The sequence below is a fragment of the Sminthopsis crassicaudata genome, chromosome 3 (assembly GCF_048593235.1).
Source record: "Sminthopsis crassicaudata isolate SCR6 chromosome 3, ASM4859323v1, whole genome shotgun sequence".
NCBI classification, from domain to species: Eukaryota; Metazoa; Chordata; class Mammalia; order Dasyuromorphia; family Dasyuridae; genus Sminthopsis; species Sminthopsis crassicaudata.
The window spans coordinates 179,380,702-179,452,790 of NC_133619.1; the positions used below are offsets into that span (position 1 = coordinate 179,380,702).

The 72,089-nt window shown below is 35.5% G+C and overlaps 2 long non-coding RNA genes across 2 annotated transcripts; one reads left to right on the forward strand and one right to left on the reverse strand.

Moving 5' to 3' along the window:
- Window positions 1-3,666: 3,666 nt before the first annotated feature.
- Window positions 3,667-13,593, reverse strand: LOC141560878 (uncharacterized). The gene is made up of 4 exons (XR_012487859.1): window positions 13,066-13,593; window positions 12,717-12,841; window positions 11,428-11,547; window positions 3,667-3,979 (listed from the first exon to the last, which is right to left on the reverse strand). It is a non-coding gene; the product is annotated as an uncharacterized LOC141560878 (long non-coding RNA).
- On the forward strand, window positions 4,471-51,929 carry LOC141560879 (uncharacterized). The gene is made up of 3 exons (XR_012487860.1): window positions 4,471-4,574; window positions 49,073-49,216; window positions 50,692-51,929. It is a non-coding gene; the product is annotated as an uncharacterized LOC141560879 (long non-coding RNA).
- The last annotated feature ends 20,160 nt before the right edge of the window (window positions 51,930-72,089 follow it).

Sequence of the window (72,089 nt, forward strand, 5' to 3'; positions counted from 1 at the left end):
TATTTAAATTGTTTTTTTCTAGCTGCTTGCAGGATTTTCTCCTTTGTGTGCTAATTCTGCAGCTTAGGCACAATATTCCGTGGTGTTCTTTTTTAGGGTCTATTTCAGAAGGAGTTCGATGAATTCTTACAACATCTACTTTCCCCTCTGTTTCTATTATCTCTGGACAGTTCTCTTTAATAATTTCCTGTAAAATAGAATCTAGGATCTTATTTTGGTCATAGTTTTTGGGAAGTCCAATGATCCGCAGATTATCTCTCCTAGATCTATTTTCCAGGTCTATAGAATTTCCCAGTAAGTATTTGACGTTATTCTCCAGCTTTTCATTTTTTTTTTTTTGTTTTGTTTGACTGATTCTTGGGTTCTCAGTGAATCATTCATTTCTATTTGTTCCATCCTGAATTTTAAGGAGTTATTTTCTTCATTCACAGTTTTTACTTCTTTTTGTAAATGCCCAATTTCGTTTTTAAATGAGTTATTTTTGCTCTATTGATTTTTTTTTTCCATTTCCCTAATTTTTTTTTTTTGAGAATTATTTTCTTCTTCCAATTCAGAAATCCTATTTTCTTGGGACTCTTTTATGTTCTCCAATTCAGAAATACTATTTTCTTGAGATTTTTTTATCTTCTCCAGTTCAGAAATCCTACTTTCCTGTTTTTTTTTTTTACCTTTTCTAATTCACTAATTTTGTTTCCCTGCATCTCCTGTGAATTCTTTATTTTTTCCAACCCCAATTTCACAACGTTGTTATTCTCTTTCCTTTCCCCATTTTTCTTCAAACTCTCTTAACTTTTTAATAGTCTCTTCAAGGAGAGAGTTATGTGATGGGGGGCAGGAATTATTCCCCTTTAGGTTGTTATCTGCTGACTCTCTGCTGTTAACTTCCTTGGGGTTGGATACCTGCTCTTTCTCTGTGTAGAAGGAATCTATATATTTGTGGGGCTTTTTGCTCATACTTAAAAAATCTTTTCGGGTCTGTCCCTGGGGTAGGAAATTATTTCTTTCTTTCTTTACCACTTCTTCCCAGACTTGATGGATGCAGCGGCCCCTGCGCCTGAGCTAAGAGAGAGCTCTGGGAGAGAGTTCCCCACCCCCTCCCTGGAAGTGCCTCAGAGGCGATCAGCAGTGCTGTGCTTTGAGGGCACTGTGTTCTAGTGGCTTCCCTGATGTTTGAGACTGTACAGTAAAGGCGACTCAAAGCCTAGCCTATGTGTCCGGTTGAGACGTGGATGTCTGCAGCAGGTGACCTGAAAAGCCCCTGCGCTCACACTGGAAGTGTCTGCCAGAAACTGCGGTCCCTAGTTCAAAGGTTCTGCTTCTCTGGGACTTCCATTCCACAGCCTCTAGCCAAGCCAGGCAATATGAGTTACAGCCCCGCCCACTTTTCAATCTCTTAACTACCCCCCAGGTGAAAGCCTGGATTGCCTATGTCGGCCACACCCACCAGTGCCAAGATGTGCTGAGTCACCCCCGGGATCCAGGAAGATCCAATCTGGTTTTAAATTTTAAAGTTGCTGAGATTTCTCTTCTGAACTGCTGTATTATAAGCAGAGAAGAGCTAACAGCCTGTGCCAGATTCTTCTATCTCAGTGGATTCTCTGATCCCAGAGCCCTCCCCAGCGCGATCAGCGCAGTGTGCCACCACCCCACCGTCTGCACTGGCCTCTCTTCTTCCTCCCCTGGGAGCTGACCTTTCCTGTTCAAATTCCAGATTCTCTTCAGCTGGTAAGTCGTGCTTCCAGTCCTTGTGGATTCTATCAGTCCAGCGCTATTTCTGAGGCTGAGTAAATCTAGTTGGTTGTGAGGGAAGAAAGGAGCTTACACAGTCGCGGTGTATCTTCTCCACCATCTTGGCTCCACCCATGAACCAAGACCATTTTGTTTTCATCTTTATGTCTCCAAGGTCTAGTGTAATACATGACCCCTAGTAAGTATGTAATATATGTTTGCTCCTTGTTTAGTTGTGCTTTGCTGATTGAGTAGTCTAAGGAAGATGGGTGAGGTAGGCTACCAAATGAATGATATGGTCACAAAAGACACAGGGACCAGAAACTGGGGACATGAGTAGAAGCAGCCAGCGGGAAAGGGAGCTAAGCCCCCATATTGCTCTTGGGATGGAACCTACGTTTTGGCTGAAAAGCAAGAGGAGCTAGGGCCACAGTTAAGACCCCAGACAGCTTTATCAGGTAACTTTCATCATATAGAATTTGGAAAACACCCCATTGAACGCTGCAGATCTAGAATCCCCTTGTTAATTAGGCCAGAGTTGTCTGTACAAGACAAGATCTGTTTCAATCTAGCCTCTATTTTGCTGACCTGTTGCCTCAGTTTCTTTAACTGAGAGTGTGGATAATAGCACCTACCTCCCAGTGTTGTTGAGGAGAGAATATATGTAAAGTGCTTAGCACAGTGCTTGGTACATAGGAGTTTAATAAATGCTTGTTTCCTTAAGAAATATTGGTAAATTGGAAGTGATTCGAAGTGGAAAAATGGCAGAGCTACCACGGAAAAGCTCCAACAGTTCTTGCCCTCAAGGAGGTGGTTTTCTGTAGATGAGACCCTCCAAGCCCAAGCCCAGAAGTGGAAAGCCCAAGATGGAGGATGAGAAGGTGCTGTCAGAGAGCAATCCAGACCACCTTCTCTTCCACCCCCTGGGAGGATTCCCAAGGCCAAACTAAGCACTAGCTCTGGAAGCCGGCTTGACTGGCTTGTCAAAGCCTTCTGGGGCCCTTCATCCAATGAAGGCTGCATTCTGCTTGGGAGTTAGTTTGGTTTCATTTTATTGCCAGGGCCTGTACATCAATTCACAAGAGGTATTGTTCCAGCTTTATCATTCAGTGCAAACATCTTTTGTGGCTAACCTGAGGTTTGCCACTATCTATGGAATCAAATCAGAAGGGGTTTTCCCATCTCCAATCTTGCTGGCTCCAGAGCACCCATTTGCTTTTCTAGCACTCTTACTATCCCCCTTCTTCATCCAGGGGATTTAGGTTCCCAACTTCTGAAGAAAGGTTAGATTTTCAGAAACAGAAATTTTACATTTCAGTCATATAGATTATAATGAGCACAAGTCAGGCAGAAGAAACTTCAAAGGGGGAATGGGGGGCTCTAGCACAAGCCTGTGGGGACACCAATTATTTTCTGGCTCAGCCTTCGCCTGGAGCTGAGGGGAAGCACCTGGATGCAAATCTCTAAGCCAGTCCCTTGTCATTCTGAATTGCCCTCCAGGTATGGAATGGCTGCTCTGCTCCTCCAGGAAGATCCAAAAGACTTCAGCAGGGCCACTTCCTAGCTTCTCTGGGACTTCTCTGGCTAGAACACAACAGACCTGCTGCTTGTTAACCCCCAATAGCTCTTTGCTCCCAGACTTTCAGACGGTCCCAAGCCTCTGATGGCAAAGGTCCTGGTTACAGTTGTTTCACAATCTCAAAGAAGAAGAAATCTGCCTCCCTCTCCTATTCCCAAACCCAGATAGGATATAGCCAGCTTTACCCATCAGCAGTATGGGCTAGCTGCAAATAAGGGAAAAATTTAATTTACCCAATAAGTTTGCCAACAAGTATTTCTTTAGATTAACGAGCTGGCAAATCTAATCACTAGATAGCACAGAAGAAACTGGGAAATATCACTAATCATGTGGAAGCTGAAAGAATGACAACTTGACACTTTTGGAAACAGAAAAAAACTTTTTTTTTTAAAAACCCCATCAAACTCCGCAACATCTGTCCCCTTCCCCCCACCAGTACAATAAACTCCAAAGTATAGATCAAAACTCCCCAACAACAATCAGCAACATCATCTGTCCCCTTCCCCCCACCAGTACAATAAACTCCAAAGTATAGATCAAAAATCCCCAACAACAATCTAAATCCCGTTTGAAGTAGATCTTCAAGGCCCGAAAACATGTGTTCAATATCGCCAGAATCTGGTCACTCTGGGTTCAGTATCTCCTTTGCTTCAGTATTGGCTTATAGGTTGCCTGAAAAGGTAAAATGTTACAGCATAAGTGAAAGATATGTGTCCTTTTAATATACTGGAAAAACCATCCATAAACTGCAATATTTTTTGGGGGGTGTTTGTATATTTTAATCCAGCTATTCATTCTCTTCTGCCTATAAATCTCGTTTCTACCTATAAATCTCTTTTCTGCTTATAAATCCCTTTTTTAATCTAAAAATCTCTTTTCTATTATAAATCACTTTATTATAAATCTCTTTTCTACCTATAAATTGCTTTTCTTCCTATAAATCTCTTTTCTACCTATAAACATTTCTACTACAAATCTATCTTTTCACTTATCTATCCATCATTATCTTTTTAACTATGCATCAAGTGTATCTATTCAATCTATTTGTGTTTCCTATCTATCCCATCCATCCATCACCAGTTTTCTATGTATCTAGTCTATTGGTCTATTTGTCCACGCATCCATTCTCATATTCACATACTACTCCCTTTGCTGTCAGGATCCAACTGGGTTGTTGTGGCGAGATCATCACCTTTAAGTCAGAAAAGTTTGGGTGTTCTCCGGCGCGTCACAATGAGCATCACACAATGAGGTCTCCATGGCCAAGGTAAGCAAGGAAACTGCTCATCAGATGAGGATTGTGCCAGGCTTTATGCGGAGGTTTTCTTTTAAAAATATTTTTTAGGAAACCTTTTTATTTTAGAAAACATATGAAGGGGAAAGTTTTCAACACTGAGCCTTGTGAAACCTGCTGTTCCAACATTCCCCCTCCTTCCTTCCACCTCCTTCCCTAGATGACCGGTAATTACATGTTAAATATGTGAAAATATATGATAAATCCAATGTATATAAAAATATTTATGCAATTATCTTGCTTATGCAGAGATTTTCTTCCTACTTCTTTTTTTTGTTGTTGTTGACATCATTTTCCGCAATAATATATATACTTTGAGGGCAAGACCATTTTGTTTTTAACTTTATGTCTCCAGGGTCTAGTATAACATATGAGACATAGCAAGTCTGTAATATATGTTTGCTCCTTGTTTATTTGTGCTTTGCTGATTGAGTAGTCTAAGGCTGATGGATGAGGTAGGCTACCAAATGAATGATACGGTCACAAAAGACACAGAGACCAGAAACTGGGGACATGAGTAGAAGCAGACAGCGGTAAAGGGAGCTAAGCCCACATATTGCTCTTCGGATGGAGCCTAGGGCCACAGTGAAGTCCCCGGACCTCTTTATCAGGTACCTTTCATCTTGGAAAATTTGGAAAATACCCCTTTGAACGATGCAGATCTTGGATCCCTTTGTTAATTAGGAGAGAGGTGTCTGTACAAGACACGTCGAATCTTATGCCAAGGTTATCATGTTAGATCCATAGGATAGTAAGTCTGGAAGAGGTCACAAGCAACATGCCCTGAGAACAACATCTGCTTAATACAGCAATAAATCAAATGTTGCAACAACTGGGGGAAGAGATTGAAGCTCACATTAAACAGAAGCATTTGCTTGGAGAAATTGTAGGGTAAAGACCCTTTTCAATGAAATAAAACGATGTGTTCCAATCGTCAGGCAGCCGAGCACCCTGAATAAATCCAACCAATTTAAATCGAGGGCTAAGAACAGGCCAGGATGTCTCCCTTTTAGGAAGAGTGAATTGAAGGGGAGTGGGTCTGGAACTGCTGAGGTTAGAGGGAGGTATGGCCCTAATCCAGGTTGTGGAGAAACCCTGGCAAATATTTCTCCTACCAGGCTTTCCACAAAGATAAAAGGTGATAGGGACATTCTAGCCTTAAAAAAGTGCTTTGTACAATGCCTGGTAATCATCTTCATCATCCCCATTCCAGTCCCCAGCACCCTCACCATCTCACCTAGCACAGCGCTCCCCAGATGCTACCTCCCATGCTAAACTTTGCATTTATCCCAGTTGGATCCTCCTCTCAAACTTGGAAGTGGGGGTATTCTTTTTTCTCCCTTTTAAAAATGAGGCAGCTGGGCAACCTCTCCCTGGGTGACAAGGCCAGTGAGCCTGAGGCCACATCTGGCTTCAGGCCTGGGATCTGTCTGCTGCACTGGGCATTTGATGAATGCTTGGTGACTAAAAACCAAGAACATTACCACTGCCTCACTGGCTCAGACCTCCAACTTACCCCTCCCCTCAGTAACCTGTCTCTGCCCCGTGAAGCCCAAGGCTGTGCCATGGACACTGGAGCGGCTGCATCTCCTGGTAACCAATGCACAATGAAGGAAAAGCACTCAGCGCCTTCCCATGCCAGTATCACGGCAGCCGGGGAGCTCCTTCTCTGCTCAGTGAGCATGGGTAAGATTTAGAGCCTTCCAGGAGGCGGAAGGGGATCTAAGCTGTTTGCAGAGACCTTCCTAAAAGGATGCCAGGGTGACTCCCTACAATTATTTACCATTCATTCTTGCTTCATGATTGTCCTGAGTAATGGAATTTTTTGAGTTTTCAGACTAAGAGGGATTAGAGCTTGGTGCTGTGGGATGCAAGGCCTCCCTTTGTGTGTCTGTGTGTGCCTTACATCCCAGGGAGTGCATTCTGTGGATCTATGAGAAATTATTCTGTCTGTATTAATAAATACAGCCAGGCTTTTAAAGAAGTAATTGGCAACAGAGAAGCAACAAGTGCCTCTGGCATTGCCCACAGAATTAGAACTGGTTCTTCACCAGCTCCAAGGTGGAGGCTGATAGTTCTGTATGGGTTCCTCACAGAACCACAGCTCAAGTAACTAAGGAGTAGGCCTGGGGAGACTCAGCCAGGTCTATCCCTCCTTCAGTTTCCCAAGGAACTCAGAGCAACCTCAGGTTGGAAAGAGGGGACCAACAGAGTGACCTCATAAAGAATGGAGACATTTCCAGGATCAGAGAGAGGGGGAAAATTTCAAGTGCCTAGTTCAGAGGTTCTCAACCTGGGATATATCAGGTTGATTTTCAAAACGAATTGTAATAATGAATGTCGAAAACTATCTTTACCTGTATTTGGAAAAAAATAAAATACTATTGAGAAAAAACATATTTTAAAACTGTATTTCAGTAATACTGATTCCCTTGTTATCCTGTTCCTTTATTTTAAGCATTTAAAAATGACTATTCCTAGAAGAGGCAGTCACCAGACTGTCAAAAAAGTCCATGATCCAAAAAAGTTAAGAAAGAAAGGATTTTAAAAAGAAGACAGGACTCGACTTTAGACTCTGTCTACTACTGTGTGCCTGTAGTTGTCTGTATTTGAAACAAAAATTGTTAGTCTTAAAAATGAAAAGGGGGAACTCACCACTAATGAAGAGGAAATTAGAACAATATTTAGGAGCTAATTGGCCCAACTTTACAGCAATAAATTCGATAACTTAAATGAAATGGAAGAATACCCTCAAAAATAAGCTTGCCCAGATTAACAGAGGAAGAAGTAAATAGTCTAAATAGTCCCATTTCAGAAAAAGCAATAGAAGAAGCTATTAACCAACAGCCTAAGAAAAAATCCTCAGGAAGAGATGGATTGACATGTGAATTCTACCAAACATTTAAAGAACAACTAACAATAAATGCTATATAAAAATTTTGAAAAAAAAAGAAAAGGGAAATTGAGGGAGGCCTACCAAATTTCTTTTATGATCCAGACATGGTACTGATACCTAAAACCAAGTAGACTGTAAACTGAGAAAGAAAACTAAAGACCAATTTCCTTCTTGAATATTGATGCTAAAATCTTAAATAAGATATTAGCAAAAAGACTTCAGATAATCATCCCCAGGATAATACATTATGATCAAGCAGGATTTATACCAGGAATGCTGGGTTGGTTTAATATTAGGAAAACTATTAGTATAATTGTCCACATTAATAATCCAATTAATAAAAACCATATGATCATCTCAATAGATGCAGAAAAAGCATTTGATAAAATCCAACATCCATTCCTACAAAAAACACTTGAGAGTATAGGAATAAATGGACTATTCCTTAAAATAATAAGGAACATATATTTAAAACCGTCAGTAAGTATCTTATGGAACCTTTCCCTGTAAGATAAGGAGTGAAACAAGGTTTCCCACTATCACCATTATTATTCAATATAGTACTAGAAATGCTAGCCTTGGCAAAGAGTGCTGAGAAAGAGATTCAAGGAATTAGAGTAGGAAATGAGGAAATCAAACTATCACTCTTTGCAGATGACATAATGGTATACTTAGAGAACCCCAAACACTCTGCTAAAAAGCTATTAGAAATAATTCAGAACTTTAGCAAAATTGCAGGATATAAAATAGATCCACATAAATCCTCAGCATTTTTATACATTACCAACACAATCCAACAGCAAGAGATACAAAGAGAAACTCCATTCAAATAACTGTTGATAGTATAAAATATTTGGGAATATATCTAACAAAGGAAAGTTAGGAATTATATGAGCAAAATTACGAAACACTTGCCACAAAAAGGAAATCAGATTTAAATAATTAGAAAGACATTCAGTGCTTTTGGATAGGCCAAGAGAATATAATGAAGATGACAATACGCCCTAAACTCATCCATTTATTTAGTGCTACACCAATATGACTCCCAAGGAACTTTTTTTAAAGACCTAGGAAAAATAACAACAGAATTCATATGGAACAACAAAAGTTCGATTATTTCAAGGGAAGGAATGAAAAAAAAATGAAGGTGGTCTAGCTGTCTAGCTGTGCCTGATCTAGAACTATATTATAAAGCTACACTCACCAAAACCATTTGGTATTGCTTAAGAAATAGACTAGTTGTTCAGTGGAGTAGGATACTTTCACAAGGCAAGATAGTGAATAAAAATAGCAATCTTGTCTTTGACAAACCCAAAGATCCCAACTTTTGGCATAAGAATTCATTATTTGACAAAAACTGCTGGAAAAACTGGAAATTAGTAGGGCAGAAACTAGGCATGGACCCATACTTAACACCATATACTAAGATAAGATCAAAATGGGTCCATGATTTAGGCATAAAGAACGAGATCATAAATAAATTAGAGGAACATAGGATAGTTTACCTCTCAGACTTGTGGAGGAGGAAGGATTATGTGACCAAAGGAAACCTAGAGATCATTATTGATCAGAAAATAGAAAATTTAGATTACATCAAATTAAAAAGTTTTCCCAGGGGGGGTAAACTAATGCAAACAAGCTTAGAATGGAAGTAACAAATTGGGAAAACATTTTTACAGTTAAAGGTTCTGATGAAGGCCGCATCTCCAAGATATACAGAGAATTGACTCTAATTTATAAGTAATCAAGCCATTCTCAAATTGAAAAATGGTGAAAGGATATGAACAGACAATTTTCCGATGATGAAATTAAAACTATTTCCACTCACAAGTTCCAAATCACAAGTGTGAGATACCACTACACACCTGTCACATCCGTTAAGATGACAGGAAAAAATAATGATGAATGTTGGAGGGGCTGTGAGAAAATTGGGAATATGATGCATTGTTGGTGGAGTTGTGAAAGAATCCAACCATTCTGGAGAGCAATCTGGAATTATGCCCCAAAAGTTATCAAAATCTGCAAATCCGTTGACCCAGCAGTGCTACTACTGGGCTTATATCCCAAGGAAATACTAAAGAAGGGAAAAGGACCTGTATGTGCCAAAGTGTTTGTGGCAGCACTTTTTGTAGTGGCTAGAAACTGGAAAATGATCGGATTTCCATCAATTGGAGAATGGTTGGGTAAATTATGGTATAAGAATGTTATGGAATATTATTTTTCTCTAAGAAATGACCAACAGGAGGAAAACAGAGAGGATTGGAGAGACTTACATCAACTGATGCAGAGTCAAACGAGCAGAATTAGGAGATCTTTATACACTTCAACAATGATATTGTGTGAGGATGTATTCTAATGGAAGTGTATATCTTCAATATGGAGAAGAGCTAATCCAATTCCAATTGAGCAATGATGGAGAGAATCAGCTACACCCAGAACCTGAACACTGGGATATGTAAACTGTGAGCATTTTTGTTTGTTTGTTTGTTTTTTTTATTTTTCTTCACAGATTATTTTTACCTTCTGAATACAATTCTTCCTTTGCAATAACAACAACAATAAAATTTCGTTCTGCACATATATATTGTACCAAGAATATACTATAAGATATTTAATATGTATGGGAATGCCTGCCCCCTATTGCAGGGCATGGAGGGAAGTAGGGGAATAATTCAGAATAGAAAGGAGTAGAAGGGATAATGTTGTAAAGAAAAATTACTTATGCATATGTACTGTCAAAAAAATGCTATAATTAAAAATCAATAAAAAATAATAATAACTTGCTGGCATTTGCACTATTTTATAATTATGATATCATTTGACTCTCACAACAACTTAGGCAATAGGGATTATTGTAAACAACGTTTCACTATTGAGAAAACTGAGGGCAGATGTAAAATGACTTATTTAATTTCAAAACATATAGTAAGTTTTGGAAGGTAAATTAGACTCTAAGTCTTCCTGCCTTGAAGCCCCTGCCCTCTATCAGCTGTACCATCTCACTTTCACCTTTTCTGTTGTTGTAATGGTTAAGTTGTCTGCTCCTAGAAGGGCAAGAAATTGGTCATCGCACTAGGAAAACTTAACAGTACTCCTAGTACGAATAATAATAGTAATAGAAGAGTAGCAATAGTAGTAGTAGTAATAGTAGTAGTAGTAGTAGTAGTAGTAGTAGTAGTAGTAGTAGTAGTAGTAGTAGTAGTAGTAGTAATTATAGTAATAGTAGTGAGAAAGGAGCAGTGGTAATAGTAGGAGGTGGAGGAGTAGAAGAAGTAGGAGTAGTATGAGTAGTAACAGTAATAAGAGGAGGAATAATAGTAGTGATAAAAGTAGTAGGAAGAGTAGTAATGATAAAAGTAATAGTAATGGTAGTAGTACTAATAATAATAGCAGTAGGAATAATAGTAGTAGAAGAAGTAGTAATAGCAATAGTAATAACAATAGGAATGGGAGTTATACTAGTAGTAGGAGTAGTAGGAGTAGGAATTGTAGTAGTAATAGTAATGGTAAAAGTGGTAGTAGAAATAATAGTAGTGGTAGTAAAAGGAGTATTAATAGGAAGAGGAGCAATGATAGTACTAGTAGCAGGAGGAAGAGATCTAGAAGGAATAATAACAGTAATAAGAGTGGGAGTAATTGTAGTAGTTGGTGAAATAATAATAGTAGTAATCGTAGGAGTAATACTAATAGGAGTAGGAAGAGGAGTAATAGTAGAAGTAGTAATAATAATAATAGGGTAAGAGTATGAGTAATAATAGTAGTAGTAAGAGTAGTATCTGATATTTACACAGTGCTTCACCATCTCCCAAGTTCTATAGATCATCTCCTCTGATGCTACCCCTAAGGCTCAGAACAAGTCTTGTGGGAAGAGCCAGACACTCCCATCCTTGGGCCAGGGAGACACATGTCCTGTTATTTCGGGTTCGGTACCTGTGTTCCAGGCTTCAGGGAAGAAACGAGATCTTTCAACATTTTGGCTTCTGATATCGTCACCCCACCAACCACAAAGAGGATCTGGAATGGATGGTCACCGGGATGAGGGCGGCTCACCTGTAACAGTCACCACAACAAGGACGGGTTCAGCCCTCAGACAAGAATGCCAGGTTAATGTTGCTGCAAATGAACTATATAAAATCCAAGATAAAATATATGACTCATTAATGATCAAATACAGACCTTACATTAGGAGGCAATGTTCCTAGATTTTCAGCTGTGGAATCACAATTTTAGAACTGGAAATGTAGTTTCCTAGTGGTCATGGAGCTCAAGTCTCTCATTTAACATGTGAGGAAACTGAGGCTCAGGGAGTTTAAAGTGTTAATAAAAAGTCATGAAGGTAAGAAACAAACAGCAGAGCAAAATACCACTTGTTTAATGTTACTTTATTACAGTGTCTTTTCCCTACCCCATCCCACCACTTTTTTTTTTTTTAAGACTTAATACGTTTAGCTATAGGTTAGAAGATTGGAGTATGGAACTATACACACACATATATGCACAAACATACACACATATATAATGAACACTTAGAGGTAACATGATAGTATTAACAGGATCTGTTTGAATCTTGTCTCTGCCATTTACAACTTGTATGTGCTTGAACAATATATTAACTATACTAAACTTCCTTGAATCTCAGTGACTTTCTCTGTAAAATATGGAAGTAGAAACCCTGAAATATTCCTGCCAGCTCAAAATCCACGATGCTGTGACTCTACTTGAAAACAAATAGTTCTCAGAGGCTTATTCTCTGTGGAGCCAACATGATTGTATCATTCCCATTTTACAGAGGAGGAAATTGAGGCAAACACAGATTAAGTGACTTGCCCAGAGTCCTACAGCTGGTGTTTGAAATCACTTGCTGATTCAAGGGAGGTCGAACAGTGTTATCCACTGAACCAGCCAGCTGCCAATAATTTTAGAAAAAGTCTACATCTATATGTAATTGAATTCAACAAGCATTTATGAAACCTCTAATATGAGCAAGTCATCTTGTTTCTGGGAACCAGGCATAGGATGAGGAAAAGGAAAATAGTTTCCGAACTAAAAGAATTTGCTTTTGTTTGTTTGTTTTTAAGTGTAAGCTCTCTATTTCCCAGATTATTTGTAGTTCTAGTATATATAGGGCTAGTCAGCAACCTGGTCCTACCTTGATCTCCTATTAATACTGACTGCAGGAGGGAAGCTGCAGGTAGATTATCTCTATGTAGATGTTTTACCTTCATGAACATGTTAAATCCCGTTTAAAGTAGATCCTGAGGCCCAAAGATGCGTTCAATATCACCAGCATCTGGTCACAACTGGTTCAATATCTCCTCTGCTTCAGCAGTGGCTTATAGGATGCCTGAAAAGGTAAAATGTTACAGCATAAGTGAAAGATATGTGTCCAATTGATCTACTGGAATAACCATCCACATCTACTGGAATAACCATCCACAAACTGCAATTGTTTTGGGGGTGGGGGAAGAGGGGAAGAAAGAGAAGTCAACAATTTCCCAAGCCAGATAGAAAGCAACCATTTTAGCTTCTATAATATTGAAGAATAAAATATAATATTTTAATACTGACGTGAAGGCAGTCTCAATCTTTGACAGCAGCCCTTTGTATCATGCTGATGAGGGCCTGAATGGATCTCTCTATCCAGTAATTTATTTACTGATTTACTTAACCCTCCATTGACTCATTCATTATCTTTTTATAATTTAATGCAGCTATTCATTCTCTTCTGCCTATAAATCTCTTTTCTACATATAAATCTCTTTTCTTCTTCTAAATCACTTTTTTTACTTATATATCTCTTTTCTACTTATATATCGCTTTTTTTCATATAAATCTCTTTTCTAATTATAAATTGCTTTTCTTCCTATAAATATCTTTTCTACCTATAAACTTTTCTACTATAAATCTATCTTTTCACTTATCTTCCCATCATTATCTATTTAACTATGCATCAAGTGTATCCATTAGATCTATTTGTTTATCCTTTCTATTCCATCTATCACCAGTTATCTATGTATCTAGTCTATTAGTCTATTTGTCCACTCATCCATCCTTCTATTCACACTTCCTTCGCCCTTTGCTGTCAGGATCCAACTGGGTTATTGGGGCGAGAACATCACCTTTAAGTCAGAAAACCTTGAGTGTTCTCAGGCGTGTCACAATGGGCATGACACAATGAGGTCTCCATGGAGAAGGTAAGCTTAGCCTGTATGTGGAGTTTTTTCTTTTAAAAAATTGTTTTAAGAAAGCTTTTTATTTACAAAACATATGAAGGGGTAAGTTTTTAACACTGACCCTTGCAAAACCTTCTCTTCCAACTTTTCCCTCCTTCCTTCCACCTCTGCCCCTAGATGACAGGTAATTACATATTAAATGTGTGAAAATATATGCTTAATCCAATGTATGTAAAATATTTATCCAATAATCTTGGTTATGCATAGATTTTCTTCCTAGTTCTTTTTGTTGACATCATTTTCCCCAATAGAATATAAATTTTGAGGGCAAGACCATTTTGTTTTTATCTTTATGTCTCCAGGGTCTAGTGTAATATATGACCCCTAGTAAGTATGTAATATATGTTTGCTCCTTGTTTAATTGTGCTTTGCTGATTGAGTAGTCTAAGGAAGATGGATGAGGAGGGCTACCAGATGAATGATATGGTCACAAAAGACACAGGGACCAGAAACTGGGGACATGAGTAGAAGCAGCCAGTGGGAAACTTGGCAACAACATCTCTCCCCTTCCCACCACCAGTACAATAAACTCCAGAGTATAGATCAAAACTCCCCAACAGCAATCTCTCTCCTTTTCCCCCACCCCTCTCCCCATTATCCAGGACCTTAAGGCAGGATTCAATTATTCCCAAAATTGGTTAACAGGGTAGAGTTTAGGAAACATATCTCTACTGGTGTCAATAGAGAGGGTCTTTGGAGATGGCTAAGTCTTATCTCCTTAGCAGATGCATTTGGCATAGATGCCAATGTCTGGATGAAGTTGTAGTGTTTAGGAAGTGTATCTCTAATGGTCACAATAGAGAGGGTCTTTAGAGATGGCTAAGTCTTATCTTCTTAGCAGATGAATCTGGCTCAGTTGCCAATGTCAGGATGAAGTCCTTCCATTGCAAATAACAGCTCTGTAATGTTAAATGGACTCAGGAGTCCCCTGGACAGCACAATACCTAAGAACAGGAGGGGGTGGGGAAGCACCACATATAATTAGGGAGGGAAAGTCCACTCCTGCCTTAGCCATGGTGAAAGAAACACAAAGGGCATGGGTTATTACCTTTTAATTGACTCGGGTTTCGGGGCAGACAGACCCCATTTCCAAGTTTCAAGAACGGAATGCAATCTAATTTAAGATTTTCTGAGGTTCATGGCTTGGGGGAGCAAGATGGTGGCTACCTTATGCTCCATCTCAGAATGTGTGCTCATCACTCCTCATCATCCCTCTGAACTTGGACCCTCAGAATCTGTGCTCATCACTCCTCATCATCACTCTAAACTTGGACCCTCAGAATCTGTGCTCATCACTGCTCATCCTCCCTCCCAACTTGGACCCTCAGAATCTGTGCTCATCACTCCTCATCATCCCTCCCAACTTGGATCCTCAGAATCTGTGCTCTTCACTCTTCATCCTTCCTCAGAACCTGCACACTTGGTTTCTGTTATCTACTACTGTGGACGCAACTGTACTGCTGAGAATTTGGACAGAACGTTATTTTGCTTTCAGTTAGAATTGCTCCCTCCTTCTAATACCACTCTCTCTCTCGCTCCAAAGACGAATAGCTGCTCCATTTTCAAGCCTGGGTTCCTGAGGTTCTGGCTGCTCCACCTCCTAACTCAAACCTTCCTCTGATTTGGGTCTCCATTCCTGGCACAAGGGGCCTTCCAGGACCAAGCAAGCATTGGGTCAACGATAATCTTTGCTTTAGGCTTCTCTACCTTAGAAAGGAAGAAGTCTGGTACACTGGGAAGGTCTGGCTTTGGAGCTGGGGGCTGTGGATTCAAATACCAGATCTTCTGCATTGGCTATGTAAAATGGAGTTGGACAGCTCTAAATCTAGGCTCAGAGGGCAATGGTAGCCAGTGTCTTTGTCAAGAAAACCCCAAATGTGGTCGCAACTAAACAACAAATGTGCCATATAAATGTAAATTATTGTGACCTTGAGGTTGAATGTTGTTAGTCCTCTTTAGAAATAAAGGGTGAACCACAACTTACAGTGAACAAAGCTGCTGTCCTTAGTTTCCTCATCTATATAATAGAGACAAAAGTTCCCACCTTGTCTTACTGCATCAGATGAAATATTTCTAAAGTTCTCTGCAAACTTTCAAACATTAAATAAATGCTATTTCATTACTTCATTATTATTATTATTAGAAGCTGTGATATAAAAAATGTAAATGACAATAAAACTTTAAAAAAAAAAAGAAAGTGAAAGAATTCTAATTTGGGTCGGAGAAGAAAGAAAATCTAACTAGAAGTGGAATCCAAGCATAACTGGCAACATCTACTCATTCTGGTTTAAATATAGGCCTTACCCTTAAAAAAATTGGTGTTTCCAAAGAGAAAATGACTTTTTAAAATCAATATGGTGTCATCTTTGCTCTTTTTGAGGCAGATAAAAAAAAAATCTTAAATACAAGAAAAAAAGGACAAATCCTTCCATGGATAATATAAAGTTTGAACTCAAGGAAAACACTTCTCCATTTGTAGTTTACATTATCTCACTATCAACAAGGCCCTCAGAGACTCTGGTATAGTATGAGTTTCTATATGGAATATACAGACATGTACTCACACACGCATACACACACAAGCACACACACACACACACACACACACACACACACACACACACACTATATTCAGCCACAATGGCCATATAATTCACCCAAATAGTCAAAGCACATCAGCTTTAGGCTTTGAAAATGCTGGCCCTAAAGTATATATGAAGGTATCTTATTGGGAATGGAAAGGGAGATTGAAATTTAATGGAAGCTTTATGAGCACCATGTTGTTTAGGAGCAGTATGATTGGGGTTGAGTAATTCTAACTCTTGAAATCTTCCCATTCCATTGTGAGGTACAGGCTAAGTTCCAGTGGTCCTCAAACTTTTTAAATAGGGGCCAGTTCACTGTCCCTCAGACTGTGGGAGGGCTGGACTATAGTAAAAACAAATACTCACACTCTGTCTCCGCCCCTCAGCCCATTTGCCATAACCCGAGGGCTGCATAAACTTTCTCCTGCTGTAGTTTGAGAACCCCTGTACCCCTGTAGGAATCAGAAAGTGGTGGTTGGAAGCATTTGGTCTTCACTGAGAAAGAGTAAGTCTTGGAGCTAGACTTTCAAAGATAAGAAAAAAGGTGGGACAGGAAAAGTACATTAAAAGTAAGAATTCCTAATTCACTAAGGTTTGAAAATAGAAGAGTTTAGTTGAAGAGGTAAGGCATAAGGAGTGACTGAAGAGGTTGAGCAGAGTAGGATTTTTTTTTTTTTTTTGTAAAGCACCCTATCTGGAAACATAATTGAGCTTTGGTGTGGAGGAGTAGTGTGGAGGAATAGTATCACCAACTTTATACAAATGGAAGATTAATCTGACAATGAGGTGTAGACTAATTAGGGAAAGAGAACCTTTAAAAAATATCAGGCTGACTTTTAGGAGGCTGTTAGTATAATTATTTCTTTAAATAATGAGGGCCCTAGATTTGGACAGTGGTGATGTAGATAGAAAAAAAAATCAAATCTGAAATACATTTTGGAGAAATTAACAGGATTTGGCTGTGATTATTTTAAATCAAAGTTGAATGAGTGAGTCAAATGACCAAGACAACTGAATTGGGAAGGCAGAATCTGATTTGGAGGAAATGATTTCAGCTTGGACATTTTGATTTGAAGGTAATGGTGAGACATCTTGATGGAAGCTCCTCTGAAAACAAACATTGGCAAGCATGTGTGGCTTTTTTAATGCGAAAAGATCAGGGACTCAAACAGAAATTTGATAGCTGAGTATTATATCTTGTCTCTCGTACTTTACAATTAATAATGTGTTCTCTTCTTATATCCTTTATTAAGAGTAAAATCTTTGTAAAGTCTTCCTTGAAACCCCCCCTTCAAATAAACAAATAACATACCTAGTTTTCCTGCTCCTTTCTCATGTTTCTCCTTATCAAAGAACATGCTGTATGAGCAAAGCAGAATTGAATTAGTCCAACGGAAATGCTAGATACGCAAAATTAGAGAAGCTATCCCAAATGTTCGTATGGACTGTTTATGTCTGACCAGAGCATTCTGGGCTTGTGTTGGTCTGATCAGCCACAGTCAAACACATTGTAACTTAACTCTAATATAATGATGTCATTATGGTCCTATTCGAGAATGAAGGACTGCAGCTAACCATTTCTCCTTTGAGATATTCAGTGTTCCATATCTTGTTGCTTCAGTGATTCTTTTGATCCACACTAATCTCTTCCTGTCTTGACTTTGCTATGATACTTATGTACTGGTTTCCTAAGCCTGTCAAGGTTTGGCCCACCTTCTCCTTTGAATCTTTTCTATCATTTTTTGGAGGCAATCACAGTGACTTGTTTGGAGATACACAGCTAAGTAACTGAGGCCAAATTTGAACTCAGGGTTCATGACCCTAGGCTTAATGCTTTCTACATTGTACCATCTAGCTGCCCCATACTACATGCATTTTTCAGCACCCATGTCCTCTGTGGAAAGGGTGACAGATTTTTTTTTCCTCCTAAGGGGCAAAGCTTTATTGAAGTATAACACCATTACACAGCAGACTGAATTGTAAGGGAATTCAGTAAAGAAACAGAAGCAAGGAGATACACTTATACAGCTTTCAATCAGATATGCTAATTCTATGACTCAAGGGTAGGTCAGGAAGTAATCTCCAGATGAATTGAGGATGGTCTCTGAAATTTGATAGTCACTGAGGAGATCATCAGTCAGAAATGAACTGAGAAGTAGTCCATTCAGAATCAGATGTACTGGTCATAGGCGTTTCCTGAGGCAGATTCCAAAACCAAAAGTTTTAGGGTTTCATATTACATCATTTTCCCCCCTCAAGCAATCATCCCCAAATTCATTTGGGACAAAGGGATGGAGGTCTCATCTTTTGAAGCTGCTCATTGCTGACAAGGGAGGTAAAGCTGTCCTTGCCCAGTGGGGGTCCAGACTGAGAAGGGGAAGTAAGATGGCGGCAGCATTCAGTGAGGTGCTGAGTGTCAGAGTCAGTTAGCAAGTGTGGTATTCAGGGTGAACAAATAGTTTGAAGTTCATAGCTTGGAGCCTTGAGGAAACAAATCTTGCAAGTAGATTAAAAATGCAGGGGCCAAATAGGAGCGATAATTAAAAGTAGAGTTAGTAGGGACAATAGCCAGGAACCCCACCCAGAGGAAGGCTGGGGTGGGGGGAAGATGAGGCTATCATGAAGGCCTCATCCAGACAGCTTTTCCTAGGATAAACACCCCAAATCCCCACTCTTGTCTCCTTGAAGGGGTGACAGCAGTGTTTGAAGCAGTGGCATTATACACAGTGAAAGGAGCACTCAGATGACCTAGGGTGCAAGTAACATCTGTAAAGATGTTAAGCATTGGGTAGAGAGGATTACATGCAGAGTGGAAATAATAATTGATCTTAAATGGGTTTGATGTCTTTTAGCAAAAACCTGAACCTTCAAGGAAGACTTTTACCCAATTAGTAAAGGTGACAACAAAAACCAAAAAGCAGTTTGAAGCCCCTGAGAGGGCGCATATGTGTAAAAGCCTTCTAGTAAAAAAAAAAAAAAAAAAAAAAAAAAAAAAATTCTGTAAAATCTACTAGTCCTTCCCTAAATATGCAGCCCTCAGGATGGGGGTTTTAGCAGCCCTTTCACAAACTAGGCACATTTGATAGATCTATTTAATTATTTCTCCTAGCTTGTAACCAGTGAAAATAGGTTTCAAAATTTGGAAAGCAGTTTTTTTTGTTTGTTTTGTTTTGTTTTGTTTTGTTTTGTTTTTGTTCAAGTGAGTATGAAGAAGCTTCAAGAAAGGTGGAATAGAAGCATTATGAGTGCATTTGCCAGAAAAAAAATTTTGGAATACATATTCTACAATTATTATCTTTCTGGCAAGAAGACAAAGGAGAGTCAGGTTAAAGTTATTCCCCTGGGAGGACAGGTAGCTAGTACAAATGGGGTTATATACAGGGTGGAGATGGTAACATTTGTGAAAAGGGCCTTTGCAAATAATGCATCAGGGGTGACAGGTTTTCACTTCCTGTTTCATGTTGTCCTTAAAGAGATACATAACCTTTTTAAAATTTCTTTTTTTAGGGATTTTTAGTTACTAGCTGCAGAGAAACAAAAGTTGTAAAATTAAAAGTCTTAGAAGACTTCAATAGTACATTATTTTTCTGGTTTCTAAATAAGTTAATCTAACTCCTAGTCACTCTTCTTCAACTAACATCTTGAATTGGGTGTCCTATAGATGACTTAAAATTTATTTTGTCCAAAACTGAACTCATTATCTTTCTCTCCCTGCTCACCTCCCAACTTCCCTATTACCATGTGGGTATCTTTCAGTTACTCAGATTTGCAATGTAGTTTTTATCATCAATCCTCACTCTCTCACCTCACTGTACACAATCTGTTACCAAATCCTTTTGCTTTTACCTTCTTTTGTCTGCTTCTGCCACCACTGATGAAGATCAGAATAGCACCATCTTTGCACAAGACTATCCATCTCCCCAACTCTTCAGCATTTTTCATTACCTGTTCCTTATGCCTGGAATTCTCATTCTCTCTCTCTCTCTCTCTCTCTCTCTCTCTCTCTCTCTCTCTCTCTCTCTCTCTCTCTCTCACATCTCTCTCTCTCTCTCTCTCACATCTCTCTCTCACATCTCTCTCTCACATCTCTCTTCACTTGGCTTTCTTGTTTTTCAGGCCCCAGCTAAAATTATACCTTCTGCAAGAAGCTTTTGCCAATATCTCTTTAATGTTGGTGCTTTCCACATGAGATTATCATCAATTTATCCTGTTTATTGTTTATAGATGATTGTTTGAGTGTTGTCTCCTCTACTGGAATGTGAATTCCTATTGGTCTGTGAGCAAGAGTAACTATTTACCTTTCTTTATATGCTCCATATTTTGCACAGGGTCTGGCAATGGTTAATAAATGCTTTTTTCAGTTTCTCTGGTTCAGGTTCTGGTCTTTACTTTGTCCAATTAATCAAACATTTATTAAACATTAATAAGTGCTGGTAAGAGCTCTATTCCAGATGTGTGGGAACTAGAAATTTTAGAAAGGTTTTGTTGGAGAATTTGCTATATCCAGCTACAACAAATAAGTTCATTAAAGAGGTACAAGCATGGTACTTTGTAAGAGGTTCAAGGGGAGGAAGTTCACAGCTGAGAAAGTGGTATGAGAGGCTTATTATTTGTGAGTGTGTGTGTGTGTGTGTGTGTGAGAGAGAGAGAGAGAGAGAGAGAGAGAGAGAGAGAGAGAGAGAGAGAGAGAGAGAGAGAGAGAGAGAGGGAGAGAGGGGGGGGAGAGAGAGAGGGGGGGAGGAAGGGGAGAAATCACAGAAAGCATCTTAAGAGGGGATGACTTTTATTTAAGCTTTCAAAGATGATTTGGAATTCAGTGGTCAGGATTGGGCTTTGCTTGCTAAAAGGTGTTAAACAGTGTGAAACCACTGAAATTTTTAAAAATAATAATAGTATTATTATAGATATCTTTTGCTTTATACAGAGTACATTTCTCAATGTAACACTCTCTCTCTTGGAAAGCTATTTATTGTTTTATACTGATAGCTTTTTATTTTTCAAAATCTATAAGATAGTTTTCAACATTCACCCTTGTAAAATCTTGTGTTTAAAATTTTTCTCCCTCCTCTCCTCTTCCTTAGACAGCAAGCAATCCAATATAGATTAAACATGTGCCATTCTTCTAAATATATTTCCACATTTATCATGTTGTGCAAGAAAAATCAGATCAAAAGAAAAAAAAATGAGGGGGGAGGACAAGCAAGCAAACTACAAAAATGAAAATACTATGTTGTAATGCATAGCCTATGGGCCTCTCTTTGAATGCAGATGTCTCTGTTCATTATTAGTCTATTGAAATTGACCGGAATGCCCTCATTGTTGAAAAGAGTCATATCCATCAAAAGTGATTGAATCTCACACTTGTGGTTCCTGTGTACAATGTTCTCATTTCACTTAACATCAGTTCCTGTAAATCCCTCCAGCCTTTCTGAAATGATCCTGCTGATTGGAACAATAGTATTTATTACATTCATATACCATAACTTATTCAGCTATTCCCTAGCTGATAGGCATCCACTCAGTTCCTGTTCCTTGTCACTACAAAAAAAGGCTGCTACAAACATCTGTGCACGAGTGGATCCTTTTTCCTTTTTACTTATGTCAAAGAGATACAGACCCAGTTAGAGACACTGCTGGATCAAAGGTATGCATAATTCAGTAGCCCTTTGGGCATAGTTCCAAATGGGAGAACTATTTACTTATTTTTTTTTTTTAAAGAGAGGGAGAACAATTCAGTAAAATTAACTAACAAATGGAAAAAAGTCTAACCTGCAGTTAAATGCATCACATATATACACCTTACATTCTGGTTCCTTTGTATCTTTCTAATCTTACATTTGAATCTTCTCCATGCATTTTATTATCAGCAAACTGCCCTCATTGCTATTTCTTGATCAATAAACTCTAACTCTTACCTTTCCACTGGTTCTCTTCCATGCCTGGAATGTTCTCTCCCGTTTATGTCTGACTATCGGATTCCTTGACTTCTTTCAAGATTGCCCAAATCTGACCTTTTATAAGAGACATTTTTTGATTGCCCTTCTCTTTCTCCCCTTTGTGCCTTCCCTTTGAGATTACTTCCCATTTTCTTAAATGATGTATGTATGTGGTATATATATGGTGTATGTATATTACTTATTATTATTACTTATTTATTTCTTGGTGTATGTATATTACTTCCCATTTTCTTAAATGGTTTATGTATATGGTGATTACCCAGAACTCCTCATCCCCCAGAATATGAACTTCTTGAAGCCAGAGAATGTTTTTTGCCTTTCTCATTATCCCTAGTGTTTACCATAGTACCTAACACATAGTAAGTGATTAACAAATGCTTGTTGGCTAATTTTATAGCTTTACCTCTGTGGATTAGAGGGGCCAAGCTTAGTTACTGTAATTTTATAATATTCCTTTTTTATTGTTTTCTTGTCCTTATTTACATTTATACAGTAGTAATCGTCAGTATTGCTTTCCTGTTTCTGTTTCATTTTGCTTTAGTTTTTTAAATCTTTTCATGTGTCTCTATATTAATCATTTCATGATTTCTTACAGGCTGTTGAAAATTTTGGAGCATTTTCCTTGTGAAGGCCTGTTATATTACTTCATTTGTCTGAACTGGAAGTAGTGAGGGCCTACACTAGGGTGGTTACAGCAGGAATAGGAAGGGATAAGGGGATTGAATGAAGTTTCTGTGGGAGAGCAATTAGAGAAAGCTAAGAAATTCAACTGAAAAGTCTTAGAATAGTACCTATACTTGAATCCCCAAGGGACAGGGAAGAATAGATAGAAAAATAGAAGTAACGTAGAGATTATGTGAATTGGAAATCAAGAGAAGAAAATATCTCCAGTTGGGTATTTTGCTTATCTCATGATGTCTAGTACTGGGAAGGAGACCATATATATATATAGATATATAGTTATTTATTTTTTGTTATAGCTTTTTGTTGACAAAACATATGCATGGGTAATTTTTCAAAATTGACCCTTGCAAAAACTTCTGTTCCAACTTTTCCTCTCCTTCCCTCCACCCCCTCCCCTAGATAGCAGGTAGTCCCATACATGTTAAATATATTAAAGTACATGTTAAATACACTATATGTATACATATTTACTCAGTTACCTTGCTGCACCAAAAAAAAATCGGATTTAGAAAGAAGGTAAAAATAACCTGAGAAGAAAAACAAAAATGTAAGCAAATAATAACAGAAAGAGTGGAAACGCCATCTTGCGATCCATACTCATTTCCCGATGTTCTTTCATTGGGTGTAGCTGGTTTTGTTCATTACTGATCAATTGGAACTGATTTGGATCCTCTCATTGATGAAGGTAGCAACTTCCATCAGAATTGATCCTCATATAGTATTGTTGTTGAAGTATATAAAGATCTCCTGGTTCTTCTCATTTCACTTAGCATCAGTTCATGTCAGTCTCTTCAAGTCTTTCTGTATTCATCCTGCTGGTCATTTCTTACAGTACAGAAATAATATTCCATAACATTCATATACCACAATTTACTCAGCCATTCTCCAATTGATGGGCATCCATTCAGTTTCCAGTTTCTAGCTATGAAAAAGGCTGCCTTTTTCCTTTCCCCTCTTTAATATCTCTTTGGTATGTAAGCCCAGTAGTAACACTGCTAGATCAAAGGGTATTGAACAGTTTGATAACTTGAGTATAGTTCCAAATTGCTCTCCAGAATGGTTGGATCTGCTCACAACTCCACCAACAATGTATCAGTGTCCCAGTTTTCTCACATCCCCTCCAACATTCGTCATTATCTTTTCCTGTCATCTTCGCCAATCTGAGAGGTGTATAATGGTGTCTCAGAGTTATCTTAGTTTGCATTTCTCTGATCAATAATGATTTGGAATATCTTTTTGTAAGAATTAGAAATAGTTTCAATTTCTTCATCTGAAAATTGTCTGTTCATAACTTTTGACCATTTTTCAATTGGAAAATGGCTTGATTTCTTATAAATTGGAGTCAATTCTCTATTTGTTTTGGAAATGAGGCCTTTATCAGAGTCTTTAACTGTAAAAATGTTTTTCCAGTTTATTGCTTCCCTTCTAATCTTGTCTGCATCAGTTTTGTTTGTGTAAAGGTTTTTAACTTGATATAATCAAAATTTCCTGTTTTGTGATCAGTAATGATCTCTAGTTCTTCTTCGGTCACAAATTCCTTCCTTCTCCACAGGTCTGAGAGGTAAACTATCCTATGTTCTTCTAATTTATTTATAATCTCATTCTTTATCCCTACATCATGAACCCATTTTGATCTTATCTTGGTGTATGGTGTAAACTGTAGGTAAGTTCCTAATTTCTGCCATACTAATTTCCAATTTCCCCAGCAGTTTTTCTCAAATAGTGCATTCTTATCCCAAAAGTTGGGGTTCTTTGGGTTTGTCAAATATTAGATTGCCGTAGGACTATTTTGTCCTGTGAACCTAACCTATTCCACTGATCAACTAGTCTATTTTTTAGCCAATACCAAATGGTTTTCATGACTGCTACTTTATAATATAGTTTTAGATCAGGTTCAGCTAGGCCACCTTAATTTGATTTTTTTTTCATTAGTTCCCTTGAAATTCTTGACCTTTTATTCTTCCAGATGTTGTTATTTTTTTCTAGGTCATTAAAACAGCTCCTTGGGAGTCTGATTGGTATAGCACTAAAGAGATTAGTTTAGGTAGTATTGTCATCTTTATTATATTCGCTCGGCCTATCCAAAACCACTTAATATTTTTCCAATTGTTTAGATCTGACTTTATTTGTATGGAAAGTGTTTTATAGTTTGGCTCATATAGTTCCTGACTTTCCTTTGGCAAATAGATTCCCAAATATTTTATGGTATCGACAGTTATTTTAAATGGAGTTTCTCTTTGTATCTCTTGCTGTTGGATTTTTTTTGGTGAAGTATAAAAATGCTGAGGATTTATGTATCCTGCAACTTTGCTAAAGTTGTGGATTTTTTCTAATAACTTTTTAGTAGAATCTCTGGGGTTCTCTAAATACACCATCATATCATCTGCAAAGAGTAATGATTTGGTTTCCTCATTACCTACTCTAGTTCCTTTAATCTCTTTTTCATTTCTTATTGCCAAAACTAGCATTTCTAATACAATATTGAATAGTAATGGTGATAGTGGGCAACCTTGTTTCACTCCTTATTTTCTTGAGAGTGGTTCCTTTTATCACCATTACATATGATGCTTATTGACGGTTTTAAATAGATGCTACTGACTATTTTAAGGAAAGGTCCATTTATTCCTATACTCTCTGATGTTTTTAATAGGAATGGGTGTTGGATTTTATCAAATGCTTTTTCTGCATCTATTGAGATGATCATATGTTTTTTGTTAATTTGGTTATTGATACATTTATGTTAATAGTTTAGAGGAAGATATTTTTAAGATTATGAGAGATCTAAGGCAGTCTAGAGGCAATAATACTTTAATCAGAAGACCTGGATGTTATTCCTGCCTTTGGCATTTACTACATTTGCAGCTTTTGGCATGGTATTTAACTCCAAGGGCCTCATTTTCTTTTTGTGTGTGATAAAGAATTAAGACTAGATAACTTTTTGAAATGTCTTCCAGTTCTGCAGCATATTATCTTATGGTTGTTTGACCCATGTTTGTTGACAGTTGGGAAAGAACCTGTAGAGCAGGGGTTCTCAAACTATGGCGGGGCCAATGCAGCTGGCTGAGGACTTTTATGTGGCCAGCTGGGTTATGGCAAATGGGCTGAGGGGTGGAGACCGAATGGGAGCTTTTGTTTTTACTATCGTCCGGTCCTCCAACAGTCTGAGGGACAGTGAACTGGCCCCCTATTTTAAAAAGTTTGAGGACCACTGCTGTAGAGGAAGAGAGATTATTGACTGTATAAAAGGGGATGTGACTCCTAGAGTAAAGGCCTGGAAGAGTAAAAGTGGGTGGGAGTAAGCATACAAGTAAAGGAATTGTCTTTATAGAGATACTACTTACTCATCTTTTTGAAATTTATTTATATAAACATATTTGCATATGTACTTTAGGAAAGATAGGTGGAGAATGGATTGGAGAGGAAAGAAACTCTTAGGTTAATAATGCAGGTGAGACAGGCTGAATATCTGAACTAGGATTATGACAGCAGAAAGAAGGAATTGTATGAAATTTACTTATCTAAACATATTTACATATGTACTTTAGGAAAGATAGGTGGAGAATGGATTGGAGAGGAAAGAAACACTTAGTAGGTTAATAATCCAGGTGAAACAGGCTGAATATCTGAACTAGGATTATGATAGCAGAAAGATGGAATTGTATGTGAGAGATGCTGTGGAGTTAGAAATGGCAAGATTTAGCAAGTGACTGAGTATTTGAGATGAAGGAGAGTATATGATCTTGGGCAAGTCACTTAAGTTACCAATTTCTTTGTAAAATGAAGGGCCTTGAAATTGATGAGGAGTAAACTGAGGTCTAAACTGAGATGGGTCAGTTCCTTTTCTCTCTCTCCTTCCTTCCCCAAAGTAACCAAGGGCGGGGTCAGCAGCAAATGAATTTGCTACTCAATGCTGTATGGAAACATAGTCTTTATTGATTAGAATGGAAACTCCAGAGAGCCTGTGGACAAAATGGCTGCATGGTACAAGGCCAATTTTGCAAAGAATAGATTTTTGAGGACTCTGTTTTATACAAGAGCACAATCATTCAGATGCAGTGATGTAAGGAGGTTCTGGAGAATGATGTAAATAAGATAAGGATTCTTTTGTTATCTTTTGGGGACAGACAGAAGTCTCTTCCTGAAAAGGAATTTCCTGATGGCATTTGGTCTATCTGAGCAGATTAGAATGGGGGCTGTAAAACCCTGGCCAGCTCAGATAGCCCAAACTAGTTTGACCAGATCTTGTATCAAAGGTCCAAGTCCCAAAGGAAGTTGGAGATCAAACAAGGAATATCAAGAGGCTAACGCCCTCAACAAAATGCTTGTACTCAATTTGGATTTATGTTATTCAGTTATTTTTTCAGTCATGTATGACTCTTCATATAGTATTTCCTTGGTAGCTACTAGAATGTTTTGTCAATTCCTTTTCCATTTAATTTTACAGATGAGAAAATGTAAACAAACAGGGTTGAGTGATTTGTCCAGGGTCAAAAAGCTAGTTAAGTGTCTGAGAGCAGATTTCTCTTCCTTACTTCAGACCAGGCACTTGATTGAATCACCTAGCTGCAGTGATAAAGCATTTTATTTAACTCCTTTATAATGTGATAAACTGGAGGTGGGGGTGCTAGGGAAGGGGATAGAATATTAATAGACAAAACTAGCTCTGCCCTCATAGAGTCTGCATTCTAATGAGAGAAGAAAATACATTAGGGGAATCTCTAAAAACAGGTAGTGCTGAAGGTCTGGTGAGGCAAAAACTCTAAAGTCCTAACATTGGGTCTCTGGCATGAGGTCTTTAAGAATGGGGATGTGATTTATTCCAATGTGCTCATTATGTCCAAATTCTATTGGAAGAAAACAATTTGATTGCCTCATAGCATCTATAATGGAATTTTATCTGTAGTACTTTTTTCTTAAATAAAAAAAATGTAATCTAATAGATTTTGATTTTAATTTATTAGTCTTTTTGTTTTTGAATCATTCTCATTTCTAAATATATACTCACCCCCTTCTTCTATTCAGCAATCCATCCTTTATAACAAAACTGAATAAAAGAAGAAAAAATAAACCTCAGCCAAACTAACCCCATCTCTGCAAAGAAGGGAAGGAGTAAATTACTCCTTGTTCTCTTTCCTCTTTCTGTTATTATCTCCCTGATCTCGACTAGTTACTTTTTATTTTTCTTCTTTTTGAACCTAGTAAAACTTGAAGTTAGCAGAAATCCAGGCTTGGTTCCCTTCATTCTTGTTTACAAGAAAATCTCCCAAACCTATGCATTAACTTTGTTCACTTTAAAGGAACATATGACTTGTATAAATAAATGTATATCTGCATGCATTAGATTTTAGGGCTTAGTCTGTTAATTCTCCATTGTGCATATTAATGGAAATAGGTCCCTAGATAATCTAAAGGCAGATTTGGCTTTATAATGCATTATAAGTTTTGAAACTGCAGATGAACTTTTTATATTATGTTTAGTTCATTAAAGTAAACTTATTCCTTGAGTACACACCAGCTGAGTGCAGAAAACATTCAGGAATAAACTAGATGGCATCTAGGATTTAAAAAAAATGCCATGGATAATCTGCAAAGCATATAGAGAACCTAGATATAAGTTATAGAGATTTAATTCATCTGGGTTATATTTTTTTAAAAATGGTCAAGTTATTAAGAGTATTATAAATGCTAAAATCAATTTCTAAGAATTTATGAAAGAAGAAACTGTAATTGTAGAGGGCTGAAACTTTGAAGAAGTATACTTGAAACAAGGATACTTACAACAAGGTGTTAACTCAGTGGAATTGATGAGATGATGGTTCTTTAGTATACATATACTTGGTGTGTTGCATTGTAGTGTTATGGTTCTCTAGTTCACACATAATCAGTATGCTGTAATGATGTAATTACAATAAAGTATAAAAGGGCTGAGAAGGACTAGAAATGAGATGTTCCATTTTTGACCATCCTCCTGGTGTGTCTCTTGCCTCCTGCACTCCTTCACTAAGATCAAGACTGGGTCAGACTGTGATAGACACAGACTGTAAAGGAGAAAGACTGTGAAGGAGACAATAAAAACTCTACACTCTGTTCCTGACTATTCTTGAGACTAAGGCTCGTTCGAAAGACCTTCAGAAAGCTAACCCGAACATTTTAGTATACCTTCAGAGAAATAATTGTTAAATGAAGATATACATAGTATAATTATTGTGTGTCTGTGTATATGTATCAAATGATGGCTCTCTAATATGGAGTGAGTAGGGAGAGATTCAGTTTGGAACTTAAAGTATAAGCAAAATTAAAATAAAAAAAATAAAAAAAATAGCAGATGACCACATTTCACATCGATAGGAGGTTGTGGGGAACAGGATTTATAGTGTCCATTAAAAAGTTTATGAGGAAATTAAATTGAAATAATATATCTAAAGAGTTCTTTATACAGTGGCATTTCATGAATTTCAACAACATTTTGGTCCGTAATATGTTTAGAATATGCACAATATAGAGCTAGAGACTGAAGTCAAGATATAAACTGGAAAGAGGCAAGTTTGAATTCACCATCCAACTTCAGCATTTCTTCTTGTAGGAGTTAGAGTTAAAAGGAAGAACTCTAGTTGAAACCAAAGAAAACAGAGCTGGAAAGGTGAAGTAGTTTACCCAAGGAGAAGAGGAAGGAAATAAATATTTACTTATCACCTACTATGTGCCAAATAAGACTAAATGTTTTACGGTTACCATCTCATTTAATCCTTACAATAAGCTTGTGAAGCAGGTGCCCATACTTGCCCAGAGTCATGCTGCTAGTTAAGTGTCTAAAGCTGGATTTGAATTCAGATTGTGACTCCAGACCCTAGAGCTTATCCACCTAACTGAGTTATACTGGTCTTAAATAAACAAGAATTGTAGCTAATCCAGGATATTTGACTACTTCTTTTGTACAATTAACTCAATTCTCCTTTTCCCCATTATAGCTCTTGATGTGAGAACTAGTATCTAAAATAGCACTAATGTTCATAGTTTTCTGGATATATGCATATAGTTGTACTTTTCATATTACATACGGTTTTATACTAATCTCCAACTATCATTTATACATAGGTTCTGCCAGTGACTGTCATACTCATTAAAAAAACAAAGATCTAAGTTGCCAAAGGATAGCAAAGATTTTGGGCTTGAAAGCTCATCATTGTGAACCAACTCTGTAGGATTATTTCTCTCTAACTTTGGGGAGAAGAAGGGGAGAGGAATCAGAAGAGGGTAATGCTTCTTGGTTGCAAAGAACAGACAGTTAAAATGGACCTTGGAGTCCCCAGTTTATGGAAATCCAAGGTCCTAGTGGAATCTAGATCATGGGATTGATGGTTAGGATAAGCACAACATACAAATCTTTTTAACAGTAAAGTACCAGGTCAGCTATTATTATTATTAATCTTTGAGCTATTAGAGATGCCTGAAAAACAGAGGGAAATAGTGAGTGAAAACAGTGAACCCTGTAATCCTTGGGCTCTTGGTGAACCAAAGGGTTGTTGCTCTAGAGCCAGAAGAATCTCAGAGGCCATTTGATCCATTTTACAGATGAAGCCCAAATTTTTGAGGTCACATAAATAGGAAGACCAACTCTTACTGCCATAGTACTATACCGCTTCACCTTGTTGCCCTTCTAGACTCTTAAGGATTTAAGTTGAAATTCAGCCTCAGACCTTTAGTAGCTGTATGACTCTGGGCAAATCACTTAACCCTGTTTGCCTTACTTCCTCATTGGTAAAATATTCTGGAGAAAGAAATGGGAACCCATTCCAGTGTCTTTGCCAAGAAAACTCCAAATAGAATCATATAATAATAGTCAGACATAACTAATGACTAGACAACAATATTAACAATAAAGTAATGAGCCCTGTCCCAATCCTGGAACCTACACATAGAAAAGGAAGTTGGTTCCTGCTATCAGAAGGATTCCTCTTCAGCTGTGGGTTGGACCAGATGGCTTCATACATACATGTAGGTTCTTTAATCTTCCTGTAAAGCCAGCACTAATGACTCATGGCATGAGAGTAAACATAGATTCAAAAAAAGGTTGTTTGTTGTTGTTTTTTCCTTTGAAACATGAGCCTCCGATAGGTCCTTCCTACTTAGCTTGAAAGAGTAAAGGTCTAGGAATGGACAGCACACATGTGACCATCCAAATGACCAAATCAAAGAAATTTATCATAGTCTGACAAATTTTTTTAAATGCAGAAACTTTTACAGACTATTAAAATCATGGAGAAGTTTTAGTCTGCATGTTTTAATCAGTGTAGCCACACTGATGTTATAAGGCCTCTAAATGATTCTGTGAATAGAGGGCAGAACAGTGAATCAAAACATCTGGATTCGAATTCTACCTCAGAAACATATTGTGTGACCCTGGGAATGTTATTTATTATCTTCTGCCTTTAGTTCCCTCATCTGGAATATGGGGATTTTAATTTTACTTACTACACAAAATTGGGAGGACCAAATAAGGCAGTATTATATAAAGCATTGTGTAAAACACAAAATGTTTCATAAATGCTAGATGTTATCAAATATAACCTTATACAAAATCTTTTTTGATAAAATCACTAAACCTTAATGTATTGAAGTATCAAGCTTGCAATGGACTTGACTTAAGAAGATCAAGGTTTGGCACTTGGGGCAAGCCACTACACTGTAGTTTTTCTCATCTGTACCTTATAAGGTATTTGTGAGGTTCCAATGCCTTACTTGAAGCCATAAGATATCATGTAAGTATCAAATGATATTATTACCTTTAAGGGTACATTTTCTTTGACAAAACTTTTCCCTTTCAATTTTCCAGTGGAAAGACTGATTAAATTTTTTACCTAGAGAAAATATTTTCTATTGCAACTGTACCAAAGCAAAGCCATCGTTACATTTTTTTTCTCTTTATCATTGCATTCTGAGGTGATTTTGATGTATACCTTGTAGCCAACTCTGTCTTCTCATGTGTGTTTACATTTTTTCACTTTTTTTCTGGAGATGTTTTTTGTCATTCATATTTGTCTTCTAAATAAAGAATAGATTTTTTTTTTTTTTGCAAAAATCAAAAACAGCCTGCTTCGTAGTCTCTCTCCATCCTTCCCTGTCTCTTTCCTCCTGATTTTTATGCCTATTCAGATTTAGTGTTTGAGCTAGGTTTTTGAATGTTTATTGGTTGGTCTCAGTTTTCCTCATATGTAAGATAAGTTTGAACTAGATGACGTCTGAAGTTCTTCCCTTGTTCTAAATTTAAGATTCTATGAAATAAATATTGATGCCTTTGAGAAGTGGGAATGACATGTATGAGAGCAGAATGTGTTTGTCAAATGTTTCCTTGTCCTGCTGTGACTATGCAAAAGCTGGAGAACTTTCCCATGTGAAGAATTGCAAATAGAAGAGTTGCCCTTCAGTTCTGTTTATTTCAAGTTGTTCAGAGAATTCTTTTTCCCACACTGTAATATGCAGGTAGTTCTATGTAAATCTTCAGTTAAATATTGAGTTGAAATGGAGGAACTTGCTAGTCCATAATAATATATTGCTTCAGGGACTGTGCTGAGAACCTAGGACATACACAGAGAGTTACACTATCCCAGGAAGACAAATTGAGAAAGAAGGTGTACCATGTTAGGGATACAGAATGCTTAAAGTGGTACATTGTAGCAAGGATACAGAATAGTCACTGTTCAGACTTTCAGCTGGCCTAAGAAGTTATAAGTATCCCTGATAGTTTATTTGTGCTTTATTTTTAGTCAAAAGTGGCTATTTGTTTTTGGTCTTTATTTCCCATTTAAGCTATTTCATAGCTTCCTGAATTAATTCCCAATTTTCTCATAGGCATTTTAATTTGCACTCTCTCACTAAGTATTCTGAACTTTCAACATCCATATGTTAAAGAATGGTACACTGAATTTGCAACCTAATAAATTAGATTGACTTTAGGTTATGAGGAAATATTTAAGGTTAAAAGGATGCTGGCTGAAAAAAAAGCTCATCTTGTACAGTTCAATTTTTAAAAAGCAAAAAATATATTAATAGGAGGAGTTGAGTTTTAAAATAAAAACTTATTGATAGCTTTTATTGTTTATGTTGCTGGAATTTCTCCAAGCGTTCCTTTCCCTTCCTCTCCTAGAGAGTATTTTTAAACAACAAAAAATAATAGACTTTTAAAAAATCATCAAAACCTGTTAATACAGTGAAATAAGTCTGAAAATATAGTTAATATGCCAAGCTAGTGAACTTTCCACCTCTGTAAAGTACTGAGCTAGGTGTGTCTTCTCATGTCTAAGTATGCATTGACTCTACTATTTTTGGTAGAGTAAGCCCTTGGTTTATCTTAGTAAATGTCTTTAGTTTAAGGTAATACATAAGGATCCCTGTAGATCATATATTGATTTAGAAAATATCATCTATATTCTATTGTATTTTTTATTTGCTAAATATTTCCCAATTGCATTTTAATATAGTTCATGTCATATTCTTGAGTTTCAAGCCAAAATGTAGGCTCCAGGGCACGTGTTTCATGTCTACTGTCTAGACAGGGATATACAGCTAGATGAATAGTTGGTTTATCCATACATATATCTTATACAAATATTATTGATTGTGTTTGGGAAGTTGTACAGCACTTTCAGCTATCTACAGCAGCTTCTTAACCTAAAACTCCATCAATTAAATATCCTTCAACGATACTGCATGGTTTCAAATTCTATAATTTCACAATTCCCAAAGAATCAAAATTGTCACCCATAGGAAAATAGAGAGATATTTGGTGAGCATGAGTAGGCTGTACAATATTGTCAATGAAGAATTTAGTACAAAGGGAGGATTCTGAGAAGATGGCAGAGTAGGTTGGTAAATTTCAAGCTCTCCAGATTTCCCCCACAAATAGAACAAATTAACACTTCAGGGTGAATATAGAGTAGTGAAAAATCAAGAAGATCTAGAACAGAAGAGGGGTCCTCCTAGTATAATCCAACCAGATCTAAAGAAAGACCCCAGTCCAGGATTAATCCATGTGAAGTGCAAACACCTCAGGGCTAGCTCTGCAGAAACACCAAGTGCTACAAAAAAAGATGGCAGGTCCTGAAATCATACCTACCAACAATCAAAAGAATGAGACTTGTGGCCAAAAAATCCTATACAACAAAATTATCCATAATATTGAATGAGAAAAAATGAACATTCAACAAACTTACAGTTTTTCAGGACTTTCTGTCAACCAAAACTAAACTTAATAGAAAAGTAAACATATAAGAGCCAATATCAAAGATCAGTTTCAAGAAACTCAATATGCACAAATGGTTTGTTGTTTTGTACACTATATATTTAAGATTCATATCAACAATAGTGTAGCTCAAAACAAAGATAGAGTTAAGGTAAAAATAGTAATGATATTGTACAAATGAAGTACAGAGGAAGAATAGACACAGAGGTATTAAAGGGGGGAAAGAGGACACATAGTTCTGAAAACTTCTTCACATCACAAATGGGTTTAATAGGCAATACTACATATATATGAAGAAGGGTATATCACCCTCCAAAATCTGTAAAGAAATAAGGGGGAAGGAATGGGTAGATGGGGATGTAAGGAATATGGGAAGAAGATAATAAAAGGATCCATGAATGGGGAAGGTTAAATAATAGCAAGGCAAGTTAAGGAGAAGAATTAAAGCAAAGTCAGCAGGTTTAGGAAAGATATGTGTGTATGTGGTGTGTGTGTGTGTGTGTGTACTATATACATATAAATATGTATACATAAATATATTTTTTTATAACTATAGCTTGTTTGGGGTTGGTGGGGAATAACAAAGGGAAAATTAAGTAAATAAGGTATACAGCGGAGAACAAAAGAACAATTTATGAGGAAATAAGAAGTGGACGTTCATTAATATAATTTCTTCTACATATATATATGTATTATATTCTTGATCTGGTGATTTATTATTACTTATTTTGAATCCTCCCTGATGTTCTTTTTTTTATATATATATATATATATATTTTATAATATTATCCCTTGTATTCATTTTTCCAAATTACCCCCCCTCCCTTATTCCCTCCCCCCGACGACAGGCAATACCATACATTTTACATGTGTTACAATATAGTCTAGGTACAATACATGTGTGTGAATATCATTTTCTTGTTGCACAATAAACATTAGAATCCGAAGGTACATGCAACCTGGGCAGACAGATATTAGTGCTAACAATTTACATTCCCCTCCCAGTGTTTCTTCTCTGGGTGTAGCTACCTCTGTCCATCATTGATCAACTGGAAGTGAGTTGGATCTTCTTTATGTTGAAGATTTCCACTTCCATCAGAATACATCCTCATACAGTATTGTTGTTGAAGTGTACAGTGATCTTCTGGTTCTGCTCATTTCACTCAGCATCAGTTGATTTAAGTCTCTCCAACCCTCTCTGTATTCCTCCTGCTGGTCATTTCTTACCGAGCAATAATATTCCATAGCCTTCATATACCACAATTTACCCAACCATTCTCCAACTGATGGACATCCATTCATCTTCCAGTTTCTAGCTACAACAAAAAGAACTGCCACAAACATTTTGGCACATATATGTTTCTTTCCGCTCTTTAGTATTTCTTTGGGATATAATCCCAATAGTAGCGCTGCTGGGTCAAAGGGTATGCACAGTTTGATAACTTTTTGGGCATAATTCCAGATTGCTCTCCAGAATGGCTGGATTCTTTCACAACTCCACCAGCAATGTATTAGTGTCCCAATTTCCCCACATCCCCTCCAACATTTGTCATTATTTGTTCCTGTCATCTTAGCCAATCTGACAGGTGTGTAGTGGTATCTCAGAGTGGTCTTAATTTGCATTTCTCTGATCAGTAGTGATTTGGAACACTCTTTCATGTGAGTGGATATAGTTTCAATTTCTTCCTCTGAGAATTGTCTGTTCATATCCTTTGACCATTTATCAATTGGAGAATGGTTCGGTTTCTTATAAATTATAGTCAGTTCTCTATATATTTTGGAAATGAGACCTTTGTCAGAACCTTTGTTTTTAAAAATATTTTCCCAATTTGTTACTTCCCTTCTAATCTTGTTTGCATTAGTATTATTTGTACAGAAACTTTTTAGTTTGATGTAATCAAAATCTTCTATTTTGTGATCAATAATGATCTCTAGTTCTCCTCTGGTCATAAATTCCTTCCTCCTCCACAAGTCTGAGAGGTAGATTATCCTCTGTTCCTCTAATCTATTTATTATCTCCCTCTTTATGCCTAAATCATGGACCCATTTTGATCTTATCTTGGTATATGGTGTTAAGTGTGGATCCATATCTAATTTCTGCCATACTAATTTCCAGTTTTCCCAACAGTTTTTTCCGAATAATGAATTTTTATCCCTAATGTTGGAATCTTTGGGTTTGTCAAAGATTAGATTGCTATAGATGTACCCTTTTTTGTCCTTTGTATCTAATCTGTTCCACTGATCTACCGGTCTATTTCTTAGCCAATACCAAATGGTTTTGGTGACTGCTGCTATATAATATAGCTTTAGATCAGGTACACTTAGACCACCTTCCTCTGAGTTTTTTTCATTAGTTCCCTTGCAATTCTTGACCTTTTATTCTTCCATATGAATTTTGTTGTTATTTTTTCTAGGTCATTAAAATAGTTTCTTGGGAGTCTGATTGGTATAGCACTAAATAAATAGATTAGTTTGGGGAGTATTGTCATCTTTATTATATTCGCTCGGCCTATCCAAGAGCACTGAATGTCTTTCCAATTATTTAAATCTGATTTTATTTTTGTGGCAAGTGTTTTGTAATTTTTCTCATATAATTCCTGACTTTTCTTTGGTAGATGGATTCCCAAATATTTTATACTCTCAACATTTGTTTGGAATGGAATTTCTCTTTGTATCTCTTGCTGTTGCATTTTGTTAGTGATATATAAAAATGCCGAGGATTTATGTGGATTTATTTTGTATCCTGCCACTTTGCTGAAATTTTGAATTATTTCTAGTAGCTTTTTAGCAGAGTCTTTGGGGTTCTCTAAGTATACCATCATGTCATCTGCAAAAAGTGATAGTTTAATTTCCTCATTTCCTACTCTAATTCCTTGAATCTCTTTCTCGGCTCTTATTGCCAAGGCTAGCGTTTCTAGTACTATATTGAATAGTAATGGTGATAGTGGGCAACCTTGTTTCACTCCTGATCTTACTGGGAAAGGTTGCAGTTTATTTCTATTGCATATTATGCTTACTGAAGGTCTTAAATATATGCTCCTGATTATTCTAAGGAAGAATCCATTTATTCCTATACTCTCAAGAGTTTTTAGTAGGAATGGATGTTGGATTTTGTCAAATGCTTTTTCTGCATCTATTGAGATGATCATATGGTTCTTATTAATTTGATTATTAATATGGTCAATTATATTAATAGTTTTCCTAATATTAAACCAGCCCTGCATTCCTGGAATAAATCCTACTTGATCATAGTGTATTATCTTGGAGATGATTTTCTGAAGTCTTTTTGCTAATATCTTATTTAAGATTTTAGCATCAATATTCATTAAGGAGATTGGTCTATAATTTTCTTTCTCAGTTTTTGATCTACCAGGTTTAGGTATCAGTACCATGTCTGTGTCATAAAAGGAATTTGGTAGGACTCCTTCATCCCCTATTTTTTCAAATAATTTATATAACATTGGGGCTAATTGTTCTTTAAATGTTTGGTAGAATTCACATGTGAATCCATCTGGCCCTGGGGATTTTTTCCTGGGGAGTTGATTAATAGCTTGTTCTATTTCTTTTTCTGAAATGGGACTATTTAAGCAATTTATCTCCTCCTCTGTTAATCTAGGGAGCCTATATTTTTAGAGGAAGTCATCCATTTCACTTAAGTTATCAAATTTATTGACATAAAGTTGGGCAAAGTAACTCCTTATTATTTCTCTAATTTCCTCTTCATTGGTGGAAAGATCCCCCTTTTCATTTGTAAGACTATCAATTTGATTTTCCTCTTTCTTTTTTCTGATCAGATTTACCAAAGGTTTATCTATTTTATTGGCTTTTTCATAAAACCAACTCTTGGTTTTATTTATTAATTCAATAGTTTTTTTACTTTCAATTTTATTGATTTCTCCTTTTAATTTTTGTATTTCGAGTTTAATTTTTGGTTGGGGGTTTATAATTTGATCTTTTTCTAGCCTTTTAAGTTGTAAGCCCAATTCGTTAATCTTCTCTTTCTCAATTTTCTTCAAATAAGCCTCTAAAGATATAAAATTTCCCCTTATTACTGCTTTAGCTGCATCCCAAAGATTTTGATATGATGTCTCATCATTATCATTATCTTGGGTGAAATTGTTAATTGTTTCTATAATTTGCTCTTTCACCCAGTCATTCTTTAAGATGAGATTATTCAGTTTCCAATTACTTTTTGGTCTATTTACCCCTAACTTTTTACTGAATGTAGCTTTTATTGCATTGTGATCTGAGAAGAAGGCATTTATTATTTCTGCCTTCCTACATTTAATTTTGAGATCTTTATGTCCTAGTATATGGTCAATTTTTGTATAGGATCCATGAACTGCTGAGAAGAAAGTATATTCCTTCCTATTGCCATTCAGTTTTCTCCAAAGGTCTATCATACCTAGTTTTTCTAATGTTCTCTTTACTTTTTTAATTTCTTTCTTGTTTGTTTTGTGGTTTGATTTGTCTAAATCTGAGAGTGCAAGATTGAGATCTCCCACTATTATAGTTTTACTGTCTATTTCTTCTTGCAACTCTCTTAACTTTTCCTTTAGAAAGTTAGATGCTATACCACTTGGTGCATATATGTTTAGTATTGATATGGCTTCATTATTTATGCTACCTTTCAGCAGGATATAGTTTCCTTCCTTATCTTTTTTAACAAGATCTACTTCTGCTTTTGCTTGATCTGAGATAAGGATAGCTACCCCTGCTTTTTTGGCTTTACCTGAAGCATAATAGGCTCTGTTCCAACCTTTTACCTTTACTCTGTATGTATCTCCCTGCTTTAAGTGTGTTTCCTGTAGGCAACATATTGTAGGGTTCTGCTTTTTGATCCAATCTACTATCCGTCTCCGTTTGATGGGATCGTTCATCCCATTTACATTTACAGTTAAAATTACTAATTCTGTATTTCCTGCCATCGTATTATCCCCAGATTATGCTTTTTTCCCTTGACCACCCTGATCCCCCTCCCCGATATTTAATTTACAGACCCCCCCTTGTGACGCGCAACCCTCCCTCTTTTTTTTTTTTTTTTTTTTAGGATTCTCTCCCCCCTCCCTCCAAGTCCCTTCACTTATTCTCCTTTTCCTTTTCCCTTTTCCTCTCCCCCCTTTTAATGAGGTGAGAGAAAATTCTCTGAAAAACAAATATGTTAATTATTTACTCTTTGAGCCTCTTCTGATGAGAGTAAGATTCACACAATGATTCTCCCCCTCACTAAGTTCCCTCAGATATGGTGTATTTTCTATGTCTCTTCCTGGGATGTAGTTTCCCTCTTTTTATCACTCCTTCCCCTTTTTCTGAACCGACCTCCTTCCCTTTACTACACCCCCCTTTTTTTCTTTTATATCAGTAAAATCAAATTATCCATGTGTACTTTCTATATACCCACAACAGAGTTACAGTTCTCAAGGGTTCTGTGTACCTTTTTCTGTTTCTCTTCAGTCTTGTGGATGTAGATCAAATTTTTTGTTTAAGTCTGTTTTTTTTTCTTAGAAACATATAGAATTCCTCTGTTTCATTGAATGACCATCTTCTTGCATGGAAAAAGATGCTAAACTTAGCTGGGTAGTTCATTCTTGGTTGCAGTCCTTGATCTTTTGCCTTACGGAATATCAGGTTCCAGGCCCTTCTATCTTTTAATGTGGAGGCAGCCAGATCTTGGGTGACCCTTATTGTGGCACCTTGGTATTTAAATTGTTTTTTTCTAGCTGCTTGCAGGATTTTCTCCTTTGTGTGGTAATTCTGCAGCTTAGCCACAATATTCCGTGGTGTTCTTTTTTTAGGGTCTATTTCAGAAGGAGTTCGATGAATTCTTTCCACATCTACTTTCCCTTCTGTTTCTATTATCTCTGGACAGTTCTCTTTGATAATTTCCTGTAAAATAGAATCTAGGCTCTTTTTTTGGTCATAGTTTTCTGGAAGTCCAATAATCCGCAGATTATCTCTCCTAGATCTATTTTCCAGGTCTATAGATTTTCCCAGTAAGTATTTGACATTGTTCTCCAGCTTCTCATTTTTTTTGTTTTGTTTGACTGATTCTTGGGTTCTCTGTGAATCATTCATTTCTATTTGTTCCATCCTGACTTTTAAGGAGTTATTTTCTTCTTTCACAGTTTTTAGTTCTTTTTGTAAATGCCCAATTTCGTTTTTAAATGAATTATTTTGCTCTATTGAATTTTTTCCATTTCCCTAATTTTTTTTTGAGAATTATTTTCTTTTTCCAATTCAGAAATTCTATTTTCTTGAGACTTTTTTATCTTTTCCAATTCAGAAATCCTACTTTCCTGTGTTTTTTTAACCTTTTCTAATTCACTAATTTTGTTTCCCTGCATCTCCTGTGAATTCTTTATTTTTTCCAACTCCAATTTCAGGACGTTGTTATTCTCTATCATAGTTTCCCTTTCCTTTCCCCATTTTTCTTCGATCTCCCTCAATTTTTTAAGAGCTTCTTCTAGGAGAGAGTTATGTGATGGGGGGCAGGAATCGTTCCCCTTTAGGTTGTTATCTGCTGATTCTCTGTTGTCAACTTCCTCGGGGTTGGATACCCGCTCTTTCTCTGTATAGAAGGAATCTATAGTTTTTCTAGCTTTTTTGCTCATATTTAAAAAAATGTTTTGGGGTCTGTCCCTGGGGTAGGAAATTATTTACTTCTTTACCAGCTTCCTCCCAGACTGGATGGATGCAGCGGCCCCTGCGCCTGAGCTAAGAGAGAGCTCTGGGAGAGAGTTCCCCACCCCCTCCCTGGAAGTGCCTCAGAGGTGATTAGCACTACTGTGCTTGGAGGGCGTAGAATAGTGAAGACAGCACGAAGCCCAGCCTATGTGTCCGGGTGGGGAGTGGATGTCTGCAGCAGGTGACGTGAGAAGCCCCTGTGCTCAAACTGGAAGTGTCTGCCAGAAATCGCGGTCCCTAGTTCAAAGGTTCCGCTTCTCTGGGACTTCCTGGAGCTGAGTTCCACTCCCTCCAGCTAAGCTAGGCAGTGTGTGTTGCCTTGGGCCGTATCCACCCACTTGTCAATCTCTTAACTATTCTCAGGTGGTAGCTGAGGCCACACCCCCTGGTGCCGAGTCTGCTGAGTCACCCCCAGGATCGGGGAAAATCTAATTTGAGTTTTAAAATATTTTGGCTTTCTCTTCTGAACTGCTAAATAATTAGCAGAGAAGAGCTAACAGCCTGTGCCAGATTCCTTTACCTCAGTGGCTTCCCTGATCCCAGAGCCCTTCCCAGGGCAATGGGCACAGTGTGCCCCTACCCCACCGTCTGTGCTGGTCTTTCTTATTCCTCCCCTGAGAACTGACCTTTCCTGTTGAAACTCCAGATTCTCTTCAGCTGGTAAGTCGTGCTTCCAGTCCTTGTGGTATCTATCAGTCCTGAGCTAATTCTGAGACTTAATTTATCTAATTGGTTGTGAGGGAGTGAGGACGTTCACTGAGTCGTGTGTTTCTTCTCCGCCATCTTGGCTCCTACTGGGCATATGATAATGTTCTCTTTTGTTTTGTTTTATTTTGTTTTGTATTCCTTTTGATTTTTTTATTATTCTATTTCTTCTTTTAAAATTTTTTAAATAATAAAAAAAATAATTTAGTACAAACTATGACATATAATATCATCAAAAATAGGAGTAGAAAGAGAGACTAAATGTGAAGTAGATGTATTTCACTAACTGCCTATGCATTCCAGTAACACTTAGGCAGCATCAAAAATTCTAAGGAGGAAGCTCCCATCCATTGAGTTTATCTTCTGTGAAAGAACTATGAGAGTCTGTAAATAAGAGTTGTACAGAATTATATTGGCTAGATGAGTTAAAATCAATGGTATTATTCTCCAATTGAGAAATGGTCAAAGGATATGAATAATTTCAAATGAAGAAATTAAAACCATTTCTAATTGTTGTTGGTTTTTTTAATGTTCTAAATCACTATTGATAAGAGAAATGCAGGTTAAGACAGCTCTGAGATATCACTACACAGCTCTCAGATTGGCTAATATGAAGGAAAAGAAAATGATGAATGTTGAAGGGATGTGGGAAAACTTGGACACTAATACATTGTTGGTGGAGTTGTGAACTGATCCAGCCATTCTGGAGAGCAATGTGGAACTGTGCTCAAAGAGCAAAGGAACTGTGCATAGCCTTTGATTTAACAGTGTCTCTATTGGGCTGTATCCCAAAGAGATCACACAAAAATAAAAGGACCCATATGTGCAAAAATGTTTGTAGCAGTCCATCTTGTAGTGGCAGGGAACTGGAAACTGAGTGGATGCCCATCAGCTGGAGAATAGCTAAATAAGTTATGGCACATGAATGTTATGGAATATTATTGTTCTACAAGAAACAATCAGCAGGATGATTTCAGAGAGGCCTGGAGAAACTTGCATGAACTTATGCTGAGTGAAGTGAATATAACCAAGAGAACATTATACAAAGGAACAAGATTATATGATGATCAATTGTGAAGGATGTGGCTCTTTTCAACAACCAGGTGATTCAGGCCAGTTTCAATGGTCTTGTGATATAGAAAGCCATTTGCACCCAGAGACTGTGCAGACTGAGTATGAATCCTAATGTAATATTTTCACTTTTTTGTTGTTGTTTGCTCTCTTTTTATTTTCTTTCTCGTTTTTCCTTTTTAATCTAATTTTTCTTGTGCAGCATATTGATATGTGTATAAAAGAATTGCACATGTTTAACATATATTGGATTACTTGCTGCCTAAAGGAGGGGGATGGGGAAGGGAGGGATGGAGAAAAAATTTGAAATACAAAGTTTTGCAAAGTGAATGTTGAAAACTATGCATATATTTTGAAAATATGAAAACTTTAAAAAAGAAAATGTAAAAAAATACAACAAAATAAAGAAAAAAATAAATCAGCAATATTGTAGAGAAGATCTACATTAACTTTTTTGTGGCCTTGTCAGAATAATATTTTAAGTGAATAAAATAAAATGCATAATATTGTAAAGAAAGGTTCTTTCTTTGCAATATAGCTATTAAAACATCTTTAAGTACATAAACTAGTATGAATACAGATTGAAGCATGCTATTTTCACCTTATTTGTTTTTGTGCTTATTTTTAATTTTTGTTCTGTTTCTTCTTCCACAATATGATTAATTCGGATTGCACATATATAACCTAAATAAATTAATAAAATTACATATATATATATATATATATATATATATAATATATATATATATATATATATATATATATATATATATATATACATATAACCTATATAAAATTATTTGCTATCTTGGGGTGGGGGAGAAAGAAGGGAGAAAAACTTGCAACTCAAAATTTTATAAAAAATGAATGTTAAAAAGTGTCTTTTCATGTAATGAAAAAAATGTTTTTAAAAGTTCATAAACTGCAAGTAAAAAACCCTTACATTAGCAGGCAGAAGTGTTGAACCACACAGGCTAAAAAGGCATGTGTGGATTATGAACTATATTTTGGAGGGAATGTTCAGATCAATGAGACCAAGATCACGGATCCATTTTTCAATGGAAAATTAGATAATGGATTTTGACCAAATGTAACAAAAAGGAACCAATCCTCTAGGCAGAACTCACAATGAATAATTAGATGATTATGAGTCAGTATGATATAGAAGAGTGTATTAGAATAAAAACACCAAGATGGTTCTACCACCAACTGACTGTGTGACCTTGAGTAAGTGACTCTAATCCACCTCAGTTTCCTGAAATATATTTGTCTTACTAATCTCACCAAAGTATTTGCAAAGAACACATGAAAAAGCATATCGGAAAGTACCACAAAAACTATAAGACAGAATAACCAATATAAAGCATTATTATTTTCCCCAAATTAATGATGCTTAGTGACACCAAACAGTCCAAAAATAATTTATCAGAGTTCATTTGGAAAATCACAAAAATCACAAAAATTGCAGACTTTGGGGCAGCTACATGGTGCAGTGGATAGAAAACCAGCCCTGAAGTCAGGAGGATCGAATTCAGACACTTAATACTTCCTGGCTGTGTCACCCTGGGCAGGTCACTTAACCCCAATTGCCTCAGGGGAAAAAATTGTGAGCTTTATGGGGCAAATGAGGGGGAAACCTCAGAACAGTGAAACATCTTGGATGAGCTAAGGGCCTTTAATTTACCTGTAGTTCATTTTCTTTTGCCATACCAATAGAGTGATAGCATACATAATAAAAATAATTCCTAATTTTCTTGGGGAAAGATGATTAGTTTTAATATCAATTTAAGTATAATATAATTAAGGAGCCAAGAGTCCAGCAAAAATAATTTGCATTGCTTGCACACACACTGAGTGGGCAGCAGGGGGAAGCAACATTCAAGTTATGATCCATAGTATACACTGTATGGAGATAGAGAATGGATCCTAAGATACACAAGCATCTACAATACATTGTATAAGATTAAAATAAACACTTTTAAAAGAAAATGAATCATAACCACCTTTGCATCATAACCTCCGAGGATACAATTGAAAGCTGCTGGAACAGAAAAACTAAAATCAGTATATTAGTCTAGCTTCAGTGAGCAGAGGAGTCTAGACAACAAAGCCCCAAAAAGAGGAGAGAAAAAGGAAGATTATTGTCACTCCTGTCAGGGACAGTGTTATAAATCATTCTCCTTAACTCCATATAGGCCATGCTGGTACTAGCAGTAGGAGGCATTTCCCCACAGTTGTGTCAGACTTAGGATAGTTTGATTATTCCTGGTAGATAGTAGGAAGCATTTGCCTCTCCTACTTTCTGAGAGGAAGCTTACTTTGTAGTGCATCAGCACTCTTATGGTGAAACACAGCAACTGTGCTTCATCATTGGTTTTATTGAACAAATTTATAATCATCACCACCACTATATCCTCTACTCCCCCCGCCCCCAACCAGCCAACAAGACCATGCAGCAACGAGGGCAGAAATCAATGAACATAATAATCATAATTATAATTATAATAATATATAATCATGTTCATAATCTTCTATACTACAAGTTGGTGACTGGAAATGGGTAGTGTAAGCATTTATTATTTCATTTATCTACCTGCTATTTATTTTGCATTCTGTTTTAGGGTATCCTAGATGAGCTAGGAAATACAGTGGTTAAATATACTAGGCCTGGGGTCAAAAAGACCAAGATTCGAACCAAATCAGTTCCACTAGAGCAATAATGAACTGAACCAGCTACACCCAGTGAAGGAACTCTGGGAGATGATTATGGACCACTACATAGAATTCCCAATCCCTCTATTTTTGTCCATCTACATTTTTGATTTACTTCACAGGCTAATTGTACACTATTTCAAAGTCGATTCTTTTTGTACAGCAAAACAACTATTTGGACATGTGTACATATATTGTATTTAATTTATACTTTAACCTATTTAACATGTATTGGTCAACCTGCCATCTTAGGGGTGGGGGAAGGAGGGGAAAAATTAGAACAAAAGGTTTGGCAATTGTCAATGCTGTAAAATTACCCATGCATATATCTGGTAAATAAAAACTATTTTTAAAAAAAGAAAAGAAAAATAACATCCATATTAGAACCTGAAACAGACTATTTGCATTTAAATCAAAATAAATGATTTTGCTTTTTAGCTGTGAAAAAAAAAAAAAAGACCAACATTCAAATTCTGCCTCAGACAATTAAGCAAAGGAGCATTTACAAAAAAGCATATTATGTGCCAGATACTATACTAAGCACTTTACAAGAATTAATTCTTTTGATATTCACAACTCTATGAAATAGATACTATTATCCCCATTTTACAGTTGAACAAACTGAGGCAGACAGGTGTTAAGTGACTTGCCTAGTCCTACACAGGTAGCAAGTGCCAGAGGCCACATTAGTACTCAGGTTTTCCTGATCTGAGCATTCTATCTCTTGTGCCACCTAGTTATCTCTAACATGGCATAATGGATAGAGCACTGGGCCTAAAGTCAAAAAAAAGACCCAAGTCTCTTATTTGATTGTAATAGGGTAAATTTCACTTTGGACACTTACTAGCTATTTGACTTGAGCAAATTACTTCTCTGTGACTTAGTTTTTTCTTCTATAAAAACAAAAGGGCTGGACAATATGGTCTCTAAGATCCTTTCTAGGACTAAATGATCACTAGTCTCTGGGGAACTATTTTTGATGATACCCTACTACTTATTATTTTCCTACTGAAATTTAAAAGTTTTAGACATAGATTATGGGGGGGAAGTATCTTCTAAACCTTCATCTGGACAGAGCAAACTCAGCCTTATGAGAAATGGAACAATTAAATCCTTTGTCATTCTCTTCTAGTGGGAAGAGAAGATTAAAGGGATAGGGTAAAAAGAGAGGCTGTGAAAGAAAATAATGATTAAAAATAAAACGAAGGGAAACTCACAAATAGTAATTATCACTTTGAATGTGAATTGGATAGTTATGGCACTTGTCTTCATGATGGCAAAGAACTGGGAATTACAAGACTCTCTATCCACTGGGGAATGGCTGGCTGAACATTTTTTTGTGGAGTATGGTTGTGATGGAATACTACTGCATCATGAGAAATGAGAAATTCAGTGACTTTAGAAGGCATGAAAAATATATACAAAATGATGTAGTGAAGTGAGCAAGACAATGAAAACATATACAGTAAAAGCAATATTGTGTTAAAAATTACTTCAAATGAGGAATTAATTGTGACAATTATAAGTATATACATTAAAAACAAAGAACAAATAAAGATGCTATCTCCATCCAGGGAAAGAATTGATGAATAAATATGTAGAATATATATATATATATATATATATATATATATATATATATATATATATATATATATACATATATACATATATATATATATATTCCAATTTGTGTCTAATATAGTTACCTTTAGTGTGGAAGGGAGAAAAAAAGGAAAAAAGAAATTTATAATAACTTTGCTTTTAGTTTCATGTGCAAAAAAATGGAGAAAGAATTAAGAAAATATATTACCCAAAATTTAGGGAAATGTCAAACAATGTTACATCTCTAAAATTGAAACTAGCAAGAAGCAGCACAAAATGTATTAGATCAGTTCTCTGTGGAAAAATTCCCAGAAAATAATGTACCTAAAAAGAGATAATTGATAAATATGATCATAAGATCATTGAGCATCTTCTGACTCCCACCTAAAACATAAGGAGATTGTTACCAGACAAATCATATTATGTCCATCACAAGTTGTGTTGTGATAATGAAAGCCTTTGGCGATTGATGAGAAACATTGGGAAAATAGAATCGCAGTAAAGTAGAGCTATTGTAAAGATTATCTCCAATAGCATGAAGAGAAGAAGGTACCCTGATCAGGCAACACAATATCCCAATATTCTTTATAGACTGAAAGCCCTAAAATGGGAAATATCAAATTAGATTGGTAAACTAATAATAATCATAATAACATCAACAATAACATATGATACAAGTAATGATAGTAACTTATCTTTATATATAATGCATACTATGTAACAGACACTATGCTAAATATTTAACAAATATTTTTTCACAACAATCCTGAGAGGTATGTACTATTATTATTCCCATTTTACAGATGAGAAAACTGAAGTAACAGTGATTAAGTGATTTATTCTGGGTTACAGAGTTATTAAATGTTTGAGGCTAGATTTGAACTTGGGTCTTCCAAGCAAAAATCCAATTACCTGTATTCTGACTCTATTATCGAAAAAACTCTGTCTTGACTTTGTTTTTACAAATGAATATTTCTACTGGTCAAAGAACTTGCAGACATGCAGGTGTGTTTTATTGGTAGTGACAAGTACTTCTTAGTGAAACTTTGAGTTTATGAGCCAATTTCTTATTTTTAATTAAGCTACATTATATCTCCTTTGATCATCAAACTGGTCTTAATGGATGAAATCTATTTTAAATATACAAAGCAACAAAATAAACTTTGACTAGAGATATTACTGTCAAAGGCATAAATACCTCAATCACAATAGTCAGTCAGCCTCCATTTTTTGTAGATTCATGACCAAATACAATAATATTTTAAATTAATTTACTTTTAATTTATGCATTTCCATAGCATCGTATAATAAAAAGATAATTGCACCTGAAATTGTAAACCTATTATATACAACTTTCTATTCCTTTTAAATATATAATAAAGTTATATAAAAATTTTCCCTCATTTCTTTAAAAAAAATAAATTTAGACAAAATGATAAATCTAGAGATAGCTTGAAGCAGTAAATAGAGTGCTGAGTCTAGAATCAGGAAAACTAGGTTAAAGTCTCAACATTGATACTAGAGGTTTAATCTGGAGCAAGTCACTTAATCTCTGTCTCTAAGATTTACCTATTCAAGTCTTAGGTCTAAGAAAAGGACTTGAAGACAACTCAGCTGTTCCAGATAAGCTATGACAAGCTTCCATATTATAATGTTTCTGTCTTAAAGTTCAAATGTTTACATTAAAGATGGGGCATGCCAGGGTGCCTTTCCATTGCTAAAAGTCAAATATTCAATGCAAGTCCACTATAATCAATGCATCAACCTAGAACAAAAGCTCTTAAATATGGATCCTCAAGGATTCTATTCATAAATTTCAGAGAATCTTTAAACTTGGAAGTGAAAATTACAACTTTATTGTCACTAATTGTGATTTTTCTTTATAATTTTTGTACTGTATTTTATGCATTTAAAAAACCTGTTCTGACAAGGGGTTCTTAGTGTTCACCGAAAATCAGGGATATAAAGGGTTAAAAATCCCTGTGGCCAGAACTTTTGAGATCTAAATCAATTTCATTACTTGTTAGTTACTTAATGGTATCTCAATAGAAGTATTTCATCTGTCATCCTGTTCCTTTTTCCTTTTACTTTTCTCTATAGGTTTGTAATATAAAGAGCTGGAAGTCACATCTGAGAAAGGACAGAACAGGATTATGGGACAATTCCTGCTCATGTGATCCCAGTCTCCTTCCTTTTACCCCTTCTCCAATTACTGAGGAAAGAATTCACAAGAATATTGTAATGGTAAATAACTTTCAAACTTGCATATTTCAATTATTTATGCATAATAATACAGTGGACTTAATTATTTAATTAAAAACTTTTGTTTTTCAAGAATGGATGTATTAATTATATTTTTAGATAACTGTCCAAAGCAGAATTACAGTAGGATATTTTGTCCTGTTAGAAGCTGTTCCAGACAAATCTTTAGCTTTTTTTCCCCAAAGCAAGAGCCTTTATCCAAACCTTTTGGATGTTGAAAAAAAAAAAAAAGTTTTTAAAGAACTAACAGCAAAGGCTTGTGCAGGAGGCTAAATCAACATACCAAAGCCTCTTCAGTTTGCTTATTAAGAACAATTTTGGTAACCTGATTTGCATTTTGGTATCTCACAACAGAAACACCAGAATTTGTTATAGGTTTGTTACCAAAAGAGACTGCTTTAACACATCTGTCTGATCATGAGAAAATCTCTTCTTTTCCTTTAGCTTTCATCTCTTTAAAATAAGAGGTTTGGACTAAATAACATCTAAAATTTCTTCAGAGAACTAGGATACTATTTATCATCATCTTCATCATCATTATCATCATCATCATTATTATACAAAAATCTGTAATAGTACTGGAATAGAGACCAAAGAAATTCTCTCTACAGGAGTAAATAGGCACCTGCTCTATACCTCCCAGTCTTAGGGCTTTTTCTGGGATTTGCCCAATGCCTCATCGGCACTTCATGTCAGAGGTAGGACTTTTAAATTCTGGACTTCCTAACTGAAGACAAGGTTTCTATGTACTCTGTTACAGTTTTGAATCAGTTTCATAAATTCTATTTCTGTTCTTTAGTTGTTAAAATTTTAGTCTCGTCCGGTTCTTTGTGACCCCTTTTTGGGATTATCTCGGCAAAAATACTGGAGTGGTTTGCCATTTCCTTCTCCAGGTCATTTTACAGATGAGGAAACTGAGGAAAATAAGGTTCTGTAATTTGCCAAGTGTCACTCAGCTCCTCAGTGTCTGAGGCTAGATCTGAATTCAGATTTTCTAGTCTCTACATTGCTCCCTAGCTGCCCATAAATTCTGTTTCTAAGTATAAATTAGTATTGCAACCAAGTAAGCTAAACTGTTAGGCATATACATTTTTAGAAATTAAATTCTATCACAGGTGTCAGGTCACTTTTTACATACTCAGAGAAAGCCTATAACTAACCAAGTAACCTAATTAAAGAAGTCTTGTTCCCAAGGGATGTCACTGATAATCAATCACTCTCTCCACCATTTCATTATTCAACCATTCTGTGTTAACACATGCTTTTTCAAATGAATAACTAAAGACAGCAAACATAATGAGACATAATGTCATCTGTGAAAAATGTGATTTTTACAATTCCTCCTTTGCTTCTGTGGTTCAAATAAAGGGAAAATATAGTATTATTTAGGCTTAATCATGAATCTGAAAAATACACCAAAAGAATCTTTTTGATTTACCATATTTTTGAATTCTCAGGAACTAAAAACCTCAATTTATAACCACATTCAAGAAAAAAAGGTTTATGACTCAGCTCATGACTGCTAAGACATTTTAGACATCTGATCTCCTTACCAAAGCAAGAGTTGGCAAAACCATACCACCTGCATCCATGGTACCCTCCAATCCACCTGCCTCGGATACTCGATGCAAAACTTCGTGTAGTGCCTGAAAGGCAAACTAGCATGTCACTGATACTGATGTTCAGCAGAAGCATGTTCACAGGATTTCGAAGGACTTTAAACTTGCAAAAGAGGATGAGCACAATGAAGTTATTGATGAAACCCAATATAAGAATTATACCAAGGAATACTGCCACAACTGTAAGGCCTGTCCTAGAAAGCCCACTTCTTTGCTTCTCCTCAGAGTCAGTCAGCAGAGTTTCAAAGCTCAGGTTTATGGTCAGATTGATACTCATTCTGGATACCAGATGAAGAGAAATTCAGAAAAGAAAAATACTTTCCAAATATTTCAGGTGTCACAATTTTTTTTTAATTCTTTCACTTTTACTCTAGGAAGTAGTCATTAAGTCGTCTGAGAGCAATAGGTTCAGAAATAGTTCTGTGAATAGGATCAAAGTTTTTTTTTTTTTAATCTTTACCAGAAGTACCTGGTTTCAAGAGTAGTCTGAAAAAGGCCTGTTTTTATCTTGACTTGTTAGAAACCATAATCTGGAGAAGGTTCAATGTTCAAATGCTTTCTCGTAAGGTTTCTTTCCTCATGTTGAAGGAAGTTCCTCAGGGGAGCACTATTACAAATGGTAATATCCAATATCATCTCCTCATGACAAAGTATCCTATAGAGATGAAGGAAGAAGGGAAGAGAAGATGAAAGTTAAGATGTTCATTCTCACGCCATGACCAGGCATCTCAATCATAGTCTTGTACAATCTGAAAATATGACAGATTTCAAGATTCTTGAATTTAACAACATGCCAGTACAGATACACACGCATACTAAAAACGAATACAAACATTGAGAAGCCATATGATGCAATAGAAAGAGTACTGTACATGAAGGCAGCAGCTTTTGATTTAAATCTTGCTTTTGACACTTATGTAATTCTATAGAAGTTATTTAAATTCTCAGTCTCAGTTTCCTCAGTTGAATGTAACCAGAGCTTCAAATGTGCTCCATGTTCCTATCATGTGTCAGATGAGAATAATAATATTTATTCTTTCTTACAGGATTGTTTTGAGGAAGATTTTTGTCAAGCTTAAAAGCCAAACACTATATAAATTTATATAATATATATATAATTTATATATAATATTTATATAAACTATATAAATGACACTATATAAATTTGAGTTGTTACTATTCAATAACCTAGGTAGATGGCACAGTGTATAGAGTACTGGTTCTAGAGTTAGGAAGTCTCATCATTCTACTGAGTTCAAATATGGTATCATACACTTATTAGCTGTGGCACCTGGACAAATCACTTAACTCTGTTTGCCTTAGCTAGAAAATGAATTGGAAAAGAAAATGGCAAGTCATTCTAGTAAATGTGCCAAGAAAATCTCAAATACAGTCATGAAGAGTCAAACATGACTAAAAAGGGTGGGTGAACAATAACAGTATTCAATTAACTTGATATTCCTATAGTTAATCATAATCATGCAGAGAAATAGGAGCTACATGAAGCAGGTAAAGAGCACTGAACCACTACAGAGATAGATCGTTTCCTCCATGTCATTTTATAGATAAGAAAACTGAGGTCTAAAGAAATAACACAATTTTTCATGTAGTATATTAGTAACTTCCAATATAATGCCATGCTGTTCTAAGTGTGGTTAAGGATTCTTCTTTCTTTTAGCATCAGTTTCACAGACATTACTTACTAGATTATTTTTTTTACTTAGGTTTCTAATTACTTCTTTTGGCCTTTTGTTTCCTTCTACTTTGTTCAACAAATGTCTACAGAGCTCATCACTGCAATAAACTTGGTGTCTTAAGATTATAAATTATTAGACTTGGAAAGGATTTTAGAGATCTTCTAATACAACCCCCTTTTTCAGATTAAAAGAAAAAATTAGTTCCAGAAAATCTAACATTACTAAAGTCAGACAGAGAGCAAGTTACAGGACCAGGATTTAAAACCATCTTCTTTGATTCAAATCTATTAGTCACAAGATCCATATTCATGTCCTATATCAATGAGGTATTACTGCCTGTTTGTTAAACTTTGAACAAAGCACTTTATCTCTCTTAAGCAACAATTCTCTTGTTTGTAAAATAGGGAAATACTTGTACCAACTACTTAGAGGTTTACTATGAAGAAAGCACTTTTATGAATCTATAAAATATTGAATAAAGTACAATATTATGCCTGTGTTCAAGGACCTGGGCTTTCTTCCTATTCACTGAAAGTTTCCACAAAATTCAGTGTTTTGACCGGTGCTTTTTCCTCCTTCTATGTGCTTGGGAATCTTGGTCATTCTTTGTTTTAAATTAGCACCTACTTGTACCTGACTCTCAAATCCAAATTCTCATGAATGCCATACATTTTTTTTAAATTTTATAGAAATGAAAAGAAAAAAAGATGACTTTTCAAGTTTTCTATTATATTCTTTCTGCCTTCGAAAAATAGAAGGCTTGTTGGTCTTCTGTTGTCTAATAAAGAAAGTTTTCTCTAGCAAATTGAATCTATTGACTAATTTTTTTTCCTTTCTAACAACTGATATCTTGAGTCTCCTGTCAATGTACATTATATGAGTTTATAGTCTGAATTTATATATATATATATGTATATATATATATATAAATTTCTATATGTGCATGTTTGTTTTCTAAAATATCATACTCTTGGGAAATAGATTATTATAGCTAAAATGCTGATATGCAACATACCTGGGTTAGATGGCACAGTAGATAGAGTAGATAGATAGATTCATTTTACTGAGTTCAAATTTGGCCTCAGACACTCACAATGTGACTTTGAACAAGTCACTCTACCCTGTTTGTCTCAATTTCCTTATCAATAAAAATGAAATGGAGAAAGAAATGACGAACCAATCCAGTATCTTTGCCCCAAAAAAAAATTCCAAATGAAGTTACAAAGAGTCAGACTCAACTGAAATGATTGAATAATAGCAACCTTACCCAAGACAAATTACATAAAAAGTATCAAAATGTTTGAAAGATAGATATTTTGCATGGTCTAGTTATTTCAATTAAAATTTTATTTCTTAAGTCTAAATTATTTTACTATTAAGAAAATTAGTAACACTATTTCAAACTTTATTTAATAAATATATGAATCCTATGTATTTTGAAAAATAAGTGGCACTACTCCTGCTTCTGAATATATATCTGGGCCTTAGCTGGTGTTCTTTTAATCTCTCTACAATGTATACCAATACAATATGTATTGCGTCCCAGTTTTGCTAGTTGAACATATTCACAAATCAAAATTGGTCCTTGATCTGGCAATGAAAGGCCAGTATGATAGACTTTACATCGTTATATTTACCTGTACTATAAAATTAACATAACAAGATAGTATTTTTAATTGATACCTTCTCTTTCTTTTCCTTCATAATTGCTATTATTCAGTATTTTCTAATGAACTGGAAATTTATGAGACACAGAATGATTCACTCAGAAGTAAAACCAGAATCATCTTGAAATGTTTTTCAGAGGTCCAAATACTCATTTTTAGAGAGTAATCTGGTGTATTTATAGCACAAAGCTTGTATTTATTTATTGAAGATCTTGCTACCAATCTACTAGAATTTTATTTATCTATATTAACCTAGGTTTACTCAAAACATTTCATGGGATCAAACCCCCCGTGTGAGACAATACATACAACCTGTCTCTGTCTTTGTCTCCCCATCTTTCTCTCTCTCTCTCCCTTTATTCTTTTTTCTTTGTGTCTCTCCTCTGGCAATCTCTTTTCCTCTCTATTTCCTTCTCTCTCTCCCTCCCTCCCTTCCTTTCTATCTCTGTCTTTCTATCAGTCTGTCTCTTTGTCTTTCACACACATTATTTCTGTATTTCTGTTTCTCTGTCTCTTCATCTCCCCCTCTCAACAAGTGCACTCTTCTTCTGTCTCTCCTCTTTGTCTCTTGTCTTTCTCTCCTTTTTCTATTTCTGACTTTCTCTAGATCTCTCTCTCTCTCTCTGAGTTTCTCTGTTGTCTGTCTCTCTCCTTCTCCCTCTCCTTTTCCCTCTCCTTTTCACTTTTCCTCTCTCTCTCTCTCCCCCCCTCCCCTTCCCTCTCCTTTCTCTCTCTCTGAGTTTCTCTGTTGTCTGTCTGTCTTTGTCTCTCTCTCTCTCTCTCTCTCTCTCTCTCTCTCTCTCTCTCTCTCTCTCTCTCTCTCTCTCTCTCACACACACACACACTCACACACACACACACACACACACACACACACGCTAAAGAATTTTATCTTTTCTTCATTTAATCAAAGATACTTACTTTCCAAAATGTTTACAAACATTTTTCCCCTCTGATCCCAGGCCACTTTTCAGACTGATATGAGTGTCTTTTTCATGCTCTTCACTTCAAATTGTTCATTTCACTGTCCAACTATGCCCAATGTGTTGAGGTTCAGCATCATTTTTTTTAAAAGGCAGACTTCACTGTTTTATTCTATCCCCTATTTCCCCTTTCTGAAGGTGGTAAGGAAAAAGAACCAAAGTGTTAATTAGGAAATAAGACTCCAACAAGAGTCCTGTGACCAAATAATGTAGTGTTCTGTCCCCTCCTGCCTTGCTCCTTGTTCTGCAGGAGCTTCTCTGCAGCCTACTCCAAGCTGTGAGGGTTGAAGACAGCTTGACCTGCTGCACTTTGTTTATATTTCCCCAGCATCGGCTTTATGAGGCTTCCTCTCCACTGCCTTTCCAACTCTAATAAACATGAGCCCCAGCGTACTTCCTTTCTACCTTTACTAGTGTTAGGAATCCTGGATTCCACCTCACCCACACCCACTCCCCCAGTGGAATTGGCTGCTCTCCCACCAGTATCTCCAAATCCTCCCCTATCAGTACTACTACAGTTCTCCCTACTTGTCTCTGGAGAGCTATCCAGCAGCTTCCCTCTTAGGGCCCTCCAAAGTACAGAAAAGTGTAAAAGCATTGGCTTTCTTCTTTCCAAAAAAACAAAGTTTGTTTTTGGACACCTTTCTTCTCTCCATTGGATACCCTTCCCCGCTTGCACTGTTTTTGTATCATCCAGGAGTTAAGGATGGTTGTCATGTTTTAAAATATAGTATTTTATGGTAAGCAGAATAATTTCAGAAAAGCCTAAAAAGACCTACATGAACTGATGCTGAATGAAGTGAGCAGAACTAAGAGAGCATTATACATAGAAACAACAAGATTATATAATGATCAGTTGTGATAGACTTGGCTCTTCTCAACAATATAGTGATTTAAGGCAATTCCAATAGACTTGGAATGGAAAATACCAATCACATCTAGGGAGAGAAGTATGGAGACTGAATGTGGCTTGAAGCATAGTATTTTTGCCTTTTTGTTTATTTGGGGTTTTTTCTTATTTTTTTCTGATCTGATTTGGTCCAATTTTTCTTGCATAACATGACAAATATGGAAAAATGTTTAAAAGGATAGCACATATTTAACCTATATCAGATTGCTTGCTGTTTTGAAGAGAAAGGGAGGAAGAAAGGAAAGAAGAAAAATTTGAAATACAAAGTTTTACAAAAATGAATGTTGAAAATTATCTTTACATGTATTTAGAAAAGCAAAATACTATTAATGAAAAAATAAAATATTTTAAAATATAAAAACAAAAACATTTTAAAGTATTTATGTATATGGAAACAAGACTAGATTTGGTCCTGGGATGTAGTTGGCTGACAACAATCAATAATCTGAACAACGAGCCTGATTTATAGCTTGCTGATTTCTAAGATTCATTAAATGCTCACATTGAAATTTTAATAATCAATTCTCACAAGCCGGTCTGAATTGAATAAAACACATTGCTAAACATTGGTTTTCAGAAATTAGTAACTTACTTTTATGTAGAGAATATTCATAGAATCAGATGTCAGTATTAGAAGAAATCTCAGAGGCCATCTAATAAAATTCATACCTGAAATAGAGAGTCCAACTACAACGTTTCCAAGTGGTCATCCATTCATCTTCTTTTTCATTACTTCAAGCCACAGGGAAGTCATTAGCTTTTAAGGTAACTTTTTTGGAAAGATCTAATGATTAGGATTTTTTTCCATATGCAATACTTTTACTAGGTTTTCTCATCTGAAAAAAAGTTCCAAGGTGAGTATGGAGACCTCTTATTCCTACAGTTCATTGATCCAGTCCAAATTATCAAGTATCTGACACTCTCCAGGACAGTGAATGCATTCCCTTACAAATGTAATCTACAAGTGTCAGTATGATTAGCTGATAACTTATTCCTCATTCCCTTCTACTTCTCAGGAAAGGTCCAACTCCTCACTGATCACTCCCACTAAGGCAGGGCCTTCTAGTTCCTCCCAGTTTCTCTCTTCTTTTGCTTGGGTAAAGACAGGAGAGGTAACACCATGTCTTCAAATGGTGAGCCACACATAGATCATGACCACTTTTTTTTCCTTAGGAAAAATCAAAATGAATGCTTTTTTAAGGCTCTATTGTTTAGAGTAGTTGAATTAATTATTTTTTCAAGTTCTTTATAATTTTATTTTTAATTTATGGACTAAAACAAACATTTCCATAATGTTGATATAAAAAGATGATTGTACGTAAAACTGTAAATCTACTCTGCACAACTTTTTTTCAACTATACAACAAAATTTTCATGTAAATTTCTTTTTTTTTTCTTTCCCATCCCCTGTACTTTAGAGATGGCTATCATTAAATTCATATATATATACATATATATATATATATATATGCATATATATATATATGTGTGTGTGTGTGTGTGTGTATAAATTTATTATATTCGTACTTCTAGTTATCAGTTCTTTCTTTGGATGCTATCCACATGGGCATTTTTAAAAGACAAAATAAGGTATTCAGTCAAAGTCATTTTTAAAACATTCTTTAAATTGGTTAGTCAATTATTTTAAGCTTATTTATAGTCTAATAAACTCCCAATAGAATATATAACAGCTCTCTCCCACTAGAAATGGAAACATTTAGCTAGTACCTCTTTTGAGTCTCTTGTAAAATTTGCTTTGGTTATTAAGTATATATGGTAGCTTGAAAGTTACACTGCTTAATTCTGTTTTCTTCTGGAAAAAAAGGTTTACATGTAAATATGCATTTTGGCCAAGCATCTTTTAAGAGAAAGTGCAGAAGTCATTGTAAAGAAAAATAGCTTGGTACAATGTATTTAGTGATAAAAAAGGAAATGGAAGAGGGAATGGAACCTTTTGGAGACATCAGTTCCTCCACATTCCTCACAACAATGCATCTGATAACCAAGTGGAACTTCAGTCATGTGGGTAAACTACCCCAATTGAGAAGTCCCTTTCTAACAACTCACAAATGTCTTCTCTTCTTCCAGCTATGGGAAGGGAAGCTGTATGAATGCTGCTATCACAACAATTGTCATTGCTATAATTGTCCTAGCAGCTTCTCTGCCATCTCAGCTACAATAGTTTTGACATCTATCCTACCCATACTACAGGAGTTCAAGCTCTATGGCTCAAGTGCTAAGATCTTCACTATTCCATCCCAAATTTTACTCAGTACCTTCACTGTGCCCAGGAGAGGAATCTACACACAAAATCTACCTTGGCTCACAATTTGATGATCTACTATAATTCTAGAAGACCAATGGTTAAGAGTGTTTCCCATTTGATAACAGATAGTTCATGGACTAATAGCAGAATGAGATGATTTGTTTTGTCTCACTATGTTTTTGTTATAAGGGTTTTATATTTCTTTTTTATTTTTTTCTGGGGTTGGATAAATAGAGAAGGGAGGAAAAAACAAAGAGAAAAAAATTGCAATATAATTTTAATTTAAAAATTTAATGAGAGGGGCAGCTAGGTGGTGCAGTGGATAGAGCACCAGCCCTGAATTCAGGAGGACCCGAGTTCAAATCTGGTCTCAGACACTTAACACTTTCTAGCTGTGTGACCCTGGGCAAGTCACTTAACCCCAGTCTCAGAAAAAAAAATTAAAAAATTTAATGAGTTAATGGAAATAGGTAAGATGCATTTGAATCCATAATAACAAAGGACTCCTCCAGAAATCTACAATATTCTTTCTGCCCTCAATAAGATTCCAATGAAGATGGTCAGAGATTGTTTTCCTACCTAGAGTATGGTTCTACATGGCTTTCCTCTCTGCTTATCTTCAATAATGTTTTCCTTCTGCCACTCTCAGCAAGGATCAACGATTGTTCTTTATATGTGTTCCCAACAACTGTTCTCTACCGTTCTGCATTTTTTTCCTTTGTGGCAAGTCAGTAGTAATGATCCTATCCTCTGCAGCTTCCTCTTGCTCAGGCCTTATCCTGTTTTACTGTGTTTTGATCTTTTTCAGCAGATGGATCTTCCAATTAAATAGAAACAATGAAATGAGCATACAAACAATTAAATTAACGAAATCTTTAGAAGTTCAGTAAAATTGAACAAGATAATTATATTATTAAATTTGTAGACCAAATATAAGTGGTAAAGGGGAACTATATAGTACTATGGACATTCAAAGGTATCTAATCCTAATGGGTAGAAAGTAAATACATGTTTAATAAACTTTTATTGATTGATTGCTACTTTCAAATGACTCTGCATATCTTTTCCTTTATCTATACTACTTAGCCAACAAACTTATTGCATCTATAATAAATATGTGTGTGTATCCCAAAAGCAAACATTTAGGATTAGAATAAAAATAATTTTACAACTCTTTCCAGTAATCAAAATTATTCATTGTTCACATTTATCAATGTAATGCTACCAACCTTTCTTTTTACAATTTATAACATTAAGTTAGAAAAGAAGGATGGGAAAAGTGAGGTAAAAGATTGCCTTTATAGTCAGAAAGACCTATGTTAATTTCCTGACTTTAGCATAAACTAACTGTGTTACTATGGGGAACTCAATATCCTAGGTCAGTGGTGTTGAACTCAAATAGAATTTTGTATAAGAATCTCTATTGGCTGCATATTGACTTAGAAAAATCACATACTTATAATAGCTGTGTTTTACTGTGGCTTTTTATGTATTTTGATGAATATTTCATTTCAGGAGTATCACCCTGTGTGTTTGATAACTCTGCCCCAGGCAATTCTCCAAGACTACCTTGGTGCATCTCACTTAGCTGTGTATCAATGTGTCCATGTAATAGCTAATAAAGAAAGATAGCATTTATATAGTGATGTAAGCTTTTCAAAAAAATTTTATGTATGGTAACTCATTTTTTCCATGGGATAAATTTATTACCAATAATTTATCAATCTGTACTACTGTAGAGAATTTCCTTTATGACAATTCTCCACACCAATGAATTTTAAATCAAGATCTTCCATACACTCTTCACTAAAGTCTCAAAAGAGACACAAACAGACAGACAGTTTGTTTTCATAGACGGAGCTAGGTGGCTAGTGCATAGAATGCCAGACCTTAAATTAGGAAGATTCATCTTTAGGAGTTCACATTTGGATTCAGACACTTACTAGCTGTGTGAACCTGGACAAATCACTTAATCCTATTTACCTCACTTTCCTCATTTGTAAAATGAGCTGGAGAAGGAAATGGAAAACAAATCCAGTATCTTTGCCAAAAAAAATTCAAATGGGGTAACAAAGATTCAGACATGACTAAAACAACTAAATAACAACAAAATACATACACACATATGTGTGTATTCAAGTATGTTGTGTGTATACATATTTAGAAAGAAAGAGAGAGAGAGAAAAACACAGAAAGGAAAAAGGAAAAGGCAAAAGAGAGAGAGAAAAAAGGTACTCAGAGAAAGAAAAATAGAGAGAGGGGAAAAGAGAAAGGTCAAAAGAGAAAGAAAGGAAGAAAAGCAGAATAGAAGGAGTTGTGGCTTTGAAATTAAATGAACTGGGGCAACCAGTCCTGAAGTCAGGAGGACCTGAGTTCAAATATGGTTTCAGACACTTAACACTTCCTAGCTGTGTGACCCTGGGCAAGTCACTTAACTCCAATTGCCTCAACCAAAAAAAAAAAAATGAATAAACCATAATAAGTTACCTATGTGATTATAAATATATCACCTAATTTCTGAGAGCTTCTGTTTTCTCATCTAATATGGGAATAGTAATACTCATATAAGCTACTTTTCAAGATTGTTATAAAAAATTTTCATAAATCTTATTTTGTTTTAAAATGCTATGTAAATGTGAATTAGGATCTACCAAATCTAATCACACTTGTTTTCCTCCATGTAAACATTTTTCATTGAAGTTCCAGTTCTAATATATTAACCATTTTCTGAAATAAAACATTCTGAAAAAAATATATGGCATTTAATTATGATAATAATTGACAAGAATAATTAAGGTAGGTCATAGGTGCATTGATTTCCATTAATATTTAAGTCTCATTTTTATTTACATTAATTGAGTAGACTTTATTTTCCAATTTATCAAACTGGACCAATCATACTTTAAATGCCCATATGACTAAATTTTCACATGGCCAAACTGGGTTCAGTGATTCTCCTTTCTCTATGATTTTCTTCTTTATTAGAACTCAATATTAAGTGGTAAAACCTATTCAAGGAAAAATAATGAAAGAAAAGATATGTTATTTGAGAGAGAAAGTACAAGATTGCTACAGATCACACCAATAGCAAGGTGATTATAAGGGTTTATTTGTTTGTTTTAACTTAAACTAAAAAATATTTTCTGACTGAAAGGAACAAACACATCATGTTCCTTTACTCTAGATGGCAGCATCCACCTGGATTCTTCTAGCTAAGAAACACAAGAACCCAAACTATTAATGATTCAAGTTTTATCATAAGTCCTGTCTGCATTTGTCATTTTGCTGTGAAACATAAAATCAATGTGCCTGAGCAGACATTTGTCAAAGTCCTTGTGCATGACATGGATTTCTTCCACCTGATAAACATGGAATAATTCTAATAGCACATCCTGTGTATGGAAGAAGCAACATCGTTACAGCAAATGCCATGACTAGACGATGGCATAGACTAGAATATGGTGGGCACCTGCCAGCATGATGTGAAGAAGAGTTTTGATGATCACCCTGTTAATTCAATCAATAAAAATTGCCAAGTTGAATAAAGGTCAAAAAAACACATTGTGCATGTATGTGCCCTGGATTATCTGTTTAGCCTGTCTATATTCATTAGATCAACAGAAGCACAGAATCAGAGAGTTGGAAGAGTTGTCAGAGATCATCTAATTCAAGACTTCCTGAAGAAGAATCCCTTCTATGTGTCAGGGTTGTGGTTTCTCTCCTCATGTCAACTATAATTATCCTTTTCCTTGAATCAAAATCTCTTAAGCTTATTACTAGCCTCAGGAATAGATATTTGATTTTCACATTAGAGTGAAATGTGCCTAACTCCCCAGCAGGACTCATTTCAACAATATTAATTAATTAATCAGTTCCCATTAAAAGTAAGTGTTATGTAAGCTAAATGGTTGTCCTCCACAATACAATTATCAATAAAAGCCCTAATTGAATAGTTTAGCAATCAATATATCTTTTTTAAAGAATAAAATGTCAAATCGATACTTCCTTTACAGATATAAAGATATAATAATAAATATATTAATATAATGAAAGCAAACTTACTTAGCCTAATGGGATGCAGTGGGCTATGGTGAAGAGAGAACTTGGGTTCAAGGTAAAGTTTTACCACCTACAAAGTCTATGCCTAGAGGTATGCTGGTCAATACTTAACATCAGGCTCTGGGGGTGGAAAGAAGTATATACAATTTTATATTTACATTTTTTGGGGGGGGGAGGATTTGAGGTTTTTTTGATGAAGCAATGGGAGGTAAGTGACTTGCCCAAGATCATATAGCTAGTAAGTGTCTGAGCCATATTTGAAATAAGATCTTCCTGATTCCAGGCCCAGAGCTCTATTCACTGTACCAGCCAACTGTCACACCAATTTTAGATTTAATTTGAGTTATTAACATTTTCTTTATCCATTTGTTAGGTCTAGACAGTGAACAAAACAATAAATTAAGCCCTAATTTGTGGTATTTGCTAATTTTGGGGGTGCAAATGCTCACAAGGAAAATTTAACAATCAATTCCAGCAGACTGCTTGCTGTCTAGGGGAAGGGGTAGGGGAAAGGAGAGAGAAAAGTTTGCAACACAAGGTTTTGCAAGGGTGAATGTTGAAAACTATCTTTACATGTATTTTGAAAATAAAAAAGCTATTATTTAAAAAAAAAATAAAATATGTGATACTACACAGGAAAGGCCAATGAGAATTCATGTACTCCTTGGTATGGGGAAATAGCAATACCAAAACAAGTATTCGTCTCTAAGGCAATAGACTCTGTCAGTGCCTTTACACATTAGAAAAGTGCACCAAAAAACCGAAGGGATTTAAGTAAGAATTCTGCTCACCATAGTGATTAGTCATGATTCTAGAAGATAAATGATAAAAAATGTTACCCATATCTAAAAAAGATATGATAGATTAATGTAAAAATGAAACACACATTTTTACATGTGACCAATATGGAAATTTCTTTTGATTATACTTATTTGTTACAGAAATCTTGTGTGTGTGTGTGTGTGTGTGTGTGTGTGTGTGTGTGTGTGTGTGTGTGTGTGTGTGTGGTGGGTGGGTGTGGGTGGGTGGGTGGAGAGGGAAGGAGTCTAGGAGAGGAAGGAAAAAAATGACTGATATTTTTCTAAGCCTTAAAGAATTTTAAGAAATCATAGATCTCAGTAATAACCTATATTAGATGCCATATACTCCAACCTCCTTATTTTTCAGGTGAGGAAACTAAGGTCCAGAAAGGTTAAATGATATGCATAAAGCTACATAGTTCGTGGTTGACAGAATCAGGATTTGAACTCAGGTTCAAAGCTCTTTTGACCATCATAACCTGCACATAATGGTGTAGAGAAGGGATTTCTTCCTAAAATAATAAGAATAAAGAATGGCACTTATGTGTTTAGTTACCATCATTGGTACAATTTGTGAAAGTGAAAAAAAAATCTTGAATGGATCATTAGAAATATAATAACCCTAAAAACTCTAAGCAACAGGATGCTAACATGAATCAGAAAACATACACCACACTCTAATCTCTGAAAGAGGAAAAAATATAGTCTGTATGCCAAAACACAGACCAGACTGATAGATTAAAATGATCTAAAAAGAAAAACAGTAGTCCGATTTTTGCCTACAAATATGTCGCTATAGTTTGTTTTCTCATTAGGGAATCGGAAAGAACAGAAGGTTGGGCTTCTGTGTTGACTGTAGTGGAAAATCACAGACATAGCTGGCACTAGACTCATGGGATTGCTTTGCCTAAGGTAGAAGAAAAACTACTAGGAAATGAGATACCAGACAACTGACAAGATGGAGCAGATGGATAGAGATTATTTTTAAGCAGTTTTTATTGAGGATAGTGAAAGCTAAGCAACTACAAATGAGCAGGACACATTTAACATGATTCTGGATTTTGTTTTTAGCTGCTGCAAATTGGGCAGCACAAGCAGAAGATGCAGAACCACATTAAAAGCTATCCCCAGGGTGCTTTGTGCTCATTTCTTTAAAAATATAAGAAGGCCTCGCAGTATGACAGGAGCTCTTAAGCTCCTCATCATTGAAAATTGGATCCTAACCAAGGCTTGGCTACCTCTTCCAAGAATCTGAGGAAATATAAGAAACTAGAACTTAAAAATAAGAAATAACAAAGCTTGTACCCCATCCTCAGGGCTCCTTCCTTGAATGTATATTTCTTCCTTTCCCTGTGATTCTGAAATATGTACATGAATATAATGTTGAATGTAAAATCTCAGCCTGTTTCCACCTCTGAGAGAAAAGTATGGATAATTAAAAAAGTACAGTGCCAGCACCCCACACATGACAATTCAAGGGTCAACAGAAATCAGGATATCCAATGTACATATTTCTAAAGTGCTAGGGAAAAAATGCAGGGAGGAGTTAAAAAGATCTTATATTTACCTACAAATTCTACCAAACATTTAAAGAACAATTAATTTCAGTACTATGCAAACTATTTGGAAAAATAAGTAAAGAATCTTAACAAATGCCTTTCATGAGACAGATATGGTGCTGATTCTGAAACGAGGTAGGGGTAAAACAGAAAAAGAAAATTATAGACCAATTGATCTAAGGAATATTGACCAAAAAATCTTAAATAAATTATTATCAGATTACAGCAAGTTATCACAAGGATAAAACCACCATGAACAAGTAGGATTTATATCAGGAATGCAAGGCTAGTTCAATATTAGGAAAACTATTAACATAATTGACTATATCAATAACCAAACTAACAGAAATCATATGATTATCTCAATAGTTCCAGAAAAAATATTTGACAAAATCCAACACTCATTCCTATTAAAAATAAAAAAAAACACTAGAGAACACAGGAATAAATGGAGTTTTCCTTAAAAATATTCAGTAGCATCTATTTAAAACTATCAACAAGCATCATATACAATGGGAATAAACTAAAATCATTCCCAATAAAGTCAGGGGTGAAACAAAGTTGCCTGCTATCATCATTACTATTCAATATTGTATTAGAAATATTAACTTTAGCAATAAGAGAAAAAAAGAAATTGGAGTAGATAATGAGGAAACCAAATTATCATTCTTTGCAGATATGATGGTATACTGAAAGAATCCTAGAGAATCAACTAGAAAACTTGTAGAAACAATTCATAATTTTAGCAAAGTTGCAGGATACAAAATAAATCTACATAAATCATTAGCACTCCTACATGTTACCAACAAAGTCTAGCAATAAGAGATACAAAGATAAATTCCATTTAAAATTACTGTAGATAATATAAGATATTTGAGAATCTACCTGCAAAGTCAAGAAAACAATTACAAAAAAGTCAAAGAACACAATTACAAAACACTTTCCACACAAATAAAGTCAAATCCAATCAACTAGAAGAATATCAAGTGCTCATGAGTAGGCCAAGCTAATATAATAAAAATGGCAATTCTACCTAAATTAATCTATTTATTCAGTGCCATACTCATCAAACTCCCAAGAAATTATTTTACAGAGCTAGAAAAAATAATAACAAAGTTAATCTGGAAGAACAAAGCATCAAGAATTTTAAGGGAATTAATGATAAAAATGCAAATGAAGGTGTCCTAGCTATATCAGATCAAAAACCATATTATAAAGCTAGAATCATCAAAACCATCTGATACTAGCTAAGAAATAGAGTAGTCAATCAGTGGAATAGATTATTTTTTTTACCTAGATACCAAAATAAGATCAAAATGGATTCATGATTTAGACATAAAAAGTGCAAATTAGAAGAATAAAGGGTAGTCTACCTCTCAGATCTGTGGAGAAGGAAGGAATTTGTGTCCAAAGAAGAACTAGAGTACGTTTTGAAATGTAAAATGGATAACTTTGATCATATTAAGTTAAAAGGTTTTTGTACAAGCAAAGCCAATGCAGACAAAATTAGAAGGGAAGCAATAAACTTGGAAAAAAATTTTACATTGAAGACTATGATAAAGAGAATTTACTCAAATTCATGAGAATATAAGCCATTGTCCAGTTTATAAATGGTGAAAGGATATGAAGAAACAGTTTTCAAATGAAGAAATTAAATGATTTTACAATTTACAAAGATGCCATCAGTTGGAGAATGATTGAATAAGTTATGTTATATGAATGTTATAGAATATTATTGTTCTATAAGAAACGACCAGCAGGATGATTTCAGAAAGGCTCTCAGATTATCTAACATAGTAGGAAAAGATAATGATGAATTTTGGAGGGAATATGGGGAAACTGGGTTACTAATACATTGATTATAACATTGGGAAACTAATCCAACTATTCTGAAGAGCAATATAGAACTATATCCAAAGGGTTATTAAATTATAGACCCTTTAGTCCAGCAGTGTCTCTACTGGGCCTATATCCCAAAGAAATTAAAATAAGGAAAGGATCTATATGTGCAAAAATATTTGTAGCAGCCCTTTTTGTAGTAGCAAGGAACTGGAAACTGAGTACATGCTCATCAGTTGGAGAATGGCTGAATAAGCTATGGTGTATGAATGTTATAGAATATTATTGTTTTATTATCATGTCGTCAGCGAGGTGACTCAGGCTAGTTTCAATGGTCTTATGATAGAGGGGCATCTACACCCAGACAGAAGACTGGGGATTGAGTGTAGATCACAACATAGTATTTTCACTTTTTTTGTTGTTATTTACTCGCATTTTGGTTTTTTTCTCATTCTTTTTCTTTTTTGACTTGATATTTTCTTGTGCATCATGATAATTATGGAAATATGTATAGAAGAATTGCACATGTTTAAATATATATTGAATTACTTGTCATCTGAGGGAAGTGATGGGGAAAGGGAAGGAGAATAAATTGGATTACAAGGTTTTGCAAGGAGGAACGTTGAAAACTATGTTTATGTTTTGAAAATAAAAAGCTTTAAAATAAAATGAAATTTTATTTTAAAAAATACAAAATAAAATAAAAGTCTCATAAGTACCTTAAGTTTTTTGGTGGAAAGTTTTGTTTAGCAGGAGTAAAACTGCTAAGGAAAGAATGGATTTATAATATATTATATTTGTTTTCTCATGTATCTTTATAACTCCTCTAGAGTGGTATTAATTTCACATTAAAAAAATAATTCAGGCTTCAAAGCAATATAGTATAGTGGAAATGGCATTGAGTTTGAAATCAGAGGACCAAAACATAAATATTAGCTCTGATATTTCCAATCCAAAAAATATTTGTTAAGCTGTGCAGTGTTCTAAGTGCTGGGATACAATTGATAAAAATTAAAAAAAGAAAAATAATGCCATACCTCAGGGAGCTTACAGCCTAATGAGGGAGAAGGGGAAGAAGTGGAGAAAGCACACTAAAAAAGAAAAGAAAGTAGCAGAGGTGGAGTGTTACAGGGGAGAGATACCAGAAAGTACATCTTGTACTGTGGAGTTAAAACCAGACAGAACAGAAGATACAGAGTGAAGTGAGCCCAAGTCCACTTTTATAAAGGAAGGCATTGAGAAGAATTTGATACTGACTCTCTAGTCTTCCAGTCTAAGGGGGAGGAGGCTGATGGAGGAGATGCCATTGAAGATTTGAGTTAGTAGCATGATAATGAGATTAGAAGTGATGAGTTTAATCCAGATTAAGAATGGGCATCTCCTTCCTTGGAATTGTAACCAGATAGAGCAGCAGATAAGAACTTGGACAAATCTTCAACCTCTCTGAGTTTGTTTCCTCATCTGTAAAATGGGGTGGGTTAGATTAAATGGCTCCTGATTTCCCTTCCAATTCTAAAGCTTTGATTTTAGAATTAATGAAGATTGTCATTAGCACTATTGACAGGTATAACTTAGTGATCTGCCAGTGACTAGTTATACTGATCAGTTTGGTCTCTTTATTACCCATTGCTTTGGTGGGTTCTGGAGATAGCCCTGGTCTCCCAAATGGCTAAAAATTTGTCTAAGCTCACATGATTAGTCAGCCCCTTTTGTAGACAAATAGAACACTTCCCCCAGTTTGATCTATCAATAAAACTAGGATTTTGCCCCTCAATCTCCAGATGTCTTTAACCATAACACCTGTTAGTACTCCAGTTATAGCCTAAGTAGGTAGTCTTTAGATGGAATTTAATTGGACATTAGAGACAATATCCAGCAGACAATTAAATAGATAAGTATATAGAAGAAATAAATAAACAACAAATAACAAATACAGACATGAACAGACAACAGACAAACATACACACAGAAAGACAGAAAGGCAGATAGGATAGATAGACAGACAGATTTTCCTCATTTAACAGTTCCTGGTATTGACAACAAGAATTTGTCCTGCCAACTGGAATGCTTTGACCTTTCAGCAGACACTCCAGCTGATGGCTCAAGAATACAGCATGAGAATTGTTCTCTGAATGTGTCTTTTTGCTGCTGTCTCTAAATGCATGATGAGCACTAATTAGATTAAAATTCCATTTACTTTTTTTAACTTAAAAAAAGTTGTAAGGTATGGAAAATTAACACAAATCCTTCCTCATTTGCTTTTTAATCTGGATTTTTATTTCTTCACATTCTTTTATTGATCTTGAATATAATAATATTTCTAATACTTATATATACATACCACATTTTATAATTCTGTGAATACTCATTTCTTGGTCTCAATTGAACCAATATGTCTCTTGACTGTCTAACAAATACATTTTGAAAACTTGTATGATTTCTAAAGCCAAAAAATAGATGATATCTTAACAGCATTTACAACATAATCAGTACAAGATTAAACATATCAATTCTTATTTGTCCTTGTACAATATCTGATGCCTTTAAAAACCTGTCTACTTTATAGCCATATTGTGATATCTATTCTATGAGTCTAGAGCCAATTATACCAGTTGTTCATAAAATGTAATTCAAAAAAAAGTAAAGCAATTATGGGCCTGCTTATGGCTTAATGTCTCTCCATGTTTCTAACGACCTCTCTTTTTTTTGTTTTGTTTTTAAAATAGAAAACAAAATTTCCAACAATTTATTCAAAGTATTATTTTGTACCTTTCCTGCTTCCAAAAGACTATCTGATTGAAGCCTCTCACAGTGCACCAAAAGATGCTTTTTTTTCTATGTTCAGTGTAATATGGGACATTGATATTAATTATTAATTATTATATTAGGATCAAGGTTTTTCCCTTTTTCTACTTACTCATTCAGAAACCAGGCAGTGAGGGAAATCTCTCTTAAAGATTTACCCAGGCCAAGATCTAAGCAAAGACTGTAAAAAAAATTCTAAGTTTGGGTTAATGGATAAATTCTTGCTCATTACCTTTGTTCAGACAGGTCTGGGAAAACATGGGTCCTACTTTTTGGTCAGAGAGATATGGAAAATGATAAGTCTCTTTGAAAGACTTGGATGATCACTGTAATATAGACCACCTTCTCAATGTAATTAACCACTCAGAGTTAATTGCCATCCTCAGCAACACCTACTCTTTGAAAGGCTTATAAACTGTAAGCTCCTCCCTTTAAGGCCTTGGGTTTAAGCATGAAATAGCCAGGTGACCATCCTTTTACTAATATACTAAGCTTGTTAAAAAATGATTAAATTACCCAGAAATTATGTCTCTCTACCGTTTTTTTTTTAATTTCACACTTTAATTAATAAATAGGCTAGTGAGAGAAATATACACAGATGTAAAAACAACTGACATTCATAAGCAGACAGAAACAGAATTTGATAAATCGGTAATCACTATTAGCAAATTTTATATTCAGATCAGCAAATTTATTTGTTATTTATTTATTTAATTCAGATATTAACTATATATTAAGTAAGGCACTTGCTGAAAAGTGTGATATGGGTTATCTGGGAAAACTAATATGAACAGATACACAGTGAAGTGAACAGAACCAGGAGATAACTTTATACCATGAATGCAACATTTTAAAGAACATTTTTAAAAATTTAAGTTTTTTAAAAAAATGCTCTTCCAACTCTTCCCCCAGAAGACAACAGAAGACAATCAAAGGGAAGAAAAATAACCAGCTGATCAAGAAGGGCCTTGGCTACAAACAATCAAGTCACAAGATTATTGAGTGTGTAAGCACATGAATACCAATGTAAAAGAAAAGATAATTAAAAGGAAGCCAAATCCCAAACCAAAAACTAATAAATTAAAATAAAGCTAGTGATTGTCTAGAAAAAACAGACAGCCAAGTATGCATCATTCCACATGGAAGAAAGGTGGGAAACTTCTGGGACAGAGTTCAGCATATACAATTATTATCAAATTCAGTTATTTTAGTGGATGTTTTGCTCTTTTTTTTTTTTTTAATTTCAAGATAGGATTTAATCTAGTGGGGAGGATTAAAGGAATAAACATTTCTTAAGCACCTACTATGTGCCAAGTTCTGTACTAAGCACTTTATAAATACTATTTCATTGATCCTCACAATAATCCTGTGAGGTAAGTTCTTTTATCCCAATTTTACAGAAAATGAAGCAAAGATTCATATTTCATTTGAACTCCTTTCTGATTCCTGAGCCAGGGCTCTAACCACTACACTAGTTAGTTCCTACAGTTCAAAGGGTAGACAGAGTTTGTTTCAGAAATGATTGCAAAATAATGACAAAAGTTTTAACAACATAAGTAGCTAAATATAGCTCACCAAAAAAATTAAGTTGAATTCATGAATTTTTGTTAGATTAAACCCATCATCAACTAAATAAATACTAGTAAACAGCCTTGAAAGTTACCATTTGGAGAATGGCACTAAATAAATATTCTCAAGCTAGGAGCTACAGTGGACAGAGCTTTAAGTCTGAAGTTAGGGAGATCAAAATTCAAATCTGGCCTCACCTGGAGAGACTTACATAAACTGATGCTGAGTGAAATGAGCAGGACCAGGAGATCATTAAGTATACTTCAACAACAATACTATGTGATGATCAATTCTGATGAACAAGGCCCTCTTCAACAATGAGATGAACCAAATCAGTTCCAATAGAGCAGTAATGAACTGAACCAGTTACACCCAGCAAAAGAACTCTGGGAGATGACTATGAACCACTACATAGAATTCCCAATCCCTCTAATTTTGTCCACCTGCATTTTTGATTTCCTTCACAGGCTAATTGTTCACTCTTTCAAAGTCTGATTCTTTTTGTACAACAAAACAACTGTTAGGGCATGTATACAGATATTGTATTTAATTAATACTCTAACATATTTAACATGTATTGGTCAACCTGACATCTGGGTGGGGGGAAGGAGAGGCAAAATTAGAACAAAAGATTTGGCAATTGTCAATGTTGTAAAATTATCCATGCATATATCTGGCAAAAAAAAAAAAAACTATTAAAAAATAAAATAGAAAGAAAGTTAAAAATGCAAAAAAAAAAAATCTGGCCTCAGATATTTAATAGCTATATGACTGTGGGCAATCACTTAACTTGCTTCTATTGCCTTATCTGTAAAATGAATTGGAGATGGGAATAGCAAACTGCTCCAGTATCTCTGCAAAAAAACCTCAAATGGAATCATCAAAAGTTGGACACAACTGAAATGTTTTGAATAACAATAACAATTAAAAAATATATACTGAAAATGAAGTTACCAGAATTTGTCTGAGTCAGGGAAAATGACGCAGAGCGGGGAAAAAAAGTCACCAAAATGTTCTCAGCTCTATGTGTCAGGAGAGAAACTCTGATTCTAGCATTACATTTCAATTGATAATAAAAGCAT